This window comes from Vigna umbellata, chromosome 4 (genome assembly GCF_029865625.1).
Source record: "Vigna umbellata cultivar VRB3 chromosome 4, Vumbellata_1.0, whole genome shotgun sequence".
NCBI classification, from domain to species: Eukaryota; Viridiplantae; Streptophyta; class Magnoliopsida; order Fabales; family Fabaceae; genus Vigna; species Vigna umbellata.
In genome coordinates, this window is record NC_142168.1 from 10,308,759 (window position 1) to 10,380,847 (window position 72,089).

At 34.4% G+C, this 72,089-nt stretch overlaps 3 protein-coding genes and 1 pseudogene across 4 annotated transcripts; 3 read left to right on the top strand and 1 right to left on the bottom strand.

Annotated features, from left to right (window-relative positions):
• Window positions 1-1,992: 1,992 nt before the first annotated feature.
• On the top strand, window positions 1,993-5,575 carry LOC124828361 (transcription factor MYB16-like). The gene is made up of 3 exons (XM_047301634.2): window positions 1,993-2,505; window positions 2,590-2,719; window positions 4,087-5,575. The coding sequence occupies exons 1-3, from the start codon at window positions 2,181-2,183 to the stop codon at window positions 4,985-4,987; spliced, it is 1,356 nt and encodes a 451-aa protein (XP_047157590.2). The 5' UTR covers window positions 1,993-2,180; the 3' UTR covers window positions 4,988-5,575.
• Window positions 5,576-20,336: 14,761 nt separating this feature from the next.
• Window positions 20,337-24,815, top strand: MTO1 (Pyridoxal phosphate (PLP)-dependent transferases superfamily protein). The gene is made up of 11 exons (XM_047301636.2): window positions 20,337-20,930; window positions 21,368-21,471; window positions 21,574-21,647; window positions 21,733-21,901; window positions 22,492-22,551; window positions 22,651-22,854; window positions 22,959-23,045; window positions 23,133-23,240; window positions 23,949-24,044; window positions 24,182-24,300; window positions 24,489-24,815. Exons 1-11 carry the CDS (start codon window positions 20,471-20,473, stop codon window positions 24,610-24,612), a joined length of 1,605 nt encoding a protein of 534 aa, XP_047157592.1. The 5' UTR covers window positions 20,337-20,470; the 3' UTR covers window positions 24,613-24,815.
• A 150-nt stretch (window positions 24,816-24,965) lies between these two features.
• Window positions 24,966-28,702, top strand: LOC148199212 (uncharacterized; annotated as a pseudogene). The gene is made up of 3 exons (XR_015785835.1): window positions 24,966-27,729; window positions 27,825-28,404; window positions 28,489-28,702. The product of XR_015785835.1 is annotated as an uncharacterized LOC148199212 (transcript).
• Window positions 28,703-46,944: 18,242 nt separating this feature from the next.
• LOC124840659 (transcription factor MYB123-like) lies at window positions 46,945-48,159 on the bottom strand. The gene is made up of 3 exons (XM_047316749.2): window positions 47,956-48,159; window positions 47,717-47,846; window positions 46,945-47,531 (listed from the first exon to the last, which is right to left on the bottom strand). Exons 1-3 carry the CDS (start codon window positions 48,077-48,079, stop codon window positions 47,093-47,095), a joined length of 693 nt encoding a protein of 230 aa, XP_047172705.1. The 5' UTR covers window positions 48,080-48,159; the 3' UTR covers window positions 46,945-47,092.
• Window positions 48,160-72,089: the final 23,930 nt, after the last annotated feature.

A 72,089-nucleotide genomic window follows, 5' to 3' on the forward strand; every position in this document is an offset into this window, starting at 1 on the left:
AATATCCCACACACCAACTGGTAATATAATATTATTTACTTGTTTACGAAAATGTTACAGATTTTTATGCTAGTTTTCTAATAACTTATCTAATATAATGTATATATAACACAATTATGGTTAAGGAAGATTATATAAACTTTAAAAATAATTACATTTTTTAAGTGATTATCAATAAGTAATTTTAAAAATTGGAAATTATTTATGTTTATTTACCATTAAAAAATATTTTTTTAATTAAAAGTTATTTAAATAAGTTACTCTCTAATAAGTTATTTCAATTTTCTTTTACTTTCTTCCAAAAAAAAAATTTAAACAAACATTTTAAAAATATGTCGTATAACTTTTAGTTTTTAAGGAAAATGGTATTTTGACATCAAATTTTCTTTTACTTTCTTTTGATATTATTACTTTTACTATATTTTTCTTTCTCTTTTCTTTTAGAAATACAAAAAGTCACTTTTATTAGTAACTTTATATATATATGTTTCAAAAACCATATTGTATAAATAATTTTTTTTTTATTTAAGATACTTTTCACAAGCCATTTCAAAAACCATCTTTTATAAATGATTGTTTTTTATTTAGGATACTTTTCACAAATAAATTTTGGAATTGGATTTGACAATGAGATGTATATATCCTAATCAGTAATAGCTAATAATGAAAGTTAACGAGTTTAGAAGGAATTAAGTAATTTCTATTAAGGTGATAAGTTGTCAATTTTTTTTTCTAGAACAGTTATCTGCAATATGTACTTATATAAACTATGTTAATTAGAAAATAAAACGGAAGAAAACGAATGTCTGGATTAATAACGTGTAGAGTATTTGGATTAACCACAGATATTAAGAAAAAAAACTCGTAGTCTTAGATAAAAAATATATAAACGTCTGTAAAGTACACAATAAGATGAGAAAGTCACTACTGAAAAAAGAGTCATTTACTTACTATTTTGAAAATTCTACGTTAAAAGTGATATGAATTATTTTATATGAATTTACTCCTTCATTGGTAGTCTTTTATAAGAGTTTATTTACTTATTATAATGATCTTTTGTATGAATTTTTCCTATTTTGTTAATATTTGAATTGCAAAAAATAAGAAGTGTTGAGGTTTAGTGACAGACATGACTAGCTCACCATTTGGTCCTAAAATTTCTGATTAAAGTAATAGGAAAACTCAAAACCAGAAAGGAAGCATTGTTTGATCTCTGACTAGGTTGTAGTGTCCCTGGTGTCGCTAGCAGAAATGATCGCTTTCATCACTCCATTGATCTAGCATCTTTGGTACAGACAAGTCGACAATGTTTTAATCAACAACTTTAATTTGTTCGAAATTTCATTTAGAAAAAAAAGATTTGACGTTAACAAAACACTAGTCCATTAAAGACAAGCTCGAGTGCTAATCTGTTAACATTTGCTTAAATTAATTAGCTTTCGTTTCTGCATATCTTTTTTTTATATCAGTTTTGACAAGTAATCTTTTGGTTGGGATCCCAAAAATACTTACACAAGTGAAAGTTGTTATCATCTGTGATGATTCGAAGAGGCTAATTAACAGAGCTATAAGAACAATATGTTGATTGATTAGAGTGAAAACAGTATCAAACAAAAGCATGTGAGAACACTAACTGAAAGGTAGATAGAAAAAAAAAATCATTCTTAAAGTGACGAACATGGTAAGAGCTTACGAAAGCTGATATGAGGTACGTGAGATGTTTTTGGTGTTGGTCCCCATGAAAGGTTTTATCCGAGAAGGTTTCACACCAACGGAACAAACATTTCAGAAAATATAAACGATAAAGAAGTGTGTATTAATTTGATTATAGTTTATTCGAAAATATATATATATATACACACTATGGAAGTCATTGGTGAAGATTAAAAAGAAGGTCCACATACGCAAAGTCTCCACCCGTGTAAATAATTAAAACTCGTCCTTAGCAACGCCATAAATTCTGAGTAACGTGTCTCTAAAAGAAAAGTGGTGTGGCAATAATAACTCAGTAGCTCGAAGCTGTCAATAGGTTTAAAATTCTACCCCATACGCTATGAAAAGACAACGGAACCACTCAATTTTCATTACTCTCTCCATAAAGACTCACAAATGATGCATCCTACAGCATTCAATTGTAGGTGATGTGAAGGGTATTCTCGTCGTCATCGTAATATACATACATGCACACTCCTCCTCATCATCAACTTAGTTTCTTATCTCATATATTTATGCCGCTGACCTTTCTTCTTTCTTCATTATCTCTTTTACAACTCCAATTCCTTATCTTTCTCTTTCTCTCTCTCTCTCTCTCTCTTTCACCCTTTTTCCCACAGTGTCTGCTTCTTCTCTATACAAAACCACTTCTTCCAAAAATGGGACGATCACCATGCTGTGACAAGGTGGGGCTAAAGAAAGGGCCATGGACTCCAGAGGAAGATCAGAAGCTCTTGGCATATATTGAAGAACATGGCCATGGAAGCTGGCGTGCTTTGCCAGCAAAAGCTGGTAATCTTGTGTATATGTTGATGTGTGTGTATATGAATTAGAATAAAGCTTGTAGTTCACTGTACTGGGATGATATGTGTTCAGGACTTGAGAGGTGTGGCAAGAGCTGCAGATTGAGATGGACTAATTATCTAAGGCCTGATATTAAGAGGGGAAAGTTCAGTATGCAGGAAGAACAAACCATCATTCAACTCCACGCACTCTTAGGGAACAGGTTTTGTATATCTCGATAAAACTTATTTAAATTTCTGTGTCAGTGTTCCTAAAGGTTTTTTGGTGTAGTTGTTTTCTGCGTCAATGAGTTTGAGGAAATCAAGAAAAACAAATAGAGGAGAGAGATTCTTAATAGCAGTATCTCATAACCCCTAAGTTTTCTTGGTATCGCAGAATTTCTCTGTCTTCACATGTGACAAGTTTCAGGTGTTTGTGCTGGGTGTTTTACTGGGATTTTCATTGATTATTTTCACTATTTTAGTCGTATGATTCTTCTATATATGAGTACTGGATTTATGAACTCTCATGAGATTTATTTCTTTTTATTTTTTAGTGAGAAACAGTTATGTATATGTACCCACACCACACATATTTTGATTTTTGAAAATTACAGTAGAATTATGATACTACTGTTTGAATTCTTATACCCTCCATATATATATGCTATTAGACAATAACTCAGTACATGTTTCAACCATTTTTCAAGTTGGAGATATAATTTCTTTGCTTTTCCAACTCCTTTGTTGTTCAGAATGTCTTAAATGCGAGTGTATCTCAATCTCCATAACCACATATACTATCTCACATATGCAACACAGATAACTTTATTTGTGCCCTCTGTCATCCTCATAAATTTACTTCCTGACACCCAATATAGTTTATTCAATATGGTCCTTAAACGCAACAAAAGGATTTTCTTCCTCACCAAGCTAAATCAATGATCCATGAATGTCATTTCTAAATTGGACATCTCACACCTTTTCTAGGTGTCACATTACATATATAACTATATAATATTAACTAAACAAAAATTGCAATATTCGTTAGTGACAGAAAATATACAACTGATGAAATATTAAAATAATTTCAGTATAGTTTTTATTTTATAAATTTAATATTCACAGAAATTATCCATGAAAATCTGGTTCTATACTTTGCACCTATAATCCTCTGGAGCACACAATATTCTCAATCACACTATAGCCTCTTCATCTATTTCTAATTTCTATTCTCTCTTTATCATTTGGCTTGCTCTTTCTTATATGCCTCTCCTTTTACGTTATCCTTCTTGCTAGAGAGGTAGGAGGGTTCGAGAAATATAATCTGATAAGAGGAGAAATATAGCTAAAAATAATAAGTATTCATAGAATATTTGTGGTATATAGACAGAGAACAAAAGATAACAGTAGAACTGTCGAACATGTTCATATATATATATATATATATATATATATATATATATATATATATATATATATATATATATATATATATATCATTGTTATTTATGTAAGTTCATGGATGATTCTAGGGCTTTCGTTTATTTGTATGACATGTTAATATGTTAGTATTGTGAACATGTCTCAGGTGGTCGGCAATAGCAACACATTTGCCAAAGAGAACAGATAATGAGATAAAGAACTACTGGAACACGCATCTGAAGAAAAGGTTAGACAAAATGGGAATTGATCCGGTGACTCACAAGCCCAAGAACGATGCCATTCTCTCCACCGAGGGCCATTCCAAGAGTGCATCCAACCTAAGCCACATGGCTCAGTGGGAGAGTGCCAGACTCGAAGCAGAAGCAAGATTGGTCAGAGAATCAAAACTACGTACCTCACATTCATCATCACCCTCATTGCAGCATTCTCTAATTGGCACTTCTGCATCATCATCATCGTCTTCAGCTCCACTGTTACCCTCTTCAACACGTTCTCTTGATCACGCTTGGAACAATGGTAGTAGTACTAGTACGGTTGCAACGAGGGTCAGTGAGTCCCCCACTTCTACCTTATCTGAGAACAATGCACCGGCAGTTATGACTAGTGTGATTGAGTTTGTTGGTTCTTCTGAGAGAGCGATGGTGAAGGAAGAAGGAGAGCGAGAGTGGAACAAAGGTTTTCATGAAAGCTCCACCCATTTGGGAGAATACAAAGATGGCATGGAGAATTCCATGCCCTTCACGTCTAGTCTGCATGAGTTGACAGTGACCATGGCAACCACGTGGGGTTCCGGCACTACCAGTGCACATGAACATGGACATGTTTCTGAGGAGGGATTCACCAACCTTTTGCTGAATTCTAATTCCGATCACCGGAGTTTGTCGCCGGAGGGTGGTGGAGAGTCTAATAATAATTGTCTCGGTAATGGTAGCGATGGTCATAACAATGGTAACGATAACGAGTTATACGAAGATAACAAGATCTATTGGAACAACATTCTTAATTTGATGAACTGTTCTTCCCCTTCGACTTCACCCATGTTCTGATCGAGTTGCATTGGAACGGGAAGGTAAATAAATCCTTTGCTGAATTTGATCAAAACATGTCTTAAACTTGTGTACCATTTCTGTTATTAGATGTTATGAATATGTGGGGTCTGGTTTGAAATTTACATAGTATGAAATTAATACAAAATTTCAACACCACAAGAGACCAAAAGGAGGGTCCATTCTAGTGTTGGGATTGCTTCAATTGCTGCATCCATCAGACCAAACCAAGGGCTATTGATTTTCTTCAGTGTTGGCATTAGAAGGGAACATATGAACAGAAGAAAGTGTTGGTTTCCAACAGTATGGTTGTATTTTTCTGTCAATGCTTTCACATAGAAAATTGTGTGTCGCTTCCCTACATCATTAAATGTTCATATTATTAAATTGTTTTTTAATATTTGACTTGATTTTTACGTTTGTTTAATTCGTGGTTGAGGATATATATGTTTGATGATAATGGAAGCTAGGTTAGTGTGGTTGAATTAATGACTTTTACTCCTTGGTAATTTCTTTTCCTTGAAATTGTATACGAGAAATATCCAATAATAGAAGTATTTAGTATGGACTTTATCGGTGTTGGTTTTATGTCGCAATCTAACCATTCAAAATTTTTTATTCATTGTATTTATTAGGGTTCCTCTCTACTCCTTTGCTTTGCTGTCATGTGTTATATCAAGCCGAAAACCACAATACCAGCTTCAATTATTTTGGTTCATTTAAATTTATGAGAGCTTTTTTTTTATCTGAACTGCTCCAGAAGAAAACAAATTTTAAAATTGGGTCCTGAACATTTGTCTTAGTTAAAATCGTCTACATCATCTCCTGAGTAACATGAGCAACTTTTTCTCTACATTTTTTTGAGAAATCACATAAATAAATGAATGAATAAAGATATTTTAACATTTAAGAATATTTTGAAACTGTTATTTTTTCACTGATTCATTATTTATTTATTATTATATTGACATCCTATTTTTGATGAAAAAATAACAAATGTATTTTATCAAAATATTGTCAAAAAAATCTATATTAACATTTCATAGATAAGTTATTATTTTACTATAGTAACAATAAGTAAAGAGTTAATACAAAATAAATAATAAAATGAAAATTAAGAGAATAGTATAAAAATACCAATAGTTATTTTCGTTCCTTTTCTTTATCATGTTGACTTAGGTTATAATTTTTGTATTGTTTTCTTTATTTCATGTGTTTTTACTTGTTGCTGTTCAGTCAATTCTTCAACGTAGACGTCGAAGGTGGATTGAAAATATATTCATCAATGTGAAATATAGTATTCCATTGAAAAAAATATTAAAGAAAAGATTTTCAAATTTTGTTTCATGATATCACCAAATCCTAATTGATTTCATTTAAAGAAGATTAAGCAAACTTAAAATATAGCAACATTGATAAGCGTGTATGTAATGTGTAGGGAAAAAATATTTACTATTAACTTAAAAGTTGAAACTATGAAATATCTTAATTGAAATCCTTAACAAGTAATTAATGGATGAAGTGGTAATATTGGAAAGAAAAATAAAAGTTTTTCAAAGGGTGTGATAATAAATAGAGTTTTATTTCTAGTATCTTTTGTAAATAGTTTCCACAATCAATCAGTCAGAACTTATAATAAAATTTAAAATGTTTTCAATCTTGTAAAATGAGTAAATTTTACTTTCTTTTTGCGGTATGTAGAAAGAAAACCTTTGTCTCTAGCTACTTTAAAATTAGAAATAATTGTTTATAATTTCAAGATTATTTGACAATCGAATTTTCAATAATAATATAAGCGATACCGATAATATTTATGGCACAGTATAAGCCTTAAATGTTTTTTCAAGGCTAATTTTTTACTAAAAGCTTGAATAATTTCTATTTATTTTAAAAAAAAATTACATCAATATGAAAATTAAATTGTTCAGGTGTAATGTGAGATGGGCTTCTGCCTACATTATAAGATGGGCTTCTTCTTTAAATGGGTGAAGGCGGCTTCTTCCTGCATCTCTATAAGTTCTTCTTGCACCTCTACACACTTAAAAGTTCCAATTTTACATTATTTTCATTTTCAGTTCCAAAATATACAATCTACAATAAAAACAAATATAGTAGATTTTAGATTCTACTTTACAGAATACAAAGATTACATTTTGAAATGTATGATCCAGAATACAAAGATTACATTTTGAAGTGTTTGATCCTGAATACAAAATTCATAATCCAAATTATACATTCGGAAATACAAAGTAAAAAATACATTTCACAATGTGAAATCTGAAACATCTTTTTGAGGAAGAAGATGAATGGGGGAGAGACCGACGAAGGAAGAAAGTGATGAGTGGAATGAAAGTGAAGGAAGAAGATGGGAACACCGGTAGAGGTGGAGGAGGAAGAGGAAGAGGGGTGCTCCCATGGAAGAGGAAAAAGATAAAGATTAATTTGGCCTATGTTGGGAACATGCTTCTTCTGTAAGTTCGAGAATATTTCTTTCAGCATTGCAATTATAGAAAATCTAAAATACTTGTAAACTGAACCACTTCACAAAAATGTAACTGAACCGAACTGTTTCAATGCAATTTTGTTGATATTATTTTATCCGAAAGGTTCAATTGTCATCATTAAGTTAGATTCAATTTTGGATAGATTCAGTTTACAATTTTATTCAGACCAACCCATACATCATGGCCACCTTAGAAGAGCTTCTGGTCATACACCATCTCGAACACTTAGGCAGAGATGAAGATAAAAAATAGACACATGTTCATTTACTGCAACGTACTTTGTGATTGGGTTGAATTGCCTTTCTTTTTCCCTTTACTATTAATATTCTATGGACGGAAAACTTGGGAGAAAGGTAAAGAAATAACAGCAAACTAGCAGAAAAACTACCATCTTCTGATTCCAGGTGTTGGGTCTATGAAAAGAAATACATCATCAATAAAACCTGAGTCCAACTTCCCCCTATTCTTTATCCAAAATTTTTATCTAAAACCTTAAAAACAATAGATTAATGAATCATCTTTATAAAATGTTCTATCCAGATTACATTACAGATGCGTAAGAGAACTTGTGACAATGAAACATAATCATTCACACTGCCAAAACATAATCTCAAAATTCCAAAGCCTTTTTAAGCACTTTCAGATTGGGATTCCATAGGTAAATGGCAATGGGGGCATCGCAAGAGGGCAAAATTGACATAAAACACATCCTATGCCACCCGTCTTGCGGATTTCCATGTCCATTCAACTGAAAAAATCCTTTGAGTAAGAAGGCAGACAAACAAAACCATAAGCTAAAGCTCAATTTTGTATTAAACTTTAAAACAGAATACTTTGTTTCCCATTATGATTAAAAAAGAAAACTCAAATAACAAACAAAAGGGTTCAACAAGCACCACAATAACTCAATGGAAAAGACCCCTTTAGTAGCATGCAACACAGGCACAGAACATGATTGGTCCAACTTCAATCAACCTATAACCCTTTGAGAATTAAAATCCAAACATGGTGCTTATGTACGGGCGATACAGGCAGCTCAAACATTTGAAGTCAGTTCTGCAAAGCGGTGCCCGAAATTCATTGTTGCACATCAATTAGGCAACTGGTGATATTAAACCCTCACAGAGCCTTAGTACCAGTGCAGTGAAGATAATGGAAAACAGAACCACCAAATCAAAAATCGCTAACATTCAAATCACATAAAATAAAGAAAAAATTAGAAAATCAAAGAAAAAAAAACTGAAAAAAAAATGTCCCGATGCAACATATGCATACAGTAGAACAGATCGTTGAAAACAGACATTATTCTCAAAAAATAAGAAAATATCATCAAATCAAATGCTGAAACTGCATAACTTTAGTACTTTAGAAGTGAAACACCAAGAAGTAGGTCATTTACCGCAACCAGGAGCGGCTACGGAGCAAATAAACAAGTTCGTGTGACATAACGTCATGACGTCGAGAAACAGGGTTTCAATTTATAGGAGCGAGGGAAAGTAAGTTAGGGCATCGCATGGAACCCACCCAAGATGCATTTGGGTCCGAGAAAAAGATCAACGGTTGATAAGGTTTGATGATGGAATTCACTTATCATTTACCGAGGACACGTGCTTTTCTAATTTTATTGATGAAATCAGCGGCTCAGATTGGACGTAGGGAAAATTGTACTAGAGCATGTTTTCTTATTAGTTAATATATCGGTTCTTGTATGGTATATATGTTAAGAAAAATAATTTGATACGTTTTTGTATTGAAATTAATTTATTAATGTGGTATTTATTATAAAATTACATAAAATAAAAAATAGATTAAATCCCAAACTGTTATAAATGATAAGTTTTGACTTTTATAAAAATCATGCCAATAAAAAATTATAGTTGTTAGATAATCTACACTTTAAATACATGTCTATTAAACCCTTTAAACAGTAATAACAATTTTCAAATGATACTCTTAAAAACAAGTTTTATATTACTGATGACCTGTTCAATTATATATACTGCTATTTTTTTTATAAAAAACAGAAAACATTTTGGGAAAGCAATCCAAAAAAGTGACTTCAAATATAATCGTACATTCAACTTTTTTAATTCATTAGCGTCAGTTTAGTGGATCATTAAATTTTAGCTTAGTACAATTGTTATACATCACACAAAAAAAAAAGGTTCTTTAGTCCTGAAAATTAAAGTGATCTAAAAAAAAGGAATGTTTGATTTGTTCTCTCTTTCTTTTCAAATAAAAAATAAAAAAGTCATATGGTTAGAAAACACGATTTCACGTATCCACATCCAAAAATCAAATGATTACGATAACAAGATAAAAATTACGATGACAAGAATAAAGAGAACATGCAAAAACTAGTAATTGATTTTATATTTCATCCTTCCCACACAAATATTATATAACTTTTATTGTACATAAAATTAAAAAATATAGAAAATTAAAAAAACTATTAATAAAAACTCTTACTGCAAAAGTTTTTTCAAATTATTAATCCTAAATAACGTTACTTATAAAAATATCTTTAAATTTACACTAATGTTGTATGGATATTAGAGATGTGTATGTGTTTTTTCAAACTTGTATTTCTCTCTATAGTTTTTTTTTATATTTTTATGGATATTTTAGATATATACGTGATTTCTTAAATATTTATTTATGCGTGTATTTTTTATATGTTTGTAGATATGAGATGTATATGTGATTTTTTAAACATATAAGAGAACTTAAAATAAATACATGATTTCTAAATCTTTATACAAACTAAAGGCGAATGCATTTCCTTATACATTTGTAAAGACTAACAATAGTATGATTCATAAATTTTTGTTATGCGAATATATAATTGATATTCCTTCGTAAATACTCATACTTATTACTTTATTTTTATAATTTTAAAATTTATTTACTGAATTTAGTATTAAAGAATCTTTTATAGATAAATTTTCATTGTGCTTCAACTCTCAATAATACTTGTTAGCAACTTTAAAACTACTCGGATAACGTTACCTGTCCACATGACCATACTTAGGACCCTGATAAAAAAACATTATATTTCACATTCAAAATATCACTTAGAATATGCATAAAAACATTATAAATGATGCTTTATTTTAGAATAAAAAAGTTAATATGTATATATTATGTTTCCTTCTTATAAATCTCACGTGGTTTTAGATAATAATATAATGTTTATGTATTGTAATTTTTAGAATTTTAAGTCTAAATAAAACATATATAAAATTACAATTAATCTCTTTAATGACAATCAAACATATGTTTACATAGGTTTAATATAAACAATAACACCAAAAGTACATCAAATAAAACATTTGAGAAATTTACGCCCTTTAACACTATTAATTATCTATATAAAAAAATACCCTAGAGAATTATCAAAAATATCCGGTCTAATGTCATAATTTTTTGGTTTTTTAGGCATTTACCCTTTTATCATCTAAATTTCCCGTTCTCTTCCACGTAAATTGATTGTTTCCTCTTATTCTTCCTACATTACTTGTTCAATCATTCATCTTCTTATTCAGTCTCAACTTCTTCTTCTTCAAAGTTTGTTCTTCTTCTGCATTAGAATGTTAGGTTTTCTTCAACCACATTTCTTTTTGTCTCATGGTTATGAAAGAAGTTGTTTCAGGCAGTTATTTTGTTGTCCTTCTTAGATTTATCTTTTAGTTTTCATAGTATGGGTTTTTAGTTATTACTTAAACGGGATGACCAGATTCGGGTGGGTTAATGAGATGAATGGATTGACGGGATTCTCGGAATGGACGAGCTGGAAGGGATGGTCAAGCTAGTTGGGACGATTGGGATGAACATGATCATCAGAATGGATGGGTTGGTCGGGATGGAGGGAATGGACCAAGTTGATTAGATGGTTGGGATGGATAGGATGATCGATCTTCCTGTGTTGGCTTAGACACTAGGATGGACGAGATGGTTGGGCTAACAAAAATGACTAGGATGGATGGATTGACGGGATGGCTAAACTGAGGGGATGGTCAAGTTAGCTGGGATGGCATGACTGACAGGGATGACCGAGATGGATAGACTGATCGATATTGAAAGGATTGACCAGGCTGATTTGATGGTCAGGATGGACGAGACAATCAATTTGGCTGAGCTGGCCTTGATTTTCAAGATGGACGTGATGATCGTGCTAACGTGATGGCTAGGCTCACATTGATGGATCAGATGCAAGGGATGGAGCAGATGGACTATGTTGACAAGATGACCAAAATGGATGATTGATCGATCTGGCCGGGCTGGATGAGATGGACTGGGTGGTCGAGTTGGCTACGATGGACAATATGCCCAAGATGAACTTGATAGACAGACTAATGGGATGATCGTGCTGGATAGGTTGGTCGATCTGGCCAGGTTGGCCTGTATGGCCAAACTGACGGGATGTTCAGGCTAGACAGACTGCGTGATGGTCATGTTGACAGACTGACGCGAGATGGACAAGCTTGTCGATCTGGCCAGGATGGACTAGATGGTCGAGTTGATGGGATGGAAGGATTGACTAATCTAGTGTGATGGTTAGGCTATGCGAGTTGTTCGGGTTGATTGGGATGGACATATTAGCCAGGATGGATGGGCTGGCTCGCCGAGCCTAATCCTTTTTACCATTCCTACTTAAAAAAAGGAAAAAGAGAAAAAAAGGCTTGTGCATATGCATAGGTCAAGAGACTAGTTTCCTATAAAACTATTTGCTTCCATTTCAAAGTAGGATACCAAATAGCAATAAACACACAATGATAAGTTAACTATTCCACAAAAAGTTTATATTAAGTATCATTATTATATCAACTGACTATTTAATTAAACGCATAATAATTAAAATCAATATATGACTCATTGCATTTGAAGCAAACCAAAGGTTATTCATATCATGAAAAAATATATATAATGTTTGTATGCTTTTAAAAGACTATAATTAAGTTGAAACTTATGTATTAACATTTATCATAATATTTGATCTCTTTAGGAACCTACCTCAATTATATATATCACATTTAACAACTTCCTATGTCAAATATATCTTGTTGTGTTAATGACTATTTACTCACAACTTCATGTCAAAAAACTGTATCCATTCTTACTACATGATACTTTTTTATTTATTATTTTTCTAAGACAACGCAATATTATAACATCAATATATTTTCAAATCATCTAACTTAATACATATGGAACGCATCAATAAGTTAATAATATATTCATGACAAATATATATATATATATATATATATATATATATATATATATATATATATTACAATAATACTTATTTACTTATAATATCAAATTTAATCTTAAACGTATCATTCATACTATAATATATTTATTAAACACTTTTTGATACAGATCCACATTATCTATTAAGTTTGTCACACAAGGAGTAAGGAAATCTTTCATATTCAACTAAAGTAATTAACCACCATTAGTTTAAATAAAAAGGAGCTTAACTATAGAATAGTTGAGGATGTTGTTTGAGTTATTTCAAAATGGTTTAAGTAATAATTATATCACTTAAGTGAAAACACGATCCCTTGAGTAATACCTTAAAAGAGAATTAGTGTGACATATTACACGCTTAAGGGACAAACAAAGGTTTGAGCATCTAACATTTTAATGCATAGAGAATAAATATTGACTCTCTTCATTGTTCAAGTGTTGTACCATCACGTGAGTGATTTTGGTTAGTGCATTAAGCACCTCAATTCTAAATTCTTCTCATAAAATTTGCCACTTCATTACTCAAATAATCAACTAAAGCTTAAGCAATACAACTTCTTAGAGAAAGAAAATTGTTTCGACATTTTTCTTATTCAATCCTCAAGTAGTAACTTGAGCAAGAAGCTTTATTCTTAAATAAGTTAAAAACATTTAAACAATAATACTTTGTACTTATAATAAATATGATTGATTCTATGCATAAAAGATAAAATCAACATATCTCAATAATATGTTATATAATCTAATTTTACCAATTCTATTAATTCTAACAAGTTTTATTAATTCCACGTGATATATTATAATCAAAATCACGTCTCTAATTGAAAATACTTTTCTACTGTATTAAACTCATCCAACAAAATCCAACACATTGATATAAAATTTATCATTAAGCTAACCACATTAACCTATGATTGTAATTATAATATAAATAAGCTCCTTTACTTGATAGTTATATACTTCTCAAAAAACAATAGCTTCAATTGTTACTAAGAACAAAAAATGCACCAAAATCTCCATAAACCATAGGCTACACTGCTTAATCAAAGAAAAACTTGATAAAGAGCTATACCAACTAAGAGAATAAAATTGATTGAATTTACCTATGATATTCACATATATAACAAAATGAAAATGAAAAAAAGATTTACAATAGAAAAGAAACTCACTTAAAAGCTAACTTGAATAGAAAAAAAATTGGTTTAGATAGAGTCATCTTTTAACTAATGATATTTTTAGATAACAACTTGAAAATCTTCGATAAAATAAATTTAAAAAGATAATGAAATTTTAGAAAAACAAATAAATAAATATTAAAAACCTTACCTACCGATTGTAAAAGTAAAATGGAAGTTGTTTTTGTCATGTACATTAAATCGGGTCAGCAACAAGTGGCTTGACCTTAATTACTCGACTTAAGATATTTTCCTCCACAAGAATGTATAAGAAAAAAAATGAATATTTATAAATTAAAATTATTTCACATATAAATTAATTTATAAAAGTTGTTTGTGTAACTTTTCTAAGATTTTACCTTTTAATTTATATAATTAATTTTATTATTATTACTTTTTTTTTATATTTTTACGTCTTAACTTTCTTACAAAGAATTTGATTTAAATATAGCTTACTTGGTGACTACCATCAATATCCATCTCCGTAATTAGTCAACAGTCAATAGTCAAACCTCAAACTTCAAACTGTACTGTATCAAGAATATGGCTTATTTTTCTTATAACCAATCCATGAATTTTTATTTCTGGAGTTCAAATTATACCCCACATGTGGACCCTCTTAACTTCAGAAGATAAACCCATATTTGTACCAATCTTTTTTATTTTATTTTATTCGAATTTGTATTTAAAATAACTACACTAATATAAAAGGAAAGAAATACTTAATCATAATTTATATTAAATGAAAACATGCATTCTTTTTTACACCAATAATTTCATTTGTATTTCTAAATATGTCTATAAGAATGTTGATTTAATGAACATCACCTAAAATAAATAATAGATTGAGTGATAGTAATTTTAAATATACTGAATCCTAAATTTATAATTTTAAATATTTCAGATAAAAGACATTTTAAGTTTGTATTTTATTTTTTTTATATTTTTTTAATAGAATATTGTAGGGTTGGGTTAATTGTTTTTTTCTTATATGTTATTCTTCGGACAATCGTGATTTTTTTATTTATTTTGGAATTTCTATATTATATTTTTATGTTATATTTTTATGATGGTTGTTTTTATTTTATTTTTCTTTTTTCTCATAAAAAACACTTAAAAATATTTTAATTTTTTTTAATCAAACATTTTGTTTTCACCAGTAAGAATACACAAATGTTTTTTTAATATAAAATAATCTAAAACAAATGTTTAAATTGTTATTTGGAATGAAACTATCAGAAAAAACTTTGGATTGACAATAATTTTTTTATACAGTTCCACGTGTTTTTTTTTTCTTATTTTCTAGTGAACTAAAATATTGTAAAATGTAATTTTTTATAACTTTATTTTTTTTTCAATTCTTATTGCTCTAACAAATATTTTATATACGATAAAATACATCACACCACTAAGAGATGTTTGATGAATCAAAATAGATTAATTTAGAAAAAAAAATATGATCATATATTTTTTTATCATTGGCCATTATTTCAATTTTAGTTTAATCTTATTATGTCATGGGGCATTAATTAGTTGGCATGAATTTGGTCATTGTTTATTGGCTCTACTTTAAGGGTAAGTAAATGTCACAACTGATTTTTGTATTCAAAAGTTTATGTTCTCTTTCAATGATAGATAGATAAATAAAGTATAAAAAATGATGTATTGGATGAGTCATGACATGATTGATTTTTTTCCTATGGTCCCCTTATGTGTTATTGCTTAATACTGAATGGTGAATGTGACATAGCCATCTTCACTGGTCCCTTAAAGTTAGCACCGCATCCACATACATGCACATAACCTCCTTTTGTATTCTATCTTTGTGCCCACTGTTGTGGTGCATGCTGTGTCCATACTCATGCATGTTATGTGGTCCTCGTCATCCATCATAAACACTCATTATTTTGTAAAAACCCACCATCACAATTTCTACACTCTTTAGCTTACTCTCATTTTAAATCTTTAAGTTCTGTAAATTCTTCAAAGTATAATTCTTAAAAAATAATATCTACACAAATTATAATAATATTTAAATTATAACTAACAGAACAATGGACATATTTTAACCTCTACAATTTTATTATGTTTGCAAGATATTTTTTTTAACAATATAAAATTTTAAAATAATTATTGTAATATCTTATTCACTTTCTTTAATTCTAAGAAATTTCATGAACTTAGATATTTATTTGTAAAACACAAAGATTTAAAAGTAAAAATAGATTTTTTAAAATTACTTTTGTATCGAATGTTATATTTTTGTTATTTATTTTTCATTATTCTTAAACACATGTTTATAAGACTCAAATCTATATATAAGAAAAATGTTAATAATATAGCTTCGTTACCAGTTTGTTTAAAAAAACCTTCAAACTAAATATTTGTAACATCCTAAAAATATAGCAATAAACCATATAATAGAATATTAACAATTAATAGTAACTCAGATCAGTCTTAACATTAAAAGAACGTACGATTCTGGCCTAATGGCCTTACATAAACTTTCCAACTTAACTGTACAAGATAAGTTAAATTTGACCGAACGGTTTACAAAACCAACACCGAACGGTCATACAAAAGAAGGGAAAAGGTGATCGAACGACCACCTTACCAAAAACTACACTACTAACCGAACGTCTTACTGTTCGGTTTTAACTTCGACTTCGACCAAGTTCTCTTCTTCCAGCGCCTCTTCCAGTGGCGCGTCTCCTTCTGCTCACATCCACACGGATGATCATTGCAACGACAAGGACGGACGTACAAACAAGACAACACAAGGAAAAACACAGGGTAAGCTTATATAATTTAATTCATGCATCAATATACATAAAACAATCCAACACACAAGAGAAAATTCAAGTTATGTATCATACCAAGCCTATCACTAGACTGACCGTCCGGACTGTATGACATCTGTGTAGCTACGACGTTCGTGCACCCGGATGGTGTAGTAACTGGGATACACTCAACAGCTGCCACCCGAGGTTAGCCCTATCTGTCCAAAGTACCCCTAAGGACCAGGACCTCCTGCCGTTCCCACACATGACCTACCCCCATCTACATGAGGACGAGTATTCACGGAACATCAGGATGAATCGACAGCTTAGCATTACCACAATCATACTTTACCAACTTCAATTCTTCACTCAAGAGTCGCTCCTCCCCGGAACGCTCGTTCACATTCCACATCATATTATACCTCTCATATACTACTCATCTGTTATTATCCATCATTCTAACTTCATCTTTATCACCAATTTTACTAACCATAAAAACCGAACGTTCAGTCCTCACTCAGAATGAGGAAGAACACTAGGAACGAGACCAAGAAGTCGCCTGTTTCGGATTAGAATAAAACCGAAAGGGTTACTAATAGATTTAGGAATAGACCGAGTACAATCATATACCATAAGACGAACGTTATTTATAACGTGAATCAGTTGAATGAACTGACTCTCGTAAGTTCAAACCAATACTCAAGAATAAATCAAGTACGGGACTCTAGGCCGGAACCAATGAATGTAGACACGTCAAGACGCTAAAGAATCATATTTAGAATAATTCATATACAGAAACCTGATGCCGGTGAATGACCGAACACGGTAAAGGAGATTCTACTGAAATTGGACGAACGCTATTTCATCAAGATTGATTTACTATGAACGGGTACGAGCACTTGGTATAAGACCGAGTGCTACTCATCACAAGAGCTTGGTGTGAGACCGAGCAGTAATAAACTTCAATTAAAAGATTCATAAATAAGATATTATCGGACTCGTGCCTAAGAATAACTACCATATACAAATACATATATATATATATATATATATATATATATATATATATATATATATATATATATATATACCAGATCTATGTTTGTCACTGAAAGCTCAGATGCAACTACGCTTAACCGAACGCTCAAGCGCAGCATTACTACAAGAAGGCGCTCATCTTCAACTAGAATTCTTTCCAAATGAAAGAATTCAATGTCAACCAATTTACTAGGAACACCGAACGGTCAAAGACCGTTCAATGACGAACGTACATTATCATAGGAAAATTTCATATTCAATACTCATTTATCTTCAACTCATTTCTCATTACATAATTTCATAACTTTATAAAATTCATATCATAATCAATTTGCATACTTATTACACTCCACATCATACTAATAATTCATATTCCACATAAACAATCATATCAACATTCATACAATCCAAACATATCAACCATCATGCATAATATTCATTCAGTCAAATAACGGACGTTCATACGGTGCAACAACATATAAATTAAATTAATTAAGCTTCCCTTACCTCTAGTGTAAACGATCGTCCTAGAGGCAGAAGTATGGTTTGTCTGACTAAAATCTCTTCTACCCTTACGTTCCACAACTCTTAATTTAACCAACAGCCAGAAACCAAAAATGGATCAGACAAGGTATCAGCATGCAACCGAAACTTGGTTTGCATGTACTATAGAACGAACGACTAAGGACAAAAGACTTACCAGTTTTAGAACTTGGAACTGTTCGGTTCAGATTGTAGCTTGGGACGTCAGGAATGCTCCTACGGTGCCTGAACGGTAATCGGAGCAGAGAAAAGATGAGTTTTAGTAGAGAGAAGGGAGAGTTTCTAGAGAGAAAAAGGAGAAATGGAAGATCAAAGTTTGGAAAGAAGAAGGTGCATGCAGAAGAGAGTGGGTACGGGTTTTCCGAAAAATCAATTTTTGCTTCCCACGTCCAAACGGACGTCCGCTTTCCTGCCAACACCTGCCTTCCACCATCTGATTTTTGAATCCTCGTTGATTGACACCTGGCGTCCGCACAGAGGATTTTGGGTGCGTTTTAAATAACTGACAGGAGGAGTTTGAATGCGTTTTTCCGAGGTCTGACAATATTCATAAATAGTTAGTTCTAAAATTAATGATCGATACGCTGAGAAGGAGTATGTTAAAGAATGTTATATCTTTTATTATGAATGAAAATATTAGACAAAAGCTAAAATTCTATATTTGGTTTGCATTAAATAAAAATATTTTTTTCTTTTTAATTTGTTAAAATGAACATCTAGAAGATTCCTTGGAATAATGTACCTTTTCTAAAACAATATCTATATTTCAAGGAATGTGTGATTAACCATGACATTCTTTTTAATGGTTGGAAGAGTTACCTTATTAATGGTTATGATGAGGAAACTCAATTAAAGATACTTACATAGATTTTTTTTTTAAATTTAAATTAAGTAAAATTAATAAATATCTCGTAGGGATGTCACTCTAAAAAAACTACAGCTAACTTATATAAGGATATGATTTTACTAATTTATTTAAAATATTGAGGAGGACATTGAAACCAAGTGCTAAACACATTTATGCACTAAATAAGGTACAATTTGCACACTTTTCATGAACCACACTGTTTCTAAATATTTGCTAAAATATTATTATTTTCACACTTCAACGTGAGATTCAGAGACAGGGTAAACAAACAGCCGCTTGTACCCCAGCAACACAGGGACTTCTGTAAGAATCAAGTTTATGTTACATATTTTTAGGGCAACAATATTTAGCCCAATAAGATCTAATCAATGAGTGTAATCTACACAATAATTATATTCTACCCTTATTAATACGAATTAATAATTATTTTCGCTATGATTCGTAAGATAATTTTATGGAAATAAGAAATTTCATTTTATATCAGTGAAAATGATGTATATATATATATTAACAGTGCAAAATGTTTTTAGAGAAATATTCAATTATTAACAAACGTGGTAATTGTTTAATTTGGACGGTTAAATGTCTTTATTTAAAAAATAACATAAAATAGAGGATCAAACTTGCGTTTAAATAAAATCTTTGTGCTGAAAAACAAGCGCATTAAATTGTTTATATTATGAGACATACAGTATTATTTATTCTTTTCTTCCTTTTGGTTAAATTTGTTATGATGTAAAAGACCGATAAAAATGTACCAAGAGACCACAGTCTTGTTAAATTCAACACGATGAGATCAAATCGATTAGCTAATAGTGATAATAATGACGTGTTTACCTATTGACGTGTTGGTGTTGAAAACTCAAAAAGTTAACATCTAAAAACAAGGCAATAGCTTTGAACAGCTGAAAAAATCAGGAAAACAGGAGCCGTGAGATTTAAGACGAACGCTCCAGACAGAGCCAGGCTTGAGTTGTAAGTCGAAGCGCATGAAGCCATCATGAGTCGTTAGATGAAAATCGAAGGGCTGAGTTTTGCAGAGTTCACGATCTGTAATTCGGTGGGTGTAGGAGATGCAAAATCCCTTTCAGTAGTAGTGATGATAAAAAGGGTAAAAGAAGAGGACAAATGAGTGACGCGTATATACTGTTTATATTTTAAAGTTGAGTATTATATAAGGGCGTGAGGGATCCATTTGCGAATGGAAGAGTTTAGAGATTGGTTTTGGTAGTATAGATAGAGGAGAGAAAGAGGGAAGTTGGTGAAGGAGAACAACAGAAACATATCATACGAACAAAACCCTTGAAACGACGACAAACATGGCCGTTTCGAGTTCACACATGCGTTCCACCTTCGAGTGCCGCTCCGATCCCGATTTCTCGCCACCGCCGTCATTCGACAACCTCCGCCGCCGCAACTTCCGCTCCTCCGCCGGATCCGGCGCTGCGTTCCACGGCGTCTCCTCCCTCATCCTCCGCTTCCCTCCCAACTTCCAGCGCCAGCTCAGCACCAAGGCGCGACGCAACTGTAGCAACATCGGCGTCGCGCAAATCGTAGCCGCTTCGTGGTCCAATAACAACGCCAACAATCCCGCCGCCGGGGCTCCGGCGCCGCCCGCGGTTTCGGCCGCGGACGCTGCCACGGTGCCTCTCCCTGTCGACATCACCGCTGAGGACGACGCCGTCGCCGCCGCGGCCGATGAGAACGGGGCTGTACAGTTAAATCATAGTTCTTGTTCTTCGTTTTTGAAATCTGATGCAAGCAAAACGATTCATGCCGGTACGTGATAAATGAAAATTTGTCGTTTTCTTTTTATGTCATAAATTTTTATTATATTTTTACTTTCTTTGATTCGTTTACTTTTTAAAACTATATAATTAAATTTAGGTTTGGTTTGCTCGGATAACCATTGTTTAATTGTTCCTTTCAAATTTTTTGTACTTCTTTAGATTTTTTTTTTCACATCGGATGTGATTTGATTCAGAAAGAGGCCTTCTCTGTTTTTTTGTTCGTATCGTACATACTTAATTCGTTATTTACTGTATGCTTTCTGAGATTTGGTATTTTTGTTAGTTTACGTGACGTTTGATTTAGGATTTAACTTATAATGTTTTGTGGTTAGTTTGTATGGTTTAAGATTAGACTAGTTTTAATTTCCTCGATGTTATTATTGTTGATTATTGGCTATGTTTTGGTTTTGTATTTGAGCAATGCAGCTGAAAGACTGGGTAGAGGTATTGTGACTGATGGAATTACCACTCCTGTGGTGAACACTTCTGCTTACTTCTTTAAGAAAACCGCTGATCTCATTGATTTCAAGGTACTATTCTTTGGAGTGTTAAATTGTTTTTATTCGCCTCATTAAATAATGAACAGATAAACGTCCAGTATTGGTGTGGCTGAGCCTTCAATAATTTTGCAGGAGAATCGCCAGGTTAGTTATGAGTACGGGCGATATGGAAATCCAACGACTGTGGTTCTAGAGGAGAAGATAAGGTTTGTGTGTTTCGAGTTTTTTATGAACATGTGATGTGTCGAGTTTTGGGGTCATTTAATGAGGCTTGTTGTCATTATGAACCAGTGCACTGGAGGGGGCCGAATCAACTGTGATAATGGCATCTGGGATGTGTGCTAGCATAGTCCTATTTCTGGCACTGATTCCAGCTGGTGGACATCTTGTGACCACTACAGATTGTTATAGGAAGACTAGGATATTCATAGAGACATTTCTTCCAAAGATGGGGATCTCGGTATATGTTCTGCTCATTTGGTGGTTTAATTGTATTTAGTTGTGTGGGGTGCTAACAGCTTCTTATGTGTTCATGTTTCTTTTGCTTAAATATAATTGTTTGGATTAAAATAATGCTCATTTTCTTTCCTGCTTTTAAAAATATTATATATATTCATAATTTTAATCAAACTGTTAGTAGAAAAATAATGGGGAATTATACTTCTCTGTGAGCTTGGTTTTCGTGAGTTTAAAGGAGATGTGTGTGATCTACAGGGTTAACTTATCTAGTGGAATAAAGCTTTTGATGTTTTTGCTGTGTTTCCTAATTTTTTTTTCCTAGAGTGACAAAAGCTTTAGCCTTTTCAAATTTAATGACCAATTGATGCACCTGATATAGATGTCTCACTAAAAGTCTGCTAGGTTTTCAACTGGAAAATTTAAATAGATATCTTACCGTGAATCTTGTTGTCTCTTAATTGGTAAGGTGGACATTTGATGTTTGCGATGGGTTATTTTTGGTAGATTTTTACCTTTGTCCTGGGCATGCATAACCATGTTTATAGTAGATTTGTTTTAGATATGTAACAAAGTTTCTGTTTTGATGAGCAGACCACTGTAATTGATCCAGCAGATGTTGGAGCTTTAGAAACTGCACTGGAGCAGCACAATGTTAGTGTTGAAGAGAGTTGTTGGTTTCACTTTATGGATTTCTGATATTTTTGGAGTTAATATTGTCTAGAGTTAATATGGTATTATATAATCGTGCAGGTGTCTCTGTTCTTTACTGAGTCTCCTACCAATCCATTCCTCAGATGTGTTGACATTAAGCTGGTTTCAGAGCTTTGCCACAAGAAGGGGACTTTACTCTGCATTGATGGTACATTTGCAACACCTTTGAACCAGAAGGCCCTTGCCCTTGGTGCTGATCTGATTCTGCACTCCTTAACAAAATACATGGGTGGACATCATGATGTAAGTCAGTCTGTTCTTCAAAACTTATTTTAATGTAAACATCTCAAATATTGACATTTCAGTTATTCATAATTAATCATCAAGGAGCCTTTTTCTCCCTTCAGGTCCTTGGCGGTTGCATAAGTGGTTCAACTAAGGTGGTTTCACAAATTCGGACTTTTCACCATATTTTGGGCGGTACACTTAACCCGGTAAGTCATTTCTACTACATAGTCCACCCTCCGTGAAAGGATATATCCTAATTGGTTTTTGTGTCTAAAATAATGCCTTTTTCACAGAATGCTGCATACCTATTAATCAGAGGCATGAAAACGCTGCATCTTCGTGTACAGCAGCAGAATTCAACTGGAATGGGGATGGCCAAAATTTTAGAGGCACATCCCAAGGTACGATGGCATTGACATGCGCTGCCCTGCTCTCTCTTCATGTCATTGTTATATTCTGATCATTTTGTTAGTTGAAATTTTTTATATTGTGGAATGAGCTTGTGTACAATTTCTGTTCAATTCCCTCCTATTATATATAAAAAATGAAATTTATGGTTAACATGTTTTTTACTAGACTTTTTCTTCAGCACCATATTTATGCTGATGATGTGTATTTTTAAAGCCTGTATTTCCTCCCTGCTGACATTCGTTTAGAAGTATGGTTGAATTGTGTTTGTAAAAAGTATTTCCTTAAGGGATGGAAGAATGAGTACTAAACTGTGCCATGTGAGAAGATGCTACTTTCTTTTTGAATTTTTTATGTTGTGATGCACAGTTATTCGAATTATCGTTCTGCTGTTATCTTGTCTATTAATGATAAGTAATTTAGTCTTATTACTATTTTTATAGTAGGCTTTGGGATGGATGCTAAAGCTATACTAGGGTATAATTTCTTGTAAATGAAACTGTATTCATATATGGGTTATTTTTTTCCTTTTAGAATCGTCAAGTCAGTTGTGTGCATGTATGCTTGGATATTTGTTGCATTGCGAAATACACAGTTTATTTTCTAACATTACCGTTTTACAATTTCACTATATCGATATTTTCATGATTTTCTTGCGAATCTGATGTGAACTGGCTCTAATGACATATTTCTATTGGCAGGTGAAGCGGGTCTATTATCCAGGCTTGCCGAGTCATCCCGAACATGAGCTTGCCAAGAGGCAGATGACTGGTTTCGGTGGTGTTGTCAGTTTTGAGGTGGGAATTTGCTGAGTCGCTATTAAATTATGTGGTTGCTAATAAAGTCCATTATGTGTTTTTCTTTTACGAAGAATGATGTTTTTGATGCCACCATATGAAAATGATTTTTTAGAAATAAATTGCCAATAATGCAGATCGATGGAGACCTACATACCACAATAAAATTTGTTGATTCCCTGAAAATCCCATATATTGCGGCCTCGTTTGGTGGCTGTGAGAGCATTGTGGATCAACCTGCTATTTTGTCTTACTGGTACGCCTTTCGAATTCTTGTTTAAGTGATTTGATGCTACACGGGCACCCTGTACTGAAAGCATGTTTGGCTGCTCCTTTTTGTACTTTATAGTATAAAGACGTATATTCTTTTGTTTATTTGTTTAGAGATTGTGGTTGGTTGGCGATGGTTTTTGTATATTTAATTTTTATGTATTGGGCCAACAGGGATCTTCCTCAGTCAGAAAGGGCTAAGTATAAGATTCATGACAACTTGGTTCGCTTCAGCTTTGGAGTTGAAGATTTTGAGGATTTGAAGGCTGATGTCCTGCAGGCTCTGGAAGCTATATAGTTCAGTTTTCCTGATTCACCCAAGTTATTTTATAATCGTGCTATTCTGTTTCTTTTTGTCATCACGTCTGGCGATTTAATTCAATTTTGATCGTCTAGTGTTCTGTTGATCTTGTGTTAAGATGATTTGTCTCTGATTTCGATGTTATGAACCTTATGCATTATTGAAATTAAAAGTCTATTTGATGTCCGCTTTTCCTGCAACTAAGCCAGGTTTTCTATTATTAAAAAAAGGTGTTTTTGATATAAAATAGTTTAGAAACGAGAAGTAGAAGTGAATTATAATTTATAATTAAAGTACTTTTTATTTAAAAAAAAGGATGTTTTTGACTACGATTATACATAATATAACCTGATACCAGCAGAATGAATTCCTTGAAGACAGAATAAGTGAATTGTATCTAGGTTTAACATTTTTAACAGGTGGCAAGTTGAGGCATCCAAGTGACATCCTTGATAGACTTTTAACATTTTTAATTGTTAAATATATTAATAAATGAAAATATAATTATAAATTATTAAACATATTAAATTATTAAACATATTAAGCAATGCTTCCTATTTTGGGTAGCTTGTGTATGAGAAATTGGGGAAATTTGCGAACTTAGGGTTCGTTGTTGGAAATGACATCATTTGGGGAGCATCGTTTTTGCGTGAGAAATTAGTTAGACATAATAAGCTTTCGTTGTATAAAGTTGTAGTGATCTATCAGTGGTTTTGAGTAGAAGCAGGTAATTTTTAGCGGTGAGTTATGTGGAAGAGTTTCGCGAAGGTCGTTGGAGGTGTAGCACGTGTCCAAGTTAGTAAATGTTTACTTCTTTGTATAATTTTGACAATGATGCATGGTCAGTCGTGGTCCCCCATATTCGAAGTGGTGTGGTAGTGTGTTATTTATATTGTTGTTGAAATTGCTGTTGAAAGTGGTCCCCCATGTTTGAAGTGTCGTAGTAGACCTTAATTGTTGTTGTGCTTTATATTAATGTTGCAATGGGGTCCCATGTTTGTTTCTTGTGCTTTTTGTTTTGTTTAAGTTATGTTGTAGTTGGTCCCCGTGTTTCCTTGTCCTGCTTCTAATTTTATATAATTTTTGTTGTCGTTGTCGTCTTATTATTTTATAGGATATATACTGTTATAGTGTATTACATGGAGGATCATTTTGAAGTTGTTTTCCACCATGGAGGTCACTTCATAAACGATGGACCACTTAAGTATGAGGGGGAAAGTACAACTCTATCTTTTGACCTAGACGTGTGGAGTTACTTCATTATAGTCAGTGTAGTAAAAGGACTTGGATATGATGGATTTAAGGAGTTGTGGTATTGTATAGGGGGGTTCTGTGTTAGATGATAGGTTAGAGGCTTTGTCTGATGATAGAGGAGCCATGAGCTAGGCTAAATGGAGAAGTTCATTTATTTGTTGTCCACACAGTGTGTGAACCTGAGATCGTACACTTGTTAGAAAATGTTCCACATAATATAGGTGAAGAAGAAGTTCAACCTGTGATGCATAATAGTGATGATGGTGAGTGTGAACAAGTTCATTATGAGTGTTAGGAGGTAGTGATGGTGAGTGTGAAGTTCCTGTTTCAGAAGAAAGAACTGAGGGAGATGATGTTGTAGAAGGTCAAATTGAAGCTGAATGTGATGTGGGTGAGTCCGAAAGAGATGATGTTGTAGAAGGTCAAATTGAAGCTGAATGTGATGTGGGTGAGTCCCAAACAGATGATGTTGTAGAAGGTCACATTGAGGTTGAATGTGATGTGGGTGAGTCCGAAACAGATGATGTTGTAGGGGGTCAAATTGAAGTTGAATGTAATGTGGGTGAGTTTGAAAGAGATGATGTTGTAGGAGGTCAAATTGAAGTTGAATGTGATGTGGGTGAGTCTGAAAGAGATGATGTTGTAGGAGGCAAATTGAAGTTGAATGTGATGTGGGTGAGTCTAAAAGAGATGATGTTGATGTTCGTAGTTGGAGTTGCAGTGGTGAGGATGCCAACGTTGATTGCAATGTGGGTGTTCCTAGTATGGATGACCTAGTTGATTGTGATATCCAAGAAGAGGTCGGGCATGGAGTTGGGAATTGGTTTGGTGAAATTGAAGTTGATGTGCAAGATGATGGACCATCACAGACTCGCATTTCTGATAGTGATGTTGAGGATGGTATAAATACTGACAATGATAGAGGTCTGTCTGATGATAATTGGGAATAAGAAGAATTGGTTAGTGGAGGAGAAAGTGATGGAGAAGATGATGAGGAAGAAAGTTATGGAAAGTTTGTAACATTTACTATGCCTAAAACAATGGTGGATTACAAGTGGGATTTGGGCACTTATTTTGCTAACAAGCAAGATATTCTGGATGCCATAAAAACATATGCAGTAGAAAATGGGAGAAATCTAACATATGTTAAAAATGATAAGAAGAGAATTAGAGTGAAGTGTATGGGTGCTAAAGGAAAGTGCCCCTGGATGGCATATTGTGGTTATATGAATGCAGTACGAACGTGACAATTAAGGACTGTTGTTGACAACCACACTTGTAGTAGAGAGCACAAAGTCAAATTACTTAATTCCAAATGGTTGAGTAAGAGATTGGAGAAAACCGTGAGAGAAAATCCCAAAGTCAAGGTAGGGGAAATTCGTGACAAGATAAGTAGAAAGTGGAATGTTGGTGTATCTAGATACATGACTTTTAGAGCAAAGTCCATTGCTTCAGACCATGTTGATGGGTGTTTCAAAGAACAATATAAAAGGATCTATGATTATGCGAATGAGCTCTTAGCTCGTAATTTTGGATCCATAGTGAAGGTGGAAGTGGAAGAGAATGTCGATGGCCATATTTTCAAGAGGTTCTATGTTTGTCTTAAGGCCTGCAAGGACAGTTTTGTGTCCTGCAGGCCAATTATAGGGCTGGATGGTGATTTTTTAAAAGGTAAATATGGTGGTGAATTGCTAACTGCTATTGCAAGAGACGCAAATGACCAGATGCTACCTCTAGCATATTGCCATTGTGGAAGTAGAGAATAAAGAAACATGGAAATGGTTTCTGGAACTTGTGGATGAAGACATTGGTGGGGAGGCAGTACATGCATCATTGACATTCATATCAGATCAACAAAAAGTTATTCACATGCCCTTTTTTCCTAAAAACGTATTAAACCTTTTCATTATTATTGATATGAGACCTCTAACAACACTGTCAATTTCAAATTACAGGGCTTAATGCAAGCTTTTGAAGAAGTGCTCCCTACAGTTGATCATCGGTTTTGTGTTAGACACCTTTACGCAAATTTCAGGAAAAAATTCCTTTCAAAGCAGCTAAAGCAGATGGTGTGGAAGGCAGCTACAACAACTCATCCACAAGCCTGGAAATCGAAATGAGAAAATTAAAGGAAGTGAACCTCGAGGCTTTCAAATACCTTATAAAAATTCCTCCCAGATATGATGATATTTCCTAGTCTCTTGAAATGTGATTCAATTCATAGTTGTGGAAGTGACAGACTATGATACCCATATTTCCTAATCTCTTGAAATGTAGATACTGGTCATGATCAAGGTTTACCACCACTGCTAAGTGTGATACTTTGGTAAACAACATGTCAGAGGCATTCAACAGTGTATTGCTGCATACAAGGTTAAAGCCAATCATAACCATGTTGGAGGATATCCGCCTTTACTTGATGAACAGATGGGCAACAAACCGAACAAAAATAGCCTCATTGTCTGGGGTGATTTGTCCAAAAATCAAGAGTAGACTTAATAAGGAGTCCCAGCTAACCAAATTTTGGATTCCTAGGTAACCATAATATATTTTCATTTATCATGTGTTCAACAGTTTAAGTGTATGTGTACTTTCTGAATTTTAATTTTGTTTTTTAAGCTGGTCAGCACTGCAGCTGTTTGAAGTTCGTCATGTGTCCCAAGCTGGCGACAAGTTTATAGTTGATATAGACAAAGTTGAATGCACATGCAGGAAATGGGCTATCTCGGGCATTCCATGTTGTCATGCGTTGGCTGTTATGAAGTTTCTGAATTTAGATGCTGTCAACACTCAATTTTGTCCGGGTTGTAAAAAATGTGTTTTTATTGGTTTTTTTATTATTTTTCTTTTATTTTATTTCACCTTTTTGTTTTATTCTATTTTTATGTATTTAGATTTTTGCTTTTAATTCAATTTCTATTTTTCTTATATTGATTTTGTTTTAATAGAGTTAATTAATCAAAATAATTGAAAAATTAAAAAATAAAATTTAAAAATAAAATAAAAATTAAAAAAAAAGAAGAAAGAAGAAATAAAAAACGTGGGGAAGTGGCGTATGGGGGAGGTGTCTGAAGGAAGGAGACCAGGTGGTTAAGGGAATATTTTCTAAGATTTTTTGGAAGGAAAAGGGGGGAGACCAGGTGGTTAGAAGTGGATAATTCCAAAGATTTTGGGAGAGGATTTTGGGGGGATCAGAGAGAGAAAAAAGGGAGAAAGAGCACACGGGGAACCATCATCTGGAATCATCATCCAGACGGCAGTGAAAGCGAAAAGCTAGAGGAGGTCACCGGATACACAGCTAGCAGTAGCAGCATCCATAGCAACAGGTAGGTCTTTTGTTCACTTGTACATTCAGATTCATCATATATACTTACTGCATAAGCTCCATTCACCCTATCTCGCCAGCCCATACACCATTATCACGGAATCATCTATCCCACTCATTCTCATATGCACACTACACACTCATCGTTTCCAAAACCAAATAGACAAGGTTCAACCAACATTAAACCAATCAGTAAACATTAAAAAATTAGGGGAGGCAGAGAAGGAAAATTGGTGTTGCAGGGGGGCATTCGGCATTCGAGAAAATCCTCGAATGGGGAGGAAGAGAGTGGCTGATTGTTTCGTGGTTGGCGGTTTGGAAGTAGTAGTCTGCTGTGTGGTGGTGGCAGTGGCATCGCTAAGGTTGTCCTGGTAGGTGGTGATGACCGTGTAGGTGGCCGAGGAGGTGGACGAGTATAGGCACGGGGAGGGACATTATCGTGACAGTGGTCGTGTTCGTCGTGGAGGTTTTAGCAATGGTGAAGTTGATGTTGATGGATGATGATGGCACGAGCGGATCGGTGATGAAGACGGAGGAAAACCATCCCTGAGAATCGCTGGTTTTCGAAGAGAGAGGAGTGGAGACGGTGGTGTCTTGGCTGACGGTGATTTTGGTGGTGTGAGGGGTCGCGGCGAGGCCAAGGCGCTTTCTGTTTGAGGCGACGGTGGCTGGCTATGGCAGAGGTGGTGATCAGTTGTGGTGCTGAGCAAGAGACCTTGAATCTCTGGAGAAGGCGCGAACCGGCGTGAAGGAGTGGGAATGAGGATGAATCTCTGAACCCTAGGAAATTCTAGGTTAGAAAGCATTGGATTGGGCTCAGCCCAGAAATGAGCGTACGTCCGGAGCATTAGGCCCCTTTTGGAGCGCTCGTTATTTGGCGTCCGTTCGCCATATCCCCACAATGAACGCTCGTTATCCAAACAAACGAGCGCTCGTTAAAACTTAAGCCTTTTCGACCGTTCGCTCAGCCTTCTCCCTAACGAGCGTTCGTTATCCAAACGAACGAGCGCTCGTTAGCTAAGCGAATGAGCGTTCGTTAGCCTTAAGCCTTTACGTTCGTTCGTCATTTCAATAACGAACGTTCGTCCTTAAGTTTCCATTTTTGAACGTCCGTTCGTCTTTTCAAACAACGAGCGTTCGTCATTAAGCTTCCATTTTTGAACGTCCGTTCGTCATTTCAATAACGAACGTTCGTCCTTAAGCTACCATTTTTTTAACGTCCGTTCGTCTTTTCAAATAACGAGCGTTCGTCATTAAGCTTCCATTTTTGAACGTCCGTTCGTCATTTCAATAACGAACGTTCGTCCTTAAGCTTCCATTTTTGAACGTCCGTTCGTTATTCCAATAACGAACGTTCGTCCGTTCAATAACCAAACGTTCGTCACTCAGCTTTAATTTCTCAACGTCCGTTCGTCATCTTCCCAATGAACGCTCGTCATTCAGCTCCAATTTCTCAACGTCCGTTCGTCATCTCTTCAACGAGCGTTCGTCATTCAGCCTTCGTTCTCAACGTCCGTTCGTCATATCTCTTGACGAACGCTCGTCATTCAGCTCACATTTCTAAACGTCCGTCCGTTATATTCCCCAACGGACGTTCGTCCTCTCCCCAACGAACGCTCGCTATTCTGAATACTGTCCTAACGTTCGTCCAGCCTCTCCCATTTCTTTTTTTGTTTATTTATTTTATTTTCCTTTATTGTCTTATTTTGTTTTCTTCTATTTATTTATTTTAAACATATACTTATCTTAAAATATATACTTAATAATACAATATCTATAGTTTAAATAAAAAGAATTTACAAAAATATTTTTAAAGGTTTATTAAGCACACGTGTGACCGCTCGCGTCGTCCTTGTGCTAAAATCCTTTTATTCTTTCATATAAAAATTTACAAAAAAATACGTTTTGAAGGTTAAGCACACGTGTGACCGCTTGCGTCGTCCTTGTGCTAAAAACATTTTCTTCTTTTCTTACATAAAATTTCAAAAAATACATTTTAAAGGTTGAACACTCGTGTGATCGCCCGCATCGTCCTAGTGTTCAATATCTTTCTCTCTTATTTACGTAATATTAAACGAGGGTATGAGTGCTCGTGCGATCGTCCGCATCAGCCTAGCACTCAATACTCTCAAGTCTTCCTAAATAAGCAGATAACGGTATGAGTGCTCGTGTGATCGTTCGCATCGTCCTAGTGCTTAATATCGTTATCTCTCTTTTCAAAAATAATTAAAAATATTTAAATATCATTTTAAAGGTATGAGTACTCGTGCGACCGTTCGCGTCGGCCTAGTACTCATTACCTTCTTTTTCTCGAAAATATTAAAAATATAAAATCTCCAAAAATTAAAAACATCTGCTTTTCCAAACAACAAACAGTCTTTCAAGCTAGAACTACGTAACCCTGATTTCTCATTTTGAATGAGAATACGTAGGAGCAAGGTCAATCCTTGTCGGGCCCAAAAAACTAAAAAATATATTTTGTTTCTTTAGAGTTTTATTTTAGGGGATAGTTAAACATTTTGAAAACCACATCATATTCGTGCATTTAGTTAAAGGTACTGCCTTAGGGCAGGCGTTGTAGGGTGCTAACACCTTCCCTACGCGTAACCGACTCCCGAACCCAGAATATGGTTTTCGTGGACCATGTCTTATTATTTTATGGTTTTTCCGTAGTTTTCCATAATAAACTATGGTGGCGACTCCAAATCTCTTTTTCAAAACCTGGTTTTTATTTGGATCGTCGTCCCGTCGCGATTCCGGTTGCGACAGATGCAGATGACTTCATCCCTGTTTGTTTTAGGAAGTCAACATATGAAGAAATGTACTCTTCCATTGTGTATCCAATTAATGGTCAGAATATGTGGGAAATTACCCCATATAATGATGTGCTCCCTCCAAAAAAGAGAATATTGCCAGGGAGGCCGAAGAAGAAAAGAAGGTTGCAGGAATGGGAGTTAGTCAGGGACGAAACAAGAATGAGGAAGGGTGGTATACATAAAAGATGTGGCATTTGTAAGGAGCTGGGTCACAACAGAACTTCTTGCCAGAAATCAACCCAAGATGGTGAAGTCAACCCTGACCAAACACAACAAAGCAACCCAACAAATGAAGAAAACATACCATCATCAAATCAGCCTTAAGCAAGCAAGCTACAACCAATTCTGATGTTTACTGACACAATTGCAACAGTCGTTTTTTGTACCTTGTAATGATGTAAAAAATTCTGATGTTGAACCTTTTGTGATTAATACCAGTTTGCTGTAATGTCAACTTTGCTTTTACGGAATGTTATCTTTGCTTTTATGGAATGATTCATACCAGTTTGCTGTAAGCTTTTGTTATTTAAGAAGTTTTGTCTTTAGCTTCCTGTGTTTGCAGTGATTAGTTCTTTAAGAAGTTTTTTTATCTTTGTGTTTGCAACACAAGGAATAACTCAGGGTTAATGGGATGACCTGATGAGTCTAATTTAAAATGTCAGCAGCTCAAAACTCAAAGCTCTCAGAAGTAGAGCTGAAGCCAATAGTATCTCAACAATGTATCTGTGGTCTAAACAAGATAACAATGCTGTAATTTAGCATTATAACAATGAAACTGCTTATTGTATAAATTGAAATTGCTTATTCTATAAAGATGATTTAGCATTATAACAATGCTGTAATTTAGCAGTAATTTTGTACACAGTATATGGACTGGATTTATAACAACTCTTCCATTTCATTCATTTCATTAATTTCATTACAACATACCAAACCTACAACAAAGTTACAAGAAATCATCCTTTCCTCATCAACATTGAAACTAAAACTATCTGTATTACGCATAAAACAGACACCAACAACATCACCACCTTCATCCACTTTTGAACAATGAAAACTGATTTTTGTAAATTCACTATCATTTTCCTAATACTATCCATGTCTTCACTCTTCACCAGAGTTTCTTTCTTTCCTTCACTGTTGAAGAAGCTTCCCCTTTCGTCACCACCAATATCATTGCACCATTTGAAGAAGTTGCAACCACTTTCTTCACCACCATTCTGTAAAGACAACATTCAACTTAATTAGGGAGTACCACCTTCTTCTCACAAACAGTACCACAACTTAATTAGGTTGAGTTGAATCTAACATACCTTATACTTGGAGCATCCCCAAAATTGCTTGCCCCGATTCTTCGTAGTTTTGGCAGTTCTCACCACACAACTTTGACCACAGTAGCAGATCGGTGAAGACATACCATTTTCCTTCCGCCTGGCACTGCAACTTGATGAATAGCAAGAGTGCTCCTTCAACATTGTCTTCGAACAACAACAACCACAAGCACTACACTCAGCCGCGTCGCAGAACTACAAGCTCGACCTCCTATCACACACTTTTAATTTAGGGATTTGACCTTCAAATACAACCACGATCCCTAATTTCTCTAATTTCCCCAATTTCGCAGATTTCCCCAACTTTGAAGACACGAGCTACCTGACCCCAAAATAGGAAACATTGTTTAGCTACCTGAGTTATAATTAAACCACGAAAATTCATTTAGCTTTTATTTTATTTGTCAATAATATAAAAATGTTAAAAATCCACCTATACAGCTCAAACGGTGCCACCTGGATGCCTCAGCTTGCCACTTGTTAAAAAAGTTAACGCCTTTAACTGGCATTTAACGAAAATGCTATTATTGAATCAAATTGACCAAATTAGGGACCCAATTGATCACTTCCAAAATTGGAGGACCCAATTGAAACGAACCCGCAAATATAGGGACCTCCGAACCTATTAAACCTTGTATCTATAAAAAAATGTATAACGAATATCCTTAACCGTTGCCTTCATTAGACGGAGATTCTTTTTGCTTAAACACCACATTAATTAATTCATTTTATTCAATAAGATCAAATCATTTTAAATTTAAGCACACATTGCTAATATAAATTTAAGCACACATTGTTAATATTTCATAAACAGATCTTCAATTAATCGATTCAGTGCTAACAAATCAAAATAACGTAACACAAGTCAATACATGTTTCCAAATACCAACATCTACTAAAATTCCTAATTCTAAATTAATCCACAGGATAAAAGCACTATTCTGAATATCGACTGATCCTATAATTTTAAAAAGCTTAAATATGTTTTAAAAATCAGTGAATTTTGATTTTGATTGTAATTTTTTCTCTCTAAAATTAAAAATTATCAACTTTTATCCCAATAGTATTTCACACATTTAAAGGAGTAAAATAAACCGTTTACCTGAAATCTCGGGTGGTTACTGGAGTTGGCTATCTATCAGGTATAACTGCTAGATATTGAGTCAAGTACTTCCATGATTCACGGCGCTTGTTAGCCAATATGCGTAACTGTTTATTTGTAACCGCTAGATCACGATGTCGCATATTGTATGTCGATCATCATGCGTGTCGATCTGGGCGGACGACGTGTCGATTGTCGAGCCTCAACTGGACGACAACGCCACATGGTCGTATGTTATTATAGTCGGTTGTCTAGTGGTCGACCACACTAAGTGGTCGGATGTCATTACGGGCATGAGAATGTCCTGCATTGGTTTAATTGTCGTCGGGTTATTGGTCGACAGTTGGAGGATTAGGTATCCTATAGTACAAGCCCCCCAAGTCCGAGTAAATGGGTGATGACAGAGTTATGAAGGACTTTTAAGTAATGTGTGAAGTGTATGACAGCTGTACGGGGCGTTACGAATTTTGGGTTTTCCCGCTCCTGTAGGGAAGTGAGGGGACGCGTCGTAATAGCCGCTAGATTAGAAAGGATCGGACGGCGCCTGACGATTAAACGGTTTGGCTTCTTCAGCACGATTCAGAAGGAGGTTATTCACTTTTGCGGAGGAACAGAGTTTGACAGTGTGCATCCTGAGCGAGATTGTTTCTCTTCTATCTTCACTGCTTACCCTGTTACGAGACGTTATCAGGTAACCCTAAAATCTCCTTCATCTTAGTTTGTTTAGTGTTGACTATGGAAGGAAAGGGGCAGAACACTGGGGGCGAGACGCCGGGGCCGTCATCTACGGCGGAATGTCGCGAAATTACCACATTGCCTTTTGGGGAGGAGGCTTTTACATATGGAAATGTGTGTGGTGAAGGACCGGGGGGGCGTATAATATCTCCGATTAGTGGAGATGAGTACGCCTGGGCGGCGCGTGAGGTGAAAGAACTTAGAAGCCAGTTTAGGAGTAGGGTTGTGTTAGCAGACTGGATTGAAAATAGCTGCGTGTTGCGAACCCTAGGGTATCAAACTTGTATAAAATTGATAGCTTGCCGGGATGATGAGAGAGTGTGCCATGGGAGGGAGAATGCTTCTGAGGAATTCTTTTATTTTTATTCTGTGTTATTCTACGACTTGTATGTGAGGCTGCCTTTTACCAGCTTCCAAATGGATGTGCTGCGTACCCTAAACGTTGCACCGAGTCAGTTGCACCCCAATAGTTGGGCGTATGTGCAGGCTTTCGCCATAGTGTGTCGGGCACTAGCTATTAGGCCCACTGTAGGTTTGTTTCTGCATTTCTTTAGATGTCGACCAGTAGCCACAAAGGGATGGGTGTCATTGATTTCGGAGCCGGGTAACGCGCTGTTAGAGCTATATTTGCAATCCTATAGGAATTTCAAAGAAAAATTTTTTAAGGTGTCGATTACCGCTGTCGGTCGACAGTATTTTTTCGATGATGAGGGGAACCCTAGATTTCCCCTGTACTGGACGCAGGACCCGCTGAGGTTCACCTCTTGGTCGGAGGATAAGATGACGGTTGAAGAATTAGAGGCGTTGAGTGTGTTGACTGCGTTGCCACGCCCCCTTTCTTCTCGTCAGCTTATTAATTGCCTCGAGTTCGACGACGCAGGGGCGAGGGTGTTTGGTATGTGTCCTTGCTTATCATTTTTGTAACTTGTTATGTTGTTGCTGACCATGCTGGATGGGTTTTGGTGTTTTGCAGAGATAATGGGGAGGAAAGGAAGTGGTCGCAGTTGGTTTCAGACCATCGACGATGAGAGGGATGAAGGCAATCGTCCAGGGTCATCCGCTGGGCAACAATGTCCTCCGGTGCCACCATCTGGTCCACCTCCTGTCGTGGTGGCAGCGGCTGCGGAGACGACAATAGCTGAGGTGCCTCTCGCGCGCAAAAGGAAATCCAAGACAGGCGACATCAACCGCGAGGCAGCAAAGAAAAGTAAGGAGGTGGTTGAAGAAACTGAACGCCCCCTGCCGCAGGGTATATGGGATCGTGCCTTCATGCCTGGTCATAGGGTAGATCTCAACTTGGATGTTTCAGAGAAGAAGGTGATCGAAAACATGAGCGAACAACAGATTGCTGAAGGCTTACTAGAGATGAACACACGAGCACAAGCGTTGGCTTGGCATCTAGCGTATGCCTCGGATAGGGGTCAGATGCGGTCCGAGTTAGAGAAGGTGCGCGCCCAGCTGAAAGAGCTCGCCGAGATCCATGCAGGCTGTGAGGCCAAGCAGAAGCATACTGAACAACTGCTGAAGGAGGGCGAGATATTGTTGAATAAGGCTCGAGAAGCTGGCGTGGCCCTTCAACAAGAACGTGATCAGATGGGCCGGGATTTGGATCAAGCAAAGAACTCAATGTTGTTAGTGGCCCGAGAGAGAAACGCACTAAAGGTAGAGATCTTTGACAAAAATGAGTTGATCGAGGAGTTGAAGGATGCAATCATGGACGAACATAAGAGAGGTTTCAGGAAGGCCTTGAGACAAGTCGAGCACTTGCTTCAGGTATCAACCAAAGGAGCTGAATTTGACGTCCGGAAGGATGTGCATGAAGGTCATCTGAAGCCCTTGAAGGAAATTCCGGATGACGCTGTCCTGGAGGGGGAAGAGAATGAAGAGGAGGTCGCCGACAATGAGCCTGAGGGAGCAAAGGAAGCTGACGAGCCTGCCAAAGAGACTGCTGAAGCTGTTGAAGGCGACGCACCCCCAATTGTAATAGAGTAGGAAGTAGTAATGATCTGCGTATAAATACTTGAGTATTTGATTGACGACTATGAATGTTTAAACTTTGATAATTTTATGAATGCTCGACTTGTATGTTTGGTGACTTTGCGGTTTGCTTTTTAACTTAGCTGATTCTGCAATGTATTTGCGGTAGTGATGGCTAAGTGTGAGTGTCGAGTGTGTTGATAGCATGTCGTGTGACAGTTGAGAACGATGGTTGAGTGAAGAAAATACTGGGTGTTCGAGGGTGAACCTCTACCAGATATTGGATGTTCAAGGATGAACATCGACTAATGGGAGTGTATTCCACGTGTGTGGGATGTTCAAGGGCGAACATCGATTAATGGGAGTGTATTCCACATGTGTTGAATGTTCAAGGGCGAACATCGAGTAATGGGAGCGTATTCCACGTGTGTTGGATGTTCAAGGGCGAACATCGATTAATGGGAGTGTGTTCCACATGTGTTGGATGTTCATGGGCGAACATCGATTAATGGGAGTGTGTTCCACATGTGTTGGATGTTCAAGAGCGAACATCGATTAATGGGAGTGTGTTCCACATGTGTTGGATGTTCAAGGGCGAACATCGATTAATGGGTCTGCTCTTAAATCCTTTGTAGGTGGAAGTGTCCTGTACGACAGCCTTGGGACTTGACATCATAACATTGATAAATGAATTAAGACAATAAGCATGATGGAATGTAATCTTTATTTGATAACTGAACTTGATAGAGTTGTGAAAAGAAATGAACAATAAACGGATATTAGCTAAAATAATATTTAAGATGAGTGGCGTTCCAGGTATTGGGAACTGGGTGTCCATCAAGCTGTTGGAGGCGATATGCACCGTTCGACATGTCTTCTGTGACCCGAAAGGGTCCTTCCCAGTTAGCTGCAAGCTTGCCATGGGCTCGATTTTTCCGAGCCTCTCCCCGCTTTCGCCATACCAGATCGCCGCTTTTGAAGGCTCTGGGCTTGACTTTTGTGTTGTATCGTCGAGATAGTATGCGTTTCTGGGCCTCTGCGCGGATGGTGGCAACCTCTCGACGTTCAGGAAGTACGTCGAGGTTTGTCCGTAATTGCTCTTCATTAAGTGACATATCAGTGATTTGTCGTCTTAATGAGGGTTCGCCTATCTCGACCGGGAGCATGGCATCGGTGCCGTATGTTAAGTTGAATGGCGTGTCACCTGTAGATCCGTGGGGTGTGCATCTGTATGCCCACAGGACCTCTGGCAGCTCCTCTACCCATAAACTCTTGGCTTCGCCGAGTCGCTTCTTTAATTCTGTCAGGATGGCTTTATTCGCGGCCTCGGCTTGGCCGTTTGTTTGAGGGTGTTCGACTGATGACGTGACATGCTTAATGCCCAAACTGCTGAGAAAATCCTCTAACTTGCGTTCAATAAATTGGCGACCGTTGTCGGTAATGATCTTTTTAGGGAGACCGAACCGACAGATAAGGCGCCAAATGAATTTCTGCACTCGTTGTGCACTGATGATGGATAATGGCTCCGCCTCGATCCATTTTGTGAAGTAGTCGACCGCCACGAGGAGAAATTTGTTTTGCGCTTTGGCGACTGGCAGTGGTCCCACTATGTCGAGACCCCACTGGGCGAATGGCCAAGGAGAGACAATATTGTGCAAGTCTTCGGGAGGTGCACGGATATCATGGCCATGTGCTTGACAGGAGATGCATTTCTTGACGAATGTCTCACAGTCGTGGTCGAGAGTGGGCCAGTAATATCCAGCACGGAGAACACGGCCTCTCAAGGTCCGCTTGCCAGAGTGAAATCCACATATCCCGGTGTGTAGTTCACGTATCACATAGTCTGCCTCTTCCGCGGATATACACTTCAATAGAGGATAGCTAAAACCACGACGGTATAGGTCGTCGCCTATACATACAAAACGCGCGATTCTCTTGGAGTCGGCTGCCGTAATGCTACCTCCTTTGTCCTGCTGCTCCATAAGATCTTTGACTTTCTGTCGCCAGTCGGTTACGGGCGCCGACACATCGGTGGCTAAAGTTTCCACCCCAGGATGGTCGAGGGTCATTCTAATAACAGATGATAGCTGTGTTCGCTCCTTAGAATGAGTTAACTTAGACAATAGATCAGCCCTTGCGTTTTGTTCCCTGGGTACATGGATGATATTAACTGTGACGAAGCCCTGTAGTAAGGTTTGAACCTTGTGGAAGTATCGCAGCAGTTGGTTATCCTTGACTTGATAGGTGCCGTTGACGTGGCTGACTACTAACTTTGAGTCCATCCGACACTCTAAATGGTCGACTGAGAATTCTCGGGCTAAAGATAAGCCTGCAACCAAGGCTTCGTATTCGGCTTGGTTGTTGCTGGCAGGGAATTTAAATATGATGGCTTGCTCTACGACCACACCGTCGGGGCCTTCTAGAACGATCCCGGCTCCACCTCCCCTCTTGTCGGAGGAACCATCGACACTGAGTAGCCATGTGGTAGGGGAGTCGGCCGGTGTAGATGTGAGGTCAGCTGCGAAATCTGCCAGATGCTGACCCTTGATGGATCCGCGTGGCTCGTAACGGAGTCCGAATTCGGATAGTTCCACGGACCAGGCAACCATTCTCCCTGCCAAATCTGGCTTGCGGAGGATCTTGGCTATGGGATGATCCGTACGGACTACCACCTGATGGCTCTGGAGGTACGGGCGAAGTCGTCGAGAGGCGTTGAGAAGGGCCAAGGCGAGCTTCTCGATTCGAGAATATCGTTCCTCCGCCCCCTGCAGTGTACGGCTGATGAAGTAGATCAACTTGAAGGAGGGTGCTTCTTGTATCAGGGCAGCACTGACAGCATGCTGGGAAGCTGAGATATATAGCTGTAAGTCGAATCCCTCGTCTGGTCGAGCCATAATTGGAGGACTAGTGAGGATGCGCTTGACAGTGTTGAATGCAGTCTCACAATCCTCGTCCCAATGTTGAGTGGAACCCTTCTTCAAATTCTTCAGGATGGGTTTGATGTGTTCGGCCAGCTTTGGAATAAACCGTGACAGGGCGGTTAGGCGACCCACAAGACGCTGTACCTCTCTTAGGGTCTTCGGAGCTGTCATGTCGAGTACCGCCCTGCATTTGTCGGGGTTGGCTTCAATGCCTCGACGTGTGAGCAAGAATCCTAAGAATTTTCCGGCTGGGACGCCGAAAGTACATTTGGAAGGGTTGAGGCGCATGCTGTATCGTCTGAGTTGCCCGAAGACCTCCTTCAAATCTTGCAGGTGCTGGTCTATAGAATTGCTGCGAATTACCATGTCGTCCACATACACATCCATGCAACGCCCTATCTGATGATGGAAGACCTTATCCATGAGGCGTTGATAAGTGGCTCCGGCATTTTTTAATCCAAACGGCATTACTTCATAGCAGTAATTGGCGCGTTCAGTGATAAAGGCTGTCTTGCTTTGATCGGGGTGGTACATTGGGATCTGGTTGTACCCCGAGTAAGCGTCCAGAAAACTGAAAATGACATGACCAGAAGCTCCATCTACAAGGCGGTCGATGCTGGGCAAGGGGTATGAGTCTTTGGGGCATGCCTTGTTGAGATCAGTGAAATCGACACACATCCGCCACTGACCGTTTGACTTCTTGACCATAACCACATTCGACAACCATGTGGTATATGTTAACTCTCTGATGAATCGGGCAGTTATCAGCTTGTCGATCTCAACTTGAATGGCTTGACGCTTTTCTTCTCCGAACCTACGCTTCTTCTGGGCGACTGGTCGCGCCTCCCTGAAGATGGACAATTTGTGGGACATAACTCCTGGGTGAATTCCTGGCATGTCGGCGGCTGTCCATGCAAATAAGTCTGCATTGTTTCGCAGTATCTGACTTAGGGCCTGCTCCTCGTTTGAGGTGAGATCCTTGCCGATGCTGGTGGTTTTAGACGTGTCACTCGTCAGGGATAGGAGCTTGACTTCGCCTTGCGGATGAAGGCGCTCGTCCACATTGGTTCGAGGGTCCAGGTCGACTACTGCTGCGTCGACTACTTTTGTTCTCTTTGTTGGAATAAAAGGGGTGACCTTTAACCCCGCCACATAACACTGTCGGGCCGTTCGTTGGTCGGCCCTCACCGTACAAATAGTACCATGATTTGTTGGGAACTTCATGGCGAGGTGGGGAGTAGACACAATTGCTCCAAATGCGTTCAGACAGGGACGCCCTAGCAAGGCGTTGTATGATGCGTTCGCCTCGACCAGCAAGAATCGAACTCGAAGTTCAGGTGCCTCCCGACTGGTTCCGAGTCGAGTTCGCAAATCAAGGTATCCCCTGGTGTCTACTCGCTCTCCTGAGAATCCGACAATCTGCTCATTAAATGGGGCGATGAGATCCTCGGATAGGTCCATTTTCTGAAAAGTGGACCAATATAAAATGTTGACCGAGCTTCCTTGATCAACGAGGACCTTGCTGACATCATACCGAGCTATGTTAGCCGTGATGACCATAGGATCATCATGATCAGGGTCTGGAGCGTGGAAGTCAGCATTCGTGAACGTGATGTCCGGGATCGACCGAGCCTGTCGTTCGACCATATGGACCGATTTCAGCTGTCTCAAATGTCGTTTCCTCGCTGAAGACGACACGCCTCCTCCAGCGAAACCACCAGATATAGTGTCGATGCGGCCCCGGACTGAGCGTTCCCTCTCTATGCGTCGAGGCGGACTGCGTGATCGCCTGCGGTGTCGATCATCTCTAGGGGGAGATCGCCGGGGACTTCGCCTGGGAGGATCCCTTCGACGAGGAGTTGTTGCTCTTGCGGTAACTCTCTCCTTGATGTAACTCTGGAGATAACCCGCACGGACGAGCCGTTCTAACTCGTCTTTTACCGTATTGCACTCTTCCGTGTCGTGACCCTGGTTCATGTGGAACCGACAAGATTTGCTCCTATCGGCGTTCTTTGGGGTGGTCTTTCGCCGCGCTGTGAGAAGTTCGGTGTGTAAGGCCTCTTCCAGTACCCTCGCCCTGGGGGCGTTGAGGGTCGTGTAGTGATCATATTTAGATATCCACCCCGACTCCTTCCGAGGTGCTCGGTCCGGTCTGTAGTCGTTGGGGGGTCGCTTCGTTTTTTTAGTTTCCTGGTTGGGGATATCTTGGTGGTGCTTCTTTCTGGCATTGGCATTACGGTGGTCTTCAATGCGAATGAATTTGGCCACAGTGGATTGCAATTCTTCCATGGATGATGGGGGATCAGCATATAACTGTTCCGAGAACTCCCCCGGCCTCAAGCAGGATGACAGATTGCTGATGATGAAAGTGGGAGTAATATCCGGCACTCGCCTGGCCGTTTCTATATATCGCTGCATAAAAGCTTTCAAAGTCTCATCCTTCTCCTGCCTGGTATGGACGAGCTCCGTAGCAGTCATTGCCGGCTTTTGATTGGCTGCGTACTGTTTTCGGAATAAGGATTCTATGGTTGCGAAGCAATCTACGGAATTGCGGGGAAGTTTATGGAACCATTCCAAAGCTTCACCCTTAAGGGATAAAGAGAAAGCTCTGCATATAACCGGATCGCTGTCTGTGTAGAATGCCATGGTATCGATAAAATTGCGTAGATGGTCATCAGGATCTTCAGATCCACTATAGCGTTCCAGAGTTGGGGGAGGCTTGTCCGGCATATTCGCTTGCATGATGGCTTCCGTGAATGGAAGCAGGTTGGTGAGGCGCGCAGGAGTAGGCCCCCTCCTTCCTCCAGCAACACGTTCGGAGGGTCCCCCATGATGGCTCGCTTCGTTATCCTCCTGCCTGTTTGAAGCAGATAACTCTGGTGTTGGGATCTGCGCCCTCAATGCCGCCATTTCCTCTGCATGCTTGCGCTGAATCTCCTGCATGGTTTGTGCCTGTGCCTCAACTTGCGCTTGCAGTTGCCTGATCAAATCATGCGTATCTGAATTTTCCATAGCTCCGGTGGTCGTTGTTGGGATAGTAATCTCGGCCCCACGGTGGGCGCCAAAATGTTTCGGTAGGGATGTGGAGAACGAGATACGAACCTAACAAACTTGCTCTGCGCTGTTTCTCTGTGCTGCTTTCACTGTGTTACCTTTTTTCTGTCTCCTTTGAACAAGGTGGGCTGGGTACCTGCAAAAGTACTCCGACGCTCAAGTCAACAAGGGTGTTGTCTGAAAAATGAGAATATCTATCTTTTTAGGGGAAAAACGTACCTTTTTTCTGGTATGCTGTGTATATTTAAAGGAGTAAAATAAACCGTTTACCTGAAATCTCGGGTGGTTACTGGAGTTGGCTATCTATCAGGTATAACTGCTAGATATTGAGTCAAGTACTTCCATGATTCACGGCGCTTGTTAGCCAATATGCGTAACTGTTTATTTGTAACCGCTAGATCACGATGTCGCATATTGTATGTCGATCATCATGCGTGTCGATCTGGGCGGACGACGTGTCGATTGTCGAGCCTCAACTGGACGACAACGCCACATGGTCGTATGTTATTATAGTCGGTTGTCTAGTGGTCGACCACACTAAGTGGTCGGATGTCATTACGGGCATGAGAATGTCCTGCATTGGTTTAATTGTCGTCGGGTTATTGGTCGACAGTTGGAGGATTAGGTATCCTATAGTACATGACGAATAATATATTAAATGACATTTATAAAGAGTCACCTGCCGGTGGTGTTTTAACAATAAAATTTCAAATAGTTAATGGCTTGAAATTATTGATTAAGAATAATTTCGCAAGCACTTTGAAAGGCATATTTTTCAAATATTTTCTAGATTTTTTTTTTCCTCCAACTCTTCCGAAAACACCAATCCGGAAAGCATATTTTCCTGTAACCATAATTTCATCATTTCGAAATACCACCACGAGCTCTACTACCCCCTTTCTCGACCTTAGTGGCTTTGAAACACCACCTAGATCTCCACCACTCTTTGTTGCAATAATTCTCTTTCAAGTTTCAGCCACCACCCCAACACAATGCCTTCCATGGAGGACAGTTTCAAATAAAAATTGGAGGGAAAAACTGAAATTTCAAATCTTGTAGGGTGCAGGTAGAAATTGAAGGAGTGCTGGAAGTAACTTCCCATGCCAGGAATTAGAAATAAGAAAAGCTCAAAAGTACAGGTCACCGGCCCAGTTTAAAGGGACAAAGCAATAAACACTACTTACTGTAAAAATTTTAGTTTATACACTCTTGTTGCAAGACAAATCGTGCAAAAAAATACTTATCTGTTGGTCATGTACTTAAAAGATTCAGACTTTGCTGATGCATATAATGGTTGATTTCATATTATATAGTTATGCATGTATGTCTCAACAACCATATTTTAGACCTTTATTTATGGTTAGTGTTATAAGCTTTTATTTTTTTTTGGTTTAATCATGACTCAATCATACCATAATCAACATTAGTTGGTTGATTCATGATTATCATTGGCTAAATGTTAATCGGAACTTCATTCTATAATCGGTCGGTCTTGCATGTTGGTCAGTCAATCAGCCTACCAATCAGTCAAACTTGTTAGAATTGCTGCAACGGAATTATTAGCGTGGAACAAACCAAAAGGGGGGGGGGGGAGAAATGGTTATATATTTTTATTGTGTCTTTTATTATTTTTCTCTTAATTTTTCTTACTGGGCGAATGATTAAATATAAATGACAGAGTAAGAGAAAGAGAAGAATTGCACAGGTGATTTTATCCTGGTTCAGATCACTAGGATCCTACGTCCAGTCGCTTATCTCAAACAAGATAAACCTTTTTCACTAACACAAAACACTTACAAATATTAGTCACAAAGAAAAACAATTTGTAAGAGTTTAGAAATACCACCTCTCTTGAAACCACAAGAGACGAACTTACACTTCCTTTGAATCTTCACAAAGGATGACCACCTCCTTCGAATGCTTCACGAAGGATGATTCTCTTCCAGGCACTTCCTCGGATACACCAAGGATGAACAAGCTATTCCTTTGTCACCGCAGAAGCACTTCAGGACTTTGCAGACAAGAGTTTCCTTAGCTTCAACAATCTCACAGAGTTCTCAAAGAGTTCAGAGATCTTTTGCACAAGGGAAGAGTTATTTTTGAGATAAAGAGTGAGCCATTTTATAGACTCAGCCTAATACCCTTCCATTCTTCGAAAACGGGCCATCTAACGCATTTAATCGATTAACATAAATATTAATCGATTAATAATGAGTACAACGGCTAGTTTTTCAAATCTGAAACCCCCAACGGCTAGTGTTAATTGATTATTCTCAGGAATAATCTATTAACTAAATAAATCAAATATAAATTACAAGAATCAACCCTAATACATATTTGAGCACTATTACATCAACTTTGATTATTATAAAAGCTTTATAAAATATAGAGATCTTCAATTTGTCTTTATGGATCTTGACTTGTGCAAATCTGTTCATCATCAAAACTTCATCTTTGATTTTTGCTAACAAAACTTATTGATTAGAAGGATATCTATAATACACTAACCCCGCAAGCCCAAGTACCTGTAACTAAAGGGATGAAGGGGTTTGAAAAGAAAAAAAAAAAACTTAACACTTGTGTATGCTAAATGTTTTAGTCCGACCAGGAGGGATGTTTTGGTTGAAATTTGTTCTTAGCCGATTGAGTTTTCAAGGGGTTCCTTGGTTGAAACTCATTGTTATCTCAATGTTATGAACTTTTTTTGTTATATAAGTATATTCGAAAATATTTCATTTTTCATAGTTCAATTACAGGACATATGATGCTATTAGGGAAATCAACTACTATAAGGCTAAAAAACTTGCATGGTTAGCATTCAACGTTTGGTATTTTGGTCCATATATTTATAATTGTTTTATGCTTGCTATATTTCTCAATTATTTATAATTATGATGATATATTGTATTGTAATAGACAAATAAACTCATATATATGTGCAGTTACTATGTAACGCATTCGATAACAATCATTACTCGTATTCATATTACAAGTAGATGAGAAACGATAATTATTATATTGAATCAAATATTTTACAACTTTATATTTATATATACTAATTGAAATAATTGGGTACATAAATTCAAGAGTTCTAACTCAATTTCTGTTAGGTCTATTCATTATTCAAAGAAAGTTTCTCCAATATGTAAGAAATATGTATAATAGTATATAATTGTTATAAGGGTATCATAATTTATAACCATTTGACACATTTACAGCTATCTGGCAGATAAATATTGTAGCTTTCAAAATCTATACAAGTGTTAATTTGGTAGATTTAATATAACTTTTACCCTCAAAAGTTATTTAATACATAATTGATAATAAAAAATATGTGAGATAATACTAAAAACATGCTAGAGATAAAGTAGTAGTTTTATATGTTAAACTTATGTAGACATGTATATTTTAAAAGACGTAATGTTTAATAAAATTTATAATTTGTATTTGATATTTTGCATGAGAATAGGTATTTTGAATTATTTCAATAGATGAACTTATATGGTATCAAAAAAATTTAAATACCAACCAATTTTAAAGATAAAAATTAATTAGTCACTAAAATTAATTTACATAATAATTTTATAAATTATAAATTATTATTTTTAAAATCGTTATTATTGTACATAAAAATTGTAATTAATATATAATTAAATTCTAAATTGATCATTAACATTAATTATTTATCACTCTTCTTTATTAAATAAAATAATGTTTAAATTGGTAATTGATTAATATATTCATAGATTAATTAATATATTAGTATGCAATTTATATATTCATAAAAATGCATTTAGGCATCATTATTCTTCCATCATTTAAAAAATATATATATTTCTTGATTTTATTTTCTTATTAACCAGTGCGTTGGGCAATAAGTAAATAAAATCGTAAGTTTGAACTTATTACAAATTGAAATCCCTTATGGAAGGAAAGAGAAGAAAGATGGCGAATGTGGCAGCTTAGTTAAGAAGAAAATCGCTCCATGTTTCAGCTTCTGCAAAAAACTCAGAAGGAATGGAGTCAAGTTCTTCATCCCAAAGCTCAAATGATCCATCTTTCCCAACAGGGAAGCACGTGCTGTTGTTAATGTTCTCTTCCTTATCATCTAACAGAGTTTCCCACCAATTCTCAGACCCTGCGGAAACTGCTTCACTAACACCAACTTTCGAACTACTCATCAATTTCCCATGCACCATGGCCGATGCTTTTGCCAAAGCTCGAGGCACAGGCTTTATCACTTTGTGGGGTTTCCAAGTTCTTTCGGATTCTTTCACATTGTTGTTGTTGTTCTCCTCATCTCTGTTGTGAGATTGTACTTTCCGGCGCATGTTGGTGTTCCAGTAATTCTTCACATCGTTTGAAGTTCTTCCGGGAAGTCTTCCTGCAATCAGAGACCATCTGCATCCGACAAAGTTTTCTTTTTATGATTGCTATTATTTTTCCATGCAAAAGTTAACATCATATATTATCAATGCATGGCATAACTGTGTATGAAAACTAAAGGTATTCTATATAATACTGATAATATGAAAGTATTGTTTATTTTGATGTGTTTGAATAAATGTTATAGAGCAGACAGAAACCTGTTCCCCAAAAGCTTATGCAATCTGATCATCAAATCGACCTCATCTTCACTGAAATCCCCTCTCTTGATATTTGGTTTCAAATAGTTCAACCATCTCAGTCGACAACTCTTCCTGCATCTGTTCAACCCTACGTGTGTACAAAACATAACAACATATGACTCATAAAAATGTTTATTATATATGACAACTTAGGAGGATGTTATGTAAAGAAAAGAGGAATGGGATAAGATAAAAACCTGCTCTTTGAGGAACAAGATGCCACTTTCCTTCGCCATAGAGTTGCACGCATTCTCTGAGAAGCTCATCTTCAGTTTGACTCCATGCTCCTTTCCTCACACCTGGTACTCTTCCTTCCATCATCACCCAAAGTATATATTTGTCTTGAAAAGATAGAGTTATTCTCAGAATGCATAACCCTGTAAAATATATACACACATAGAGAAAGAGAGAGAGGTAGGTGTATACACACGTATCTAACAATTTGTGGTGAGAATGGATGCAGGCTTATTATCAAAGCACCTATTCCAACTTTTCTATCATAACCCTACATCACGTTTAATGGCATAGTGAATTTATTTTGGAAATGATCCATGTTGCCGAATACTAATTAACTATTCGGAATAGAGCAGTGTCCTTTGGGAATGATCATTTTGATGTCAATGGTTCGTTTAACTTTTCATGGACTATTGAATGTCAATGCATGGTTAAGAATTTAAGTCACTATATAACTAAAAACACACAATCTTATTGTTTTAAGATTTTGACTTTTGAAATTAATGTGTTTCATCTTTCACGAGAATTTGTTTATGTCCTTCGAGATTAACATATGTCAAGAAATAATTTTATATTTGTACTCATCTCCAAAAATATTCTTGATGTTTAAAGAAATATAACTAATTCGAGTTAAAAAAATAAGACTAGTTCATATCCATAAAATATAACATATTAATAATAACGATTGAAAAATAAACAAGTTTAACATATATTTCTAAAAAACCATGATTAATATTAGTTGAAAAAAAAAACTACTCAATGACACATTAATCTTCATTAAGTTAATAACATCCCAACTAAGGTAAAATTTATGATATTCTAACCAGTCGAATTGAAAAAAAAAAGTTAAATAAATTTTAAAAGGAATAGGATGTATTTTTTTAATCCTTATTAATTTTAAATTAAAATTTTATAATTTGAAATCAAATTAATTTCACGCATTCTGAAAATTTCAATTTCTTTTAATGTTTTTTGAAATAATAAATTCATTAGAAATATTTTAATTTCTTAGAAACAAAGGGGATGGTGATAAATATTTTAAAGTATATGAAATATCTCAATTTAACACCTTTACAAAGTGAATTATTACATGTAATAAAAATAAATAACACCTTTAATCAATTGGAGAATTTATACAATGCAAAAATTTATACCTATATGCAACAACTATACTGTACTTGACCATCAATATTTTTCAACCCTTCTACCTATAGTATCTTCTACACGTGTCTAACATACATTAATAGCAGTTGCATAAACAAACATAAAAAATATGATAAGCTAGAGTAATTTAAAATCATACTAATATTTATAAATTATCGCCAAAATGAAAAGATCATACATGTTATTGCAATCACACACCATATTCAATAGTCCAAAAATAAATAATAACAATCACAAAGGTCATCATGGTTCTTTGAAACACCATCGTACATCAAACATGACCTTACGAAAAAATGGTACATATAATAGTTAACAATCTTAATGATCAAAAAAGAAAACCATATTATAAAAAATATATGTCAAAATTTTAGTTTGATCAAACAGTTAACGAAGCAAAAGTCTAAATTTTATTGAGATAACTCATAAGTAAAACTATGGGTGAACCTAATGCTCTACACTTGGCTCCCAATGTGAGAACCTTCTAGGGCTTATTGATAACTGAGTGTCCAGTGGTATTAGGTAGCATCTAGCACCCTAGACCACTAGAACTCACTGACTTGTGAGTGTCCAACAGTCCCAAAGTGGCGCTAAGACTTAGGATATTCAGAGTTCACTAACTTGAGTTCTAAGAGGTGGTATCCAACGATTATGTAATATCGCTCCAGGTTATATCAATATATTTTTTTCTTATTTGACTAAAACAAGTTATTCAACTTGTCTATCTAGACAATTCTAACTTTTTCTTAGTTTAAAATGCCTTGTTTAGTTCAAAATAACCCTCAGAATGGGATAATCTTAATCACATCAAATCAGTTTCACAAACAATATTTCTTATTCAACCAAATTAACAGTTCAAACAAATAACAACAGTTTAAATCATTATAAATAAACTAACTTTCCTTATATGAATAAACATTCGTCTACTCAAATGGTTCTTTAGATAGGCTTTATCTCACACGACTTGTTCTACTTTCACACAAACAATTATCATTAACAATCAAAACACACTCTTACAATTCTAATAGAATATAAATTCTATCTCTTAAACTCTTTAACATCATGCTAACCCGTATATCCCTACATGCAGCAAATCTACTAACAAAACTAAAATAAAAATAAAAGATGAACTTATTATATTCAAAATTATGATCGATTTATTTTTAATAATTATTAATTATAATAATAATAATAATACTTAAAACCAAAAAAGAAATTGTCATTTCAATTTAACATATGTAAAAGTCAAAGAATAGCTCATAGAAAGTTATCTTATCACGAGACATAACATGCATCAAAGCCTGCTGAAAATAGTAGCCTTTAGGCAGACATCAGACCCTACTAATATATAATATTATCCTTTTCTTCAAATTCAATAATTCCCACCAACCAGCTCTTTTTGGTATAGTTTTGCTGTAAAAAAAGTATTGATTCATGCATAGTCCAGGATAACTCATCCAGCCATGGATTCTGGATTATTCATTTGAAGTGATGGCAAAATCAATGCAAACTGAGCTATTTCGTTCAAGTGAAATGACTCTCAATTTTCAGTAAATGTTTATTCGTACATATAATCGACTTTGATTTGACAAATGAAACCTGATAGGTTAAAATTGTTTTTGGTTTTAAAACATAATTTATTGTTTAAAATAAATAAATGAAAATAACTTATTCCTTAATAATAAATATAAAAATAAAGTAGAATTAAATAAATAAAATTAATATTAAATATTTTCTTTTTGTTGTTATTTAATTATTTTTATCGATCACATTTCACCTTATCATTTCCTATTAGCGTTCCATTGTGGTGGAGCTCACTACATTGTTGTCTCACCATATTCTATTATCCTCAATAATAGTTTGCAATTTGAATGTTTCAACGTTGAATTTTCTATTCAGACATATGTCATATGTAATTAAACTTGATTGGCTTATAATTAATTATGTCACTCTACCATCAACTTGACGCATTATTAACTTCCATCTTCATTGATGTTTGTCTCTGTGAAAAGGATATGAAAAATTACAGATACGACAAAGGTATTAATGCAGTTATCTTTAAATATCACTTTGTTTTGTTGTATTTTTTCTTTTTCCAAATGAAAATACACGTATTTTTACGCATTTAAGTTGTTATAATATTTTTTTCTCTATCTTTATCTTCAAATAAACTTTACTTCTCTCTTTTATTCTATCTCTAATTCTCTCAATCTTTTCTTTTTCTTCTATCTTTAATTCTCTCGATCTTTTCTCTCATTCCATCTTAGATTAAGCATTCTTACTTTTTTTAGGGTGTGTTATTTTAAAAAAATTGATTTGGAGAGGGTGAGTAGTTAAATTTGATGAAGTTTGAAAGTGAATTGATTGCTGGTTTTTTAAGTGGATTTAGAAGTAAGTGATACTGCATTTGAAAGTAAAGTTTATGAAAAATAGTGTAAGATTTGACTCATGTGATAAATAAAAAAAATTGTTTAATTGATAGAAATTGAAGATTATCAAAATATTCCTAATTATAAAAGTAATATAAATAATTGTTAATGTTATATGTAATTGTAAAAATGTTTATAAGGAGAAAAAAAATAAAAAAAAGATTTAAAATGTATAAAAATTATAATTTAGTAGTCTTCAGAAGCCACCCTCCTCCTTCCTACAAGACAAAAAACTTGTTAACAAGGGTTCTAACACCAACAAAGTCACGGTCACATGATTAAGGTCCACCATCTTCAAAGTGTACTCATTCCAATCCCATGCTAGAAGCATTATCGAGCTGCTACATGGACTACTGGATGGACCTCTGCATCACATCCAGCTTCATCACGGCTCACAGCGCACGCCACCACCAAGTTTCAAAACACATCAGCACGTGGAGGAAGCAAGTGCATGCTTGTTGGAACTTAATAAATCACCATGCGAATCGAATACAACATGATGAAGGAAGAAGTGAAACTGAATACCAAAAAGCGGGAACTGAATACAACATGCGTTGAATTTGTTGTATGGACTAGAACCGAATATGGCGCCCACAAGAACCAAATACACTCTTCTTCAAGCTTTCTTGTTCATCTTCTCCATCTTCAACATATGTTCATCTTCAATATAGCCATGAACCTTGCATCACCATAAATCATTCTTCATTCGTGATCATCGTTAAAATATGGAGGGCAAATGTGACATTTGAAAGGAATTCACTCCAAATCTGAACGTATCAGCGAGTGAACAAAAAAAGTACATATTTCATAAATCTACTTAAATTCATCTTTGAATATCTACTTAAACGAACGTGATACATCTCTTAAATCAGTTTTATCCTTTCCTCTTGAACAAGAATATGTTTATGCGAACACAACCTTAGTGTCTAAATAAATATATTATCTCACTCAAATCTTGAACATTTACTTTTTTTTCTTTTAGCAGGAATAAGCTTTCTTGAGAATGTGTTAACGAATTTTCCCATTAAAACTTAAAAAAAAAAAACTTAGTAGATACAAAACAAAATTAGATATATGTAACCTAAAAATTATCTATTATTCAAGTTAAAATAGAAAAAAAATGTCTTATGAAAAGGCTTTTACAGTTTTATATAAAATTCATTTTTTTCAAAAAGATGTTATGATAATTTCATTTATACTATCTTAAAAGGAAAAGTTGATCAAATAAAAGTCAACCAAAAAAAAAGAAGTACAAGTTTTATCTTTGCTCTCTTTTATTTTTGAGAAATAATGTTTTAACACATTCGATGGACCATTTGACAATTCACTTTTCAAAATAATATAACAAAAAATAAACATTAAATTTTTTATATTTGTGGAGAAAAATAAAAGAAAAGATAAAATAATAGTATAAATAAGTGTAGAAATTTATCAAGCATTCTTTTTCTTCTTAAAAGTAAAACTTCAAATGACGGATGAACCAAACAATATTTTTAATTCTCCCTTTTTATAAAGAAAAAAAAGTAAAAGTACTATATATTCTTAACCAAATCTTAAGCGTGAATATTCGAATAGGTAGCAAAATTTGAGAATGTTGAAGAATTTTGATATAAGAAAAAGATTTACTTGCAAAAAACTATTTGACACTTAAGTTAATAAAAGAGTTTAAATATTTTAAGTGAAAGAAAAAGTGAATAAGATTTTTTAGAATATTTATAGAATGTTTGGATGCTATAATAAAACTGGTAATATAATATTAAATAATATCAATAAAATAACGACTTACCTTAAATATATAATAATAATAATAATAATAATAATAATAATAATAATAATAATAATAATAATAATAATAATAATGTGATACTTAGTATTGGAGAATATCATGGTGTAATCAAACTAACAAGATTTGTTATAATTATTGTTAATACGTGAATATTCATTTTTATTAGACTTTATTGAAATATTTCTTACTCTTTAAACTATATGAGCTTAATGAATTTTATTAAATCACATTCCTCAACATATTTATTGAATAAGTAAATACACTATAATTTAATTATAAAGGTTTGTTAACATAGCAAATGTTTGTAAAATTAGGATGACCACATAATAGTCAAAGTATCAAACATTTTTGAAGATCTACAGCTTCTAAAATTTAAAAATGAAATTTAATAACAATCAGAAGGGAAAATATATAACACATCCCTTCATTCAAAAATCAACATCAACGTCATCAAGAGTAAGAGCAACAAAGTGTGGTGTCGCATGTTGTTGTGTGTTCATGAGAGAGATGATGGAGATGCGAGAGAAACAAATTGGATAAAAGAGAAAGGTGAGTTAGAATTACGTAAGTATTTCTGATTTTTTTATTTTAAATTAAAAATAAAAATTATTTAAATATTTTTGTGTTTAAAGTATGTTTTTTTTTGTTTATCTAGACTATACCAACTGAAAAAACCCCTTAATTATATATATATATATATATATATATATATATATATAAAACTTTTCTTTCCTTGCGTTTGGTCCGAACTGAATCAAAAAACAATGTCCTTTCCTTTATTTTCAAATAGGTTTAATCATCTTTCTTGTTCCTGTTTATGTAGATTTATCTCAAATTGGTCTTTCAGTTAAATTTTAACTCAATTAGGTACCTGTTTATGCAAAATTAAATCAATTGAACCATTTCCGTCAATTGGAGAGGACGACGTTAACATTCCAATGACGTGACATGCTGAATATGCAAATGGAAAACATGTGGCAGAGTTAGGGTGTTAGTGACGTGGAATTAAAATAAAAATACCCTTCTCGCCCCCGCATCCCTTCGACAGCACCCCAGCTCTATATTCCATATCACCGTCCTTCCTTTTCTTCTGCCACCGTCGTTCGCCAACCCTCTAGCTCCATTGATCTCTCCCCGCACGAGTTCATCCTCGCACACCTCGCCCTCGTGACCATCCCGGTGCTAATTTAGATCTTCATCTTCGCCTTCAAATGCCCCTCGCACCGCCGTCACAAGGATCCCTCCACTAGCGAGCCCTCCGTCGCGTCGGAGGCTTCCCGCCGTGAGATCGAACTCGCCAGCGTCGATGCTGGTGTGAAGTACCGGAAAGAGGAGCACTCCAAGGATATCGAAGACGAGTGTCCGGTGTGCCTCTCGGTGTTCACTGACGGCGTAGAAGTTTGGTACAACCGTTCCTCTTTTCAGTAACACGCGTCAGGAAGCCAAACAGTACCTTAAGGCCGTTATGAGTCTGCAGTCCACTATGCATCACCTCGTCGCACTCGATTCCTCCTCCGAGAGCCTCGTTCAACTCCATCCAGGTTGCTGTACAAACTCTGTTTCGCGGCGACAAATCGCTCTACGACTATGTTTTCAGTTTGGCGGAAAGGAAGATCGCGGACTCGTGTTTTGCCACGATTTGCAAAGATGGTGTGACGACGCTGTTCGGCTTTCCGGAAAACGTGTCTAAGTTCAAGGAAACAACAAAGAAAATGTTCAGGATGCTGAAATTGTACAACGCGATCTGTGAAAACCAGCAACAAATCGAGTCCATCTTCTCTTCCGAATCAACCTCCTCCATCATATTACAGGTGTGCGCTTCAAAGGCGAGGCTTGGCGAGGCTTGGTGAGGCCATCCGGACGATGTTAATCAACTTTGAATCCGCGATTCACAAGGAATCTTCGAAGATTCCAGTGCCTGGAGATGGAATCCACCCGGTCACGTGCTACATCATGAACTACATCGTGTTCCTCGTCGATTACAAGGACGCGCTCGTCGAGATAGTTACCGATGGCCGCAGAATCCGTTGTCGGAGTCTTAGTACTGCAATTGCGATCACAAGGGAGTGAATCGCTCGTCAGGGATAGCGGAACGGATCGCCTGGCTGATATTGGTGCTCCTCTGCAAACTCGATGCCAAAGTGGAACTGCCAATGCTGAGGATGAAAGAGCTGACGATGAAAGAGCATTTCACCAAGTCATTGCCCCGTAGATAACATTTATTATATCAGCATGTCACATAACTCAAACATAACGCCGTTAATTTAAATTGACAAAAATAGCTCAATTGATTCAATTTTGCACAAAGAGATACCTAATTAAGATAAAATTTACGAGAAAGACCAATTTAAAATAAATCTAGAAGGATATCGAAAATGATTAAACCTTTCAAATAAGCTAAATATCTAATTTCCACTTTCATTTTTAAACCAAACATATCCTTACAGTTTTAAACCAGACACAGCTTATTATTATTAGTTTAATAGAATGTTTTTATTCTAAATTTGTAATAATGATTTAATATTTGTTATTTATTTATTTTTAATGAAATGAAATTTTTATATATTTTAAAAAGATTCAATATGATTATTTTATTTTTATATAAATGTGTTAAAGAATAATAAACTATATATAGTATTACAATCATCCATATTTTAATATATCTATTATCTAATTCTAAGAATGAAATAAAAATAATAATATTAATATTAATCTAACCGAAGGTATTAAGCCTTTTTTTTAAAAGAATATAACAATCACATCGAATAAAAAAAAATTAAAAAATATTAAATCATTAATGAAATAAAAATATTATTAAACTCTAGTCCTACAATTACAAACGGCGCATTCGAAAACCCAATTTTGTCCGTGCTTATACAATTATTTTTTTTAACAAAACGATGTTATCATTCGCGATCCAATTATAGCTCATCATGTCTGATTATATATATCGAACCATTTCCCCAATGATCAATTCTATTAATTGCTTTGATTTGTTTAGAAATCGAAGTACAAAAACCAAAGCTTTACCAGTTTCATTGTTTATATTTGAGTCTCTAATTCATAGATTAACTTTAATCCTTTCTAAAATTAAATCATATTTTTCTGAATCATTTAATAAGAAATTTTTAGAAAACTTCAGTCCCTAAAATCTCATGTAAAACCATACGAAATAGATTAACTTAATGGATGTAAGTCTCATAGTATAAGATGTGGTTGGACAAACTTCATACTACAGTTTTTAGAAAAAAAATTAAATATTTTTTTTATAATAAAACTTTAAAAAACATATAACATACTATAGTTGTTAATAAGTCTTACGATCATAGATTTTATCATATTTTATATTATGATATATCCATTACTTTCATATCGGATAAAAGATAAATAATGTTTAAATATATTTTTTTTCAACGTTCCAATATTTTTTTAAAAACAAAATTATATTTGAGTTTCAGTGTTTCCAAAATTCATAATATCATGAAGGCAATATTTAATTCTAATTATATTATCTCAATAAATTTGAAGTCACAACACTTTCTCTTATCTTTCTTTTGAGTTTGATTTTTTTTTTCTTTAGGAAATAGATCTATCTAGCAATTGCCACTATCCTTTTCAAGTAGCGAAAATAAGCCTATTTTGTTTTTGTTTTCTTAAGTATTTTTATTATTTTTTGTACGAGCATCAACATAAGCATCTTCATTTTTTAATTCTATTGCAATGTATGTAAGTAATCAAGACACGTGTGGCATTGATAACTTTCAAGTTGTTAAATATTAATTTTTAAAATTATATTTTAAAAAATAAAATTTTCTTCATATTTTTTGTTAATTTATATATCTATTGGTTGTATTTTTACTATTCAAATTACTGTATTCATACATCTTCCAGAAGGAGACAATGTGCGGCAAATTATATGTCCGGTCCGCAGCCTGCAACTAAAAGCAGGTATAGGCTCCTGGACAGAGCCTCTAGTAATATTTTTGTCTGTTTCTAATAATAGGATGTTAGAACAATAAAGAATGTAATGTGACATGAGACCTACCAATATTTATAATAAAATAAGGTTGTCATATCTCCAGTTTTTACCATAAAAAGATAAAATAACTCTTTAGTTAACACACATTATTATGGTTCATGTTCTTTTAGATACATTATTGTCTAGTATGATTTAGTTATAACTTATTTAATCATTTCAATCTAGCACAAGCATAAGTGTACTTATATAATTATTTAAGTAGAAGACCGACTTTATATTAAGGTTCAGTAATCTCTCCATTGACTATAGACTATAGACTATATATATATGTGTAGTCTTATGATTATATAATTTATCAAATGCACTTTTTATCTATTCAACCAATCGATTATACCAACATAAAATTAGAACTATGTTGTTATATTTCTTGTAATTAAATTCATCAAATATGCTCATACAAATAAATAACAGAAATCGGTTGAGTAGTATAAATTTTGCATGATCGTAATGCTCAACTTCATTATATTCTTCTTAAACTTGAATGAGAATAGTTAATGTACACAAATAGTTAATATTCAAACTATATATGAATTCATGTTGGATATATCAACTATCAAGACTCTTTCTCCTAACTACAATGGTAGGCATATACACATATATGATTTTATTATAAATATAAAAACATGTACAATATATAAAATAAAATAATGAAGAAGCATGTCCAAAATAAAACTCGTAATTATCCAACATATATTAAAAGACTATAATCAATTGTTAGAATGAGATTCAATTAATATAAAATCATAAAGCAAGAATAATAAGAAAGAAGAACAATTTCATCTTCCAATTCAACGTACTACCTTGGTGTATACTACTTTAATAATATTTCTATCTCTTTTTAAATATACGACTTGGAACAAATTTAATATCATAGTATATTTATAAACAAATAAATTTATTCTTTAATATTTATACATTTTTATCCATTACAAATATATAATAATCCTTCACTTAAAACACATTAAATATGATATATATTTATGAACAAATAAATTTATTTTTTAAGTTATATTTTTTTTATCCATCGCAAATATATAATAGTCATTCACTTAATACACATCAAAGTTATATATGTTTTCTCACACTACTTGGCTCACTAGAGGTTGAGTTAAAAAAATTCATCCAAACTCAACCCACTTTTTTTTAAGTTATAAATTTTATAATTTTGTTTTTATGGGTTAATAGGTTGACTCACTTACAAAAGTTTTATTTTTAAAATTTATTTTATATATTTATTATAGAAAATTGGATTATGTAACATCCCAAAAATACACTTTAAAACTATATAATAGAATAATCACATTAAATAATAATACAAATCAGTCTTACACTAAAAGAGAACGTACGGTTATGGCTGAACGGCCTTACAAAAAGAGTTACAAACTTAACTATACAAGATAAGCAATTTTGACCGAACGGTTTACAAAACCAACATCGGACGGTCACACAAAACGAAAGGAGAAGGTGATCGAATGACCACCTTACAAACAAACTAAACTACTGACCGAACGTCCTATTATTCGGTCTTCAGTTCTACCTCTATCAAATTTTCTTCTTCCAGCGCCTCTTCCAGCAGCTCGTCTCCTTATGCTCACATCCACACGGATGATCATTGCAATGACAAGGACGGACGTACATAACAAGACAGGACAGGAAAAACACAGGGTAAGCTTATGTAATTTAAATCAAGTATAAACATACATTTCTCACATTCAAACACATAAGATACATTTCAACATACGTTTCAAGCAAGACCTACTACTAGACTGACTGTCCCGACTGTATGAAATCTGTGTAGCTAAGACGTTCGTGCACCCGAGTGATGTAGTAACTGGGATGCCCTCAACAGCTGCCACCTGAGGTTAGTCATATCTGTCCAAAGTACCCCTCAGGACTAGGAGCTCCTGCCGTTCCCACACATGACCTACCTTCCTCTACGTGAGGACGAGTACTCACGGAACATCAGAATGAACCGCCAGCTTAGCATTACCACATTCATACTTTACAAATTCCAATATTCATTCATGAGTCGTTCCTCCTCGGAACGCTCGTTCAAAATCCACAACATTTCATCCATCTCATATTCTCTTCATCTTTCATTATCCATCATTTTAATTTCATCTTTGTTCACTGATTTTAAGAACCTCAAATACCGAACGTTCAGTCCTCACTCAGAACGAGGATGAACACTAGGAACGAGACAGAGAAGTCTCTCGTTCCAAAATAGAATAAGACCGAGAGGGTTATTGTCAGATTGAGGAAGAAACCAAGTACAATTATATAATATATGACGAACGTTACTTACAGCATGGATCAGTTAAATGAACTGACTCTCGTGAGCTCAAACCAACACTCAAAGAGCATATCAAGTACTGAGGCTTTAGGCCGGAACCAATGAATGTAGACACGTTAAGATGTTTAAAGAACCATACTTTAGAAGGATTAACATACATAAACCTAATGACAGTCAATGACCGAACACGGTAAAAGGGAAATTCTACTGAAGTTGGATGAACGCTATTTCATCAAGATAGATCAAACCATAAACGAGTACAAGCGCTTGGTATAAGACCGTGCACTACTCATTTCGAGAGCTTGGTGTGAAACCGAGCACTACTAAACTTATAATAGAAAGATTAACGAATATAATAAAATACTATTGAAATTGTGTTTAAGAATAACTAAATATACGAATACATATATTTACAAATTTTAAGTTTATTACCGAATACTCAGATGCAACTACGCTTGGCCGAACGCTCAAGCATAGTATTTCCATACGAAGACGCTCGTCCTCAAATAGGATTCTTTCCTAATGAAAGAATCCCATTTTAACCAAGGTTACTAATATTATCGAACGGTCAATGACCGTTCAATGACGAACGTACACTATCATAGAGGAATTTCATATCCAGGATTCATTTATCTTCAACTCATTTCTTAATACAAATTTCATAAACTTTATAAATTCATATCGTAATCAATTTTCATGCTTTGTACAATACATATCATACTAATTAATCATATTTCATATAACCAAGCATATCAGCATTCATACTTTATATACATTCAACCACTCAGCAACATGCATTCATTATCAACGAACGTACAAACGAACATACAATTAAATTAGATAAGCTTCCCTTACCTTTGAGCGTGAACGAACGTCCTAAAGACAGAATACGCTTCGCCTGACTGAAATTCCTTCTACCCTTACGTTCCACAACTCTTTAAACTAACCAAACAGCCAAAACCAAAAATGGTTCAGACAAGATAACAACATGCAACCGGTACTTGGTTTGCATGTACCAGAGAACGAACGGCTAAAGACGATGAAAGCCTTGCGATGAGGAGATCCCTCTCTCGAGCACCGTGGAACGGCAGCGGCCGACGGCGTGGTTGAACGGCGACTTGCGGCAAGGGATGAACGCGACTTGCGGCAAGGGTTGAACGGCGGCTTGCGGCGTGCCCTGAGGTTGGGGTTTGGTGGAGAAGAGAAACTGGAGGCGAGAGGGCGAGAGGGCGAGAGGGCGAGAGGGGAGAGGGCGAGAGGGGAGAGGGCGAGAGGGCAAGAGGGGAGAGGGCGAGAGGGCGAGAGGGCGAGAGGCGAGAGGCGAGAGGGCGAGAGGGGAGAGGGCGAGAGAGCGAGAGGGCAGAGGGAAGAGGGCGAGAGGGCAGAGGGCAGAGGGCGAGAGTGCAGAGTGCGAGAGAGCGAGAGAGAAATTTGTGATTTTAACCTAGGGTATTGCCTCGGTTAAATTTAAACCGGTGCCTAATTTCGGAGTATTACCTCGGTCAAATTTAAACCGGTGCCTAAAGCCTTTCAGTCACAGGGAATTACCTCGGTTCGCCTTCTACTCGAGACAGTAAAGTTTATAGGCATCGGTTAATATACAACCGAGGCATATAACTACTCAATATTTATGAAAATACCACCGCGTTTTTATATGCTTCAGTTTCAGTAAAACCGAGGTATATATAGCGCGTTAAAAAAGGCTTTTTTTACTAGTGTTATTACCCATTGAATTCTATTTCATGGGATCGTCATTGTGCTTTAATCTCATTCTCCTATATGACTTAATTTAAGTACTTACTCATGCATCAACCTTTTGATAAGAAGATTTGTAATTTTTATTTTTATGACCTGACAAAGTCAAGAAAAATAATACCACGAGTAGTTAAGTTTCTAATAGATTTGTGCCTTACTCTTATATCCCTCCTTTTTCATTAACACTTTTGCTAAAAACTTTAGATATAACAACTTGAATGTCACAATGCATTAAAATATAAGGTATAGGTTTACTTAATAATGATAAATCATATACATAATAAAAATATGCGTCAACAACAATAGTATATAACAACTTGAATGTCACAGTGCATTAAAATATAAGGTATAGGTTTACTTAATAATGATAAATCATATACATAATAAAAATATGCCTCAACAACAATAGTATTTGCAATAAGAATTTTTGCTTCCATGTTATATCATGAAACAACATTTTGTTTAGCAGATTTTAATGATATTGGACCTCTACCTTAAGTAAAAACACAATCAATATTTAATTTGGTGTCACCGAAATCAAAATCCAATTTGCATTAATATCTCTTCAATAATTTCAAGGAATTTCATATATTGAATTTCATGTAAATAAGAATCACAAATATTATTTTAGTCACCAGAAGAAAAAACAACACTAGAGATATCACAAATAATTTTAGTCAATTTATCCTTTAAAGGAAATATTTTTAGATTCCATAATAGTATCATAAAAAAGTTCACTCACTTTAGATTACCTAACTAAGAAATTTTCTTTTCTTATTAAGAGGTATATTAATCTTTGCGCGCTCCCACACTTTGAAACATTTTAAATGTGGTTCTCATTTTTTCTATAACTCAAGGAATTTTATTACAACCTTCTTAAGGAATTCTACTTGAGAATACGACAAGCATAATACAAAGTTTCGCTGTATATATTGCTATCTTTATTATATATAAAAATAGTATAATTATAGTGTCTAAGAGAAAACACAACACAACTTCATTTTAAGTTATGTTGCTATCAACGTTTGCTACAAAATTTCTTTTTATGCCAAATCATTGTAAATCACACTCATATTCTCTTATAAATATTGGTTAAATCACCAAATCTGAAAAATTGTCATTCGTTGCCAAAACATAAAATAAATTAACAAACTCAAAATTTTAAAACTACATTTACATCATATGATATAACACCGACAAGGTAATTTCTAAAAAAATATATTTATATAATTATACATTTTGGATCCTTTATTTTCAAAAAAATTGTCTCAAATCAATGAAAGATTTAACGATAAAATTAAGAAACCTCATTCTTCTAATGGAATTTAACTTTATGTGACCTAGTCTAACATGCCACATATCATAACTTTCAAGACATGTAATAATCAAAGAAGAGCTACTAGATATTTTATTTGGAGATAAAGTCTTAACTTAAACAAAAAACCATCACAAAGGATGACATACTTCACTAAGCAACAACAACACTCAATTACAATCCCTATGAAAGTTCTCGCTCTATATCAACACCAAGTTCTCAAAGCCACAGCACAAGGGTTACACAAACCTGGTGTCGTCAAAATGGGTTGAAACCCGTGAGCCAACCCGGCTCACCACGGGTTTGAGTCGGGTTGGGTTGGAAAAAATGTCCAAATTTTGATGCGAGCCAATTTTTACCCGGCGCGCTAAGAATCCGGCTCACCCGAGTTGAACCCGTGGTGAGCTGGGTTGGCTCACCCGGGTTGAACCTGTGGTGAGCTGGGTTGGCTCACCAACCCACCTATTTTTTTTATTGAAATCAAATTAATTAAATTAATTATTCAAATCCTATTTTTTTTATTGAAATCAAATTAATTAAATTAATTATTCAAAACGCACAACCTTTACTTCGTAGTAGAGCTTTTCGTGCTGCGTTGTGCTGTTGTCTATCCAAAAGTTCCCCTCTGCTATATATTTTTGTTAATGACTATATGTAGTTTCTTAGTCAAACGGTTGTGTATGTCTCATTAAACTAAATTGGAAAAATTTTATGCTTGATAACTTAGAATATATAACAATAGAGTTCTTTTGTTTCATTTTATTTTATATCAATTGTTCCAATTATTACTATTTCAATTTGATCGATCAAAGTAACATGTTATAAGAATATCAGAAGAAAAGGGTGAAAAAAAGTTAAGTGAGCCAATGAGCCAACCCGTTTAACCCAACAACCCGTGGTGGGTCAGGTCGGGTTCAAATTTTTTCGGCTCGCTAATAAATGAGCCGGGTTGGGTTGACTCACTAAGTGGCCAACCCGTGGTGGGTCGGGTTGGGTCAGGCCGGGTTACCCGTTTTGACAGTTCTACACAAACCTTAGAACACACTTATCACAACACATAAATAAAACAAATAAGATTTCATATGTCTTGTGTTTTATAATGAGAGTCTCAATCCAATATCTATAGATCTCACTCAATGATACCTCCAAAAATCCGTTGTTAGCTATTTAAGGCGTGATAATCGATTATCTAAATGAGGTAATTGATTATGCATTAATAAATGCATAACGATAAAAAAAACATGGCCAAAAACTTTAACGACTAGTCGTGATAATTGAATCATTATCAATTATGGATAATCGGTTATCATTAGTTGGTAATCGATTATTCTAGAGACGAAATGAGTTTTTAGCTACTTTTAAAACATCTTTTGATAATCAATTATCTTAAGTGCTAATTGATTATTGCATAGTTTTTCTGACTCCAAACGAATTTTAAAGCATACAATACATGGAATCAAAGATGAGCAACACCCTGTACATAAATATACTGAATTACAAAGACTTTAACATAAAACAAGTCTTCATGAAGGTCTTTTTGCAACTTGAGCACTTGAGACTTGACTTTAAGACATCATCAATACTTCTAAGCTTCATCTTTATGCTAACAATCTCTCTCTTTTTGATGATGATAAAAACTCCTTTGATTTAAAGTCTTTTGTAACATGTTTAAATCTGTAATTCATACATAACTCAAAGAAAAAGGATTAATAGACAAGAGATAAATAAAATTAAGCCTTTAAACATATTTCTTCACCTTTTTTTATCATTATTAAAAAGTGTTACGTATGATTAAATAATTTCTCCCCTTTAATATTAAAACTCCACCTGAATATAATTTATAAATAATAATGCAAGTTTGTCATTAATTTAAAAAGTATAACAGAGGAAGACAAAATGTAAATAAAATGCATGGAAATCTAGAAGGTATCATTATCACTATCAACTACAGGATTAACTAGGTCCTCTAACACATTGACCCTACCATCTAGATCCCTAAGGAGAGCACATACTTCTTCATGCCAAAAAGCCTGAACGACAGACATGTTAGACAACTGCCTAGAGATACTTTCTAAAGAGTAAGAGGAGGTGACAGGAAATTGAGCAAAAGGTCCCACTTCATCTTGGATGTCATCCATCTACTGGTTTTCATCTTCTTCAACTGGGTTCCCCATATCATCACGGTGGATGTAGGTATTTTCTTGTAAGACGAAACTAATCTGGTGGAGGGTAGAAGTTCCTATCTAACTTTCATTGTGAGTACTTTGAAACGCTTCTCCTAATACATCTACCCCTTTATATTCATAGATTCTGGATACCAATAAAGCATAGGGAAGAGGGTAGTGTGGAAACCTCTTGGCTTCATGATTGTGTCACAAATGAGGTTGGGCCAATGGATCAGGATTTCATTGACTATCCTATGGATAATCATGAGATATGCTTTGGAGCAATGCGCATGGTTTGAAGCTCGAGGACATAGCAGTCAGACAATAAAGAAATGAATCAGTCTTTCATCCTTTTTTAGACCGCCCACTAATAGTTGCTTCATGTTGATGTGCACTTCAGGATTCTTCAGGAAAGAGTAGAAGGCCAAAATCTTGTTGAAGCCTTCAATACCCTAAGACAACATCACTACATCCTCATGCTCTGATACCAATTATCAGAGCAGTGCAGCGAAATGGTTAGCGTGAAAAATAAACCAAGAGGTAGGTGAATTGGGTTTTTATCACAAATTGTGCCTTTAATAATTTTCTCTTATAATTCTAATTCCTTAACAATAAATTAAAACAAATAAGTGAGTAAGGAAAAGAGAAAATTGCACAAGTGATTTTATATTGGTTCAGATCACAAGGATCCTACGTCCAATTGTTAATCAAATGAGAATTAATGACCCATATCATAAAACCAACAAATTGTTACAATCACAAAAAAAATAACATGTTTAAGGTTTAAACCACTTCTCCAATTACCCAAGAGATAAAACTCACTTCCCCTGAAAGCCATAAGAGATGAACACCTCTTGCGAATGTTTCACGAAGTATGACCACGTCTTTGAATCTTCACCAAGGTTGACAAGCTTCACTCAGCATCAACAACAACACTTAATCACAATCCCTGTGAAAGTTCTCGCTCTATACCAACATCAAGTTCTCAAAGCCACAACATAAGGATTACACAAAACTTAGAACACATTTATCAAAACACACAAATAGAACAGATAAGATTTCATATGTGTTGTGTTTTAGAATGAGAGTCTCAATCCAATATATAGAGATCTCACTCAAGGATACCTTAAAAAATCTATTGTCACCTATTTAATGTGTAATAATGGATTATCTAAATGAGGTAATCGATTATGCATTTAATGAATGCACAACGGTTAAAAACATGCCTAAAAACTTCAATCAGTAGTCGTGATAATTGATTACAGTAAGTCATAATCGATTATAGATAATCAATTATCATTAGTTGGTAATCGATTGTTCTAGAGACAAAATGAGTTTTTAGCTACTTTCAAAACACCTATGTGATAATCGATCATTGTAGAGTTTTTCTGACTCTAAAACAAATTTTAAAGCATACAATACATGGAATCAAGGATAAGCAACACCCTATACATAAATCTGCTGAATTACAAAGGTTTTAACATAAACCAAGTCTCCATGAAGGTCTTTTTGGAACTTGAGCACTTGAGACTTGACTTTGAGACATATCAAAACTTCTAAGCTTCATCTTTATGCCAACAATATTAAAACAAGAAAGATAACAATCTTTTCTAAGATTCTAGAATTGAAGAAAAAATAACTTAACCACGAGATAGTAACAACACATATATCTCTTGAGATAGATCAACTCATGTTCTTTCATCTGATCACACCAGTAAAGGTGATCATCGCAAAAGAAAGAAAACAACACAAATAGAATACCACAAAAGAAAGGATAAGCTAACATGTAATTTTTTTTTTGATACAACAATCATAGAAATATCATCATACTTCACTCGTTCATAAGACAACCATATCACATATGAAGACTTATATTAGACTCAAATATCTAAATAAGACATTCGTGTGAAATCTCGAGAGATCTTGCATTTTTTATGGTCTCTAATGCTCTGCAAAGTCATTGCTAATGGATTTCACCTTATCACAGACAAAGTTAGTCCATTAACATCTTTGGCCAAAATAAATCCCCTAAACTAGGATCTTCTGCACCTCTCACTATATACCTTATTCTACCTGAGTTTGAGTGGTTATTAGATAGATAAGATAATCTCCAACGTCTATACTCTCACATCAATGCTTACACTAATGAAATGCCACCATAGAATCTCCCTATGAGATCCACAAAATTACACCAAACACATACAATACTAATAATTATTCACATACATATTTATTCATAAATTTTTCAACCATTATCATCAAAACTTCATAAAAAAATTATCACTTTAACCTCATATAGTCCTACATTAAACATACCAGATACAACATTTAGATAACAATTAATATCATAAAATAGATGGCACCAAACGGAAGTCGGAGTTGCGCTCAACGCTAGCTCTTTAAGGGCTTAGCGCCAACGAGGCACATTGACGCTTAACAATAGAAGGCCCTTGGAATACCTTTGAATGAAATAAAAAAGTGTTGCCCAACGACACAAGGTGGCGCCCAGAGGCACATGGTGGCATCCAACGACACAAAGTTAGTGAGCTTACTGACTTTGGTTTCACCCATCGGAGCATAGGCTCACCTAGCGAGAACCTAGTCAGAGATCCACTGTCAAAGTGGCGCCCAATGATGCCTTTATACGTCCATCACCCTAGAACGCTGCTATACTACCACCCAATGTCGTATTAAAAACCAAAAGTGATCAGGAAGGATCTAAGATCTAGCTTGATCAATTGACTCCATTTGATACCTTTACTCATTTATTTTATTTCAACAACTATAAACCAAAGTTTAATCAATAATAATCAAGAAAATTGTTGAATTCAGAGTCTTCTCATTCAATTTCTATATCAAACTACTAATCCATATACCACTCAATTCATAAAATTTGAACTCAATACACATGATTACATACCAAAACAAATTTAACAGAAGCAAAAATCATATTGACCCATTTCTTTTATCATCAACAAGTAGTAGCACAATTAAACTAATTTCACAGACCAAAGGCTAGTTTCCCTCACCTGTTAAAACAACTCACAATACTCTAACTAATGAAACTCTTCCCAACTTGTAGGAAGTTTTATCAACATATAGAAACATCACAAGAATGATCAAGACATACCATTATGACTACTAATCAAAAGAGACTCATATAGATTATTAAAAATATGCATGCAAGTGAAAGAAGACACACATGCACCAAATAATAGAAAAAGAACAAGAAAAGGGTTGAAACTCAACTTACTCAAACAAAGAAACTGATCGGTGCAAATTGAAGAATTCGTAGCAAGGATCAATCCTACGATCTCGATTTCTCAATTAGACTAATGAAGGATGAGAAATCCTAGAAAGAAGTTAGAGAAGTCTAGAAAATTAGTTTGTAAAAATTGTGTGTTTTAAAATAATGAAATTCGTTCATAATAAAATTATTTATATTAAAACTTTTTAATATTAAAATAATCAAGTCTCGTTATTTTTAGACCATTATCTCTTTTAAAATGTCATTTTCTTGGTATTTACAGTAATAATTATATAAAAGTAATACTAGAATGACAACGGGTCGGATCGGGTATAAATATTGTTTATCCGACAAAAAAAATCCACCCGCTACCCGACCCGTTGCCCGCATGGATACCCGCCTAAAAATATCGCGGATACTCGCAAATATTTTAAAAAATATATATTTATAAATTATTAAAATAAAATTTAAATAAAATTACAAAAAATATATAAAATATAATATAAATTAAATTAAATATAAATTAAAATTTAATTTTAATTAAATTTAACCTTATAAAATGTAAATTAATTTTAATTTTAATTAAATTTAACTTAATAAAATATAAATTAAGTTTTTATTTTCATTTTTTGCGGATAGCGGATATTTGTAGATACTACCCAAACCCGACCCGTTTATAAACGGATATTAAAATACCTGCAACCCACATATAGTAAATATCTGCAAGTATTAACTATCAATCGTAGATTTTATCCATAAATATATTTGCGAACACAAATTTTTTGTCATCCTAAGTAATACAAATAATAACAAAAATATGACACGAAGTATCAATGCTTAAAAGATAATATAGAATAATACTAGTGTTTGTTGTATTTTATTTTTTCATACAAATAAGTGTTATTTATAAATAAAAAAATTAAAAATCAAATATAATAAATCTTATTTTAAAATAGAAATAATTTGTAATTAATAAAATAAATATAAAAAGTCGTTTATCCACGAATAATAGTTACTGTATTGTAGAAAAGTTAATAATAATTGTACGATTTTTTTTAAGACAAAAGAAGGAAGGTTTCTACAGAGGTGACAACATGAGAGCCCACTAATAATAAGAAAAGGATGTTGAAGGAATGGTGTCGATTGAATGGAACATGAAGCATCAATAATTTCACTAAAAATCTGACAAGAGATCTACCTCTATTAATTTCCACTCTCCAAAGGATACCAATCATCACCAACAATGATGATGGTGAATAAGAATGGCAGTCCCCACAAAGTATGCATGAAATCAATACACGTGCAAAACAACTCAGAATCAAACACTTTCAAGTAAACAGAGAAATGGAAATGTATGCAGCTAGTAATTAAGCATTCATTAAGGAAAGCAATAAGAAAAACGGATAGAAATAAACTAGAAAGGGAAGAGTTTAGATTATTTAATTTAAGTTATTATTATTGATATCAGATTATTACTTTTCATACAAAAAAAAATTAAAATATTTACTAGACTTCTCAATCAGTTAGTAATTGTACCTTATATAATCCCTTCTATATTGTGTTAATAAAATATGGAAAAAATTTCTTATTCTTTTAATTAAAATAGTGGAATTTAATATTAAAATTACAAAATAAATGAATTTAATAAAAAATATTATTTTTGGGTAAGTTATAGAAATGATAATAGATTAGATCGAATAATGTCTATTCCTTTTATAACAAAAAAAATTTGTATATTATTTGTTTTGTTACCACTTGTTTAAAAAATTTGTGGATATTATAAATATTTAAAAGAAATATTTTTTAGAATTTTAAAATCAAATCTAAATAAAATTATAAAAGAAAATATAAGATATAATATAAATTAAAATATAATTTTAATTAAATTAAATTTAATAAAATATAAATTAATTTTAATTAATTTAACTTAATAAAAAGTAAAATAAATTTTAATTTTAATTTCTTTAAATAATAAACACTCACACGTAAGAGTAATATGATATTGGTACTCGACCAAATAAATAAATTGATATTAAAATATTTTTTACTCATTATTTATAAATAACAAATACTTATATATATTAATTATCTTGTGCAAATTTTATTCATAAATATCCATAAATACAAATATTTTACTTTATATATATTAATTATCTAGTGTCAATTTTATTCACAAATATTCATGAGTACAAATATTTTACTAATTAGCATGAGTAAGACATGAATTTAATAAAAATTATTATTTGTGGATATATGTCCCAAAACAAAAAGAAATCCATCTGTTGCTCACTTTCTTACTCGCTGGAAATCTATTTAAAAAAAATACCTGTGATACTTTTGAATATATAAAAATATTTAGAAAAAAATATTTTATAAAATCTAAATAAAATTAAAAAAAATACAAAATATAATATAAATATAAATTTAATTTTAACTAAATTTAACTTAATAAAATATAAATTTAATTTTAATTTTAATTTTTTACGAATAATAAATACTCACCTTATAAGTAATATGATATTTATATAATTTATAAATAGATATTAAAATACTTCTTATTCATTACTCAATATTTACTGAGAATTTTATCTATAAATATCTTTTATCGTTACAAATAAATTGTGTTTTATGTATATGATTTAGGTATAATAGAAGTCATATATTCAATTTTCAATTAAATTTAAAATAAAACAAAGGAATCGTACAAGAAGGTGTCAAAAATTTGTGTCAATCCTTATTTGTCTGTGTTACAACGAAATTTAGCTTCTACTTATTAAACTTATTTTGTTTGTTTTAAATTGAAAGTGAAGTTGTCACTTAAATACACAACTTTTATTATGAGAAATTATATATGATAAATACAATTTATTTTAAAATAGTATTTTTTAAATATATACAAAATTACACTATTTAAGAATAGAAAGTGTTACTATAAGATTAGAATAGACCGAACGGTCAGGTATAGCAAAGGATTCACAATCAATATGATAACTACTATTGATGACTAATTAATACTAATATTAATGATCATTAAGAAGTAAATTAATTGGTCAAATTCTAATAAATCTATAAATAGGAGTTTAATGTCAAAGGTAAAAGATATTTTTTTTCAAAATTGAATTATTTTGGACCTTCAGAGAAAAATTTTGACTTAAGTATTGAAGGATCTTCTGTCAACACTCTCAAACCGATCAGTCACCCAAAAAATAAAGGAAGTGAATGTTTATCCAAACAAGAGTGTTGCACAATCCAACAGAAACAAAATATTTACAAACACTAACTTTTAATATTTTGATGAAAGATTGTTATATTATCTTATACTTAATATTGAATCTCCCATTATTCCAACATTCAAATGTAAATGGTTACACAAGGAATAAGTTATAAAAGATTATGTTAACTCATTATTTTCAGTTTATTATAATCTAAGAATGTAAAGGATTAATATTTTGCATGAATGTTTTTATTAATATAATGTTATTGAAAGCATGAGTGCAGTTGGTTCCTTTCCTGTCAAGATCGCTTACTTTTTGTGTGACATTGATTCATTGTATCCATAGATAATAAGAAAATCCAAACTGCAAACACAAACCACAGAGTTGGGATGACGTGTTGTTTAAGTGCTTTAAATCATTTTTGCTACCATTTGTTTTCATTTATCAGAGCAAATAAATGAAGTAGGGTCATAACTTCGTAGATGACAAAAGACATCTCAAATCACAATAAATGTTTATATTTTTTAATTGTTATTTATTTTTTCATTATTGACTATTTTGTCCATCTTACGTACGGTAAAAATGTATGATTAATATAAACATGTGAAGATAAATAAATAAAATAATTAAATAAAATATCAATTATTTTATTTTTTTTTAATAAATGATACATTCAATTAAAAAAATATATG

Excerpts from the sequence above, each read along its gene's own strand:
- LOC124828361 (XM_047301634.2), top strand. The coding sequence starts at position 2,181 with ATGCACACTCCTCCTCATCATCAACTTAGTTTCTTATCTCATATATTT. Across the intron at positions 2,506-2,589 it reads TGCTTTGCCAGCAAAAGCTG|GACTTGAGAGGTGTGGCAAG; the intron begins GTAATCTTGTGT and ends ATATGTGTTCAG. Across the intron at positions 2,720-4,086 it reads CACGCACTCTTAGGGAACAG|GTGGTCGGCAATAGCAACAC; the intron begins GTTTTGTATATC and ends AACATGTCTCAG.
- MTO1 (XM_047301636.2), top strand. The coding sequence starts at position 20,471 with ATGGCCGTTTCGAGTTCACACATGCGTTCCACCTTCGAGTGCCGCTCC. Across the intron at positions 21,648-21,732 it reads GTTCTAGAGGAGAAGATAAG|TGCACTGGAGGGGGCCGAAT; the intron begins GTTTGTGTGTTT and ends ATTATGAACCAG. Across the intron at positions 21,902-22,491 it reads TTCCAAAGATGGGGATCTCG|ACCACTGTAATTGATCCAGC; the intron begins GTATATGTTCTG and ends TTTGATGAGCAG.
- LOC124840659 (XM_047316749.2), bottom strand. The coding sequence starts at position 48,079 with ATGATGGAAGGAAGAGTACCAGGTGTGAGGAAAGGAGCATGGAGTCAA. Across the intron at positions 47,847-47,955 it reads TCTTGTTCCTCAAAGAGCAG|GGTTGAACAGATGCAGGAAG; the intron begins GTTTTTATCTTA and ends GTACACACGTAG. Across the intron at positions 47,532-47,716 it reads CATAAGCTTTTGGGGAACAG|ATGGTCTCTGATTGCAGGAA; the intron begins GTTTCTGTCTGC and ends TGTCGGATGCAG.